The following is a 70,605-nucleotide window of genomic DNA, read 5'->3' as shown; positions in this document are numbered from 1 at the left end:
TGAGCATAGAACCCAAAGTTTTTCTGTTACCAGTGGAGACTCCACGTAAGTTCCTATGTAAACAAAAGGAGCCATTCGTTTTTTAAAAGGTATGAAAACTAGACAAAACTCATTTTACATATGGGGAAACTGAGGTTCAGGGGAGCAAACGACTTCTCAAAGTCACAGCGAGGTCAGCAGCAGAGCTGGGCCCAGCCCAGGCCACCTGGCTCACAGGCGGATGTTTTTGCCAAGCCCCGGCTGAAATGTCCCTCTCAGGAGGTGGCAGGTGGGGGCGGCGTGCCAGGATGGCCCCAGCAGAGCAGCAGGTTAAGGTCACAGCCTCCCTCCCTGCTCCCCTGTGAAGTGCCTGAGAGAGTGCTGCATGGGGAGGGTCGCTCAGCTCTTCACTGGAGGCTTCCGGTTTGGGAGTGGGAAGGGCAGGATGAGAGAGGAAGAGTGGGGGGACAGGGACTCATCCTTTGGGTCACTCATACCCCCTGCCCCAGCTACGGCACCAAGTGCCCTGCAGCCAGTTTGGCTGCTTTTCCATTCCTCCCTGGCTACCCTGGCAGTTCTCACCGGGAGCAGGCTCCGCAGGCACTCGCCTCTGCAGCCCCTGTCCCCCGGGGAGCAGAGGGAGCTGGTGTCCAGGACGGACAGGGTTGGGGGACTCTGAGGTGGTGACTTCGGGGTAGAAAGGCTGTGAAGAAGGGGGTTGGTACTTCTGTCTCAGGGGTCCTGTGGACATCCCACCCCAGACAAAAATGACACAGTAGGGGGCTCTGTGCTTCCCAGACTGTCCAGTGGGGCACCTGGGAAATGCTATTGAATGAATGGATGTGCCCATCCCCTCCCAACCCCTCCATAGTCACCCTCCCCCGTCCTCCCCATAGGCCTGTCCTTCAGGGCCTACAGGCCTGAGTTATTCTTAGGAGCTTTCATTCATCAAAGCGTGACAAACAGTGTCCTGGGAGGAATGCCTGGGCACCCAGAGGAGCCAGAGAAGTGGGGTGGGGAGAATCCAGTGCCTCCAGGGAGCCCCAGCCTGAGGGGGAGACACAGTCCTGCCCCCAAAGCTCCCTGGGATGGAGGCTACTCCCCCCACCCCCCACTTCCCCAGCCCTCAGTGAGATCTCAGTCTGACGGGAGGATTCCAACATCTTGCCCTCAAGGAACCTCTGGTCTCAGGACAGAAGACGAGCCGTGGCCTTGCTGGAGAAGATATGCATACCCCAGGGACAGACCGAAACTCAAGATGACAAAGAGGGTACCAAAGGGGCATCCAGAAGCACGTGCAGCCACCACTGCCCCTGAAGAGAGGCTCCTGGGAATACTCACCTCGGCCTCGTTTACTGAGAAACATGCACTGTGCCCAAGGCGTGGCAATGGTGCAGTCTGAGGTCCCAGCAACCAGGAAAGGGCAAAAGCGCAGGCTGAGCGGGCTGCTCTAAGTCAGGGGTTTTAAACCCAAATGCCTTTGGGGACTAGTCTGGCCTCTCTGACCTTTCCAACATCCCGGAGGCCACCGGAACGCCTGCACCGCCTGTAGGCTCTCACATTCAATATAAAACCGCACACTCGTTGCAGGCCAAACCTCACTACAGATTGCACTTGGCCAAGGCCACGAGTTTGCAACCCCCTGGACGTGAGGAAAGAATTTCTGAGAAAGGAGAGGGTTGAGCCTGGTCTGGATAAAGAAGCTGACAGCGAAGTTGCTCCCCCCTTTGCCCCCGCCACTGTCTTCAGGGCCCCTAGCAGCTCCCTGTGAGCAGCAGGCCACAGCTGGTCAGCTGCCCAGGGCTTCAGGCCTCTGAGGGGGATATCACTTTCCGTTACAGGAAGGTAATTCCCCTGCCAGGGGAAGGAGCCTTTGGGACCGTGGTAAAGCCGCCGCTAAATGAGCTGACCCGGAAGTTCTGGCTGGGCGGCCTTCCCTGGGGGCTGTATTTTTCTCTGCCTCCCATGCAAAATGGAGACACTGTTGCCCTGGTGCCCTCCCCGCCCATCCCCCTGACAGTTAACTTTCCAATAGGCCTCAGTGTTCATGTCAACGAAATGGGTCCCTGCCCCCCTTCCCACTCTCCCAGATCCTTCTAGCAGAATTCCTGACAACTGTAGGCTTATGGGAGGGGAGAGGGTGGCTGCCACACCTTTAGGAGCCCCCGGCCTGTCTCCCTGAGTCGCGCATCTCCCCAATCACCTGCCCTAGTGGGGTCTCATAGCTCTCTCTTGGGACCAGGGGGCAGTCCTGGAGGCCGGCAGGAGGCGGCGGCTGGTGAAATCGCTGCGAGGGCTCCTGGGGCCGGGGGACAGGGAGGGGCGGCCTAATTGCCGCGCGTTGGCCTGGGATGAGAGTGGCGGTGGGTAATTAGAGCGCATTAGCCGTGCCCCTGCCATCCTGTAATTTCTCCCCGCGCTGCGCTCCGGGTGTGTGGCAGGAGGTGAAGCGATGCGGGCTCGGCTCTGAGTCAGACTCTCTGAAGGCCGGGTGGGGACGTAGGGGGCGGCAGAGGCTGAGAGGAAGGGACTCCTGTTGCAGGAGGCGCCAGCGCCTTCCCGTGGCGTGGAGTCACCTGTCCCGGGACGCCCCTCGAAACCCCCACTTCCACGGGCGGAGGGGGCGTGGCCATAAGGGGGCGTGGCCATAAGGGGGCGTGGCCCGTGCCGGCTGCCGCCTCCAGGGGGCGCTCCGGGGCCCAGCGGATCTCCCCGGCCTTGGGTCTGGTCCCCGGCACCCAGCCCTGTGGCCTCCTCCCTGGCGCGCAGGTGGACTGAGAGAGAGATGCGGACACAACGCGCCAGGCAGTGCCCCTCCCCGAAGTCCGGCAGAGACCCGCCACAGAGCCACAGGGAGCGGGGCGCGTGTGCCAACCGGGCCCTGCAGTCAGTTCTGGAGGAACAGGGAGGAGCCAGCAGGGGCTGAGGCTGGGGTGGGGGTGGGGGTTTATTTATTAGCCAGATTAGCCAACATTAACGGGGGAGCGGTGGTGGCCGGCGGCGGCGGGGACATAGCTGGCATAGCTGGCATAGCGGCGGGGCCTCCCGCGGCGCGAGGCTCTGGCGGCTTCAAAGGGGCTTAAAGGGGCCCGGGGTGGCACTGCCACGGCCCCGCGGGGGGAGGGCGTGGGGCGGGCGGCGGGGCAGAAGGCGGCCATTGTGCGCGGAGGGATTAGGGATCTGGCCTGGAAGGAATTTTAAACTGCAGCGAGCTGGCGCCCCAGGACTCCCCTGCCGCCCCACCACTGCTCTCCTGAGCATCAGCAGGAACATGCTGAGATGCTTACCTGCGTTTCCGTGTCTGGTGTGTGTGTGTGTGTGTGTGTGGGGGGGGGGCGTTTCCTCCCTCCTGTCTCAGATTGGAGACATCGAGGGTTGTCAGGTTTGTCAAATAAAAATACAGGACGTCCAGTTAAATTTGCATTTCAAATAATGCATAGAACTTCAGTGTAAGTATGTCCCATATGTTGCATGGGATATACTTACACTGAAAATCTTATTAGTTATTTACCTGAAAAGCAAATTTAACTGGACGTCTTGTGTGTGTCGTTCCCCCCCCCCCCCCCCCCCCCAGCCTTAGAATCAGCGAAATGTCTAATTCGTGTCTGCAACACATTGAGGACTTCTGAAAAATTCAATTGGGCTGTATTTCCGCCCTCAGACTGTTTGGTGAAGCTGGATGCTGTGTGTCACTGTTCTGAATGGTGGTACATGTCTCATCAGAGTAGGCGCTTCCTGAGGAGGGGGAGGGCTGGATTTCAGGTTAGAGCTTGGAGGTCAATGTCTGGGTCTCCTTTATGACCCTGGGGTTCCCTGGGGCAGAATTACTAGTAGGGTGCTTCTGGGAGAGCAGGTCTGTCTCCTTTCCTCCCCTAGGCAGGTGGAGGCCCCGCCCCCTTTGTGTAGCTCCCTACCTATAGGGGGCGCTAGGGGCCCAGAAGACTGCCCTACAGATGGATGGGTCCTGTCCCTGTTTCTCAGGACTCAGGGCTGCAGGCTGTTTGGGGTTGATACACCTGGGGACTTAGGGGATGGGATCCCCATCCCGTGTGGCTCCTGACCTGTCCTGGCCCTTGACCTGGCAGTGGAGGCCAGGCATGCCGGGCCAGAGCTGTGGCCAGCATGTAGGAGAGGCTCCTAGTCTGGTTACTCCCAGTTTCTGCCGGAAGGGACTGTGTGGCTCTTGGTACCGACTGACCCTGCTCACATCCTCTCGCCCCATCACTATGGCAGCCAAGCCCCCGACCTCCATCAGCTTCACTAATCCCCGCTGCCCAGCCTTCACGTGGGCTGTTCTCTCTGCCTTTCGTCCCGTCCTCGAGGGCTGCTAGAGGCACCCCAGCTTCTGGATGCCCTGGCCTGCCGCAGGTATTGAAGTATGGTAGCAACCATACTCGGGTAAACATTGCTGTTTAATATTTTAACCTTGCTGTTTTGGGTTCTGTACTCATTTAAAAGTTATTTTGATTTTCTGAATTTATGTATGCTATCCCAATACTCCATTGATGATGGTTTGAATGTCCCATTGATTGTGATCTCACTGGTCATCAAAGCACATTCTTCTGGGACCCAAGACAGAACAATTATCCTAAATTGTCTCAGTAGCTACCGATAACTGAGTTCCGGTTGACTCAGTGGTCCCGGAATCAGAACAGACCCTAAATTGCCTTAGTAGCTACAGATAACTGAGTTCCGGTTGACTCAGTGGTCCCAGAATCTGGACAGCACAATTATTCTAAATTGTCCAGGTGGTCCCAGATAATGATAACGAGTTTCCGTTGATTCAGTGATTCGTAGATAACTAAGTTGCTCAGATTCTGCTTCTGTGAAAATGCTTTTTCGGGAAACAGGTTCCTCATTCCAGACCCAAAGATATAATCAATACTTTTGTGATTTTCTGCCAATAGAAGCCAGGCGTGGCAAGCTGTTCGGGGCTTCGAGGTCTGGAGCGCTTTTGCTCCCTCGTATGCCACCGGCCTTTAATAAATGACTCCATAATTTGACTGTTTTGAGGCGTCCTTCGTAAGACGGGGGTTACATCACAACAGTATGGCCTAGTCGGTTGCTGTCTGTGGGTCTTCTGGTGTTAAAAGCCCTCCAGCTACTGCCCCGCTTCTTCACCACCGGTGGGCCACAGGGGCCAAAGATGGGGCAAAGGCAGGGGTGGGGAAGATGGGAAAGTGAGGGGAGGGTAGGTGGAGGGGGGGCAAAGACCCCTCTGCCATCATCTCCCCCTCTGCCTTCTGGAGCCCCTTCCCACACGCCCTTGGGGCCTCTGACCTCTTTTCCCTTCAGCTGAGGGAATTCCCAGAGAGGCCCTTTCCCACGGTTGCAGCCTCAACACCCCCCACCCCGTGCTCCTTTGGCCACAGTCACCTCAGCTCTGCAGAGCACAGGCCTGGCCCACCCGGCTCTGCAGGACCCCCTCCTTGGGCCGGGGTGCCTGTTCCGTGAGCGAGTGGCATCATCACCCCACTCCTCAGGCCGCCCAGTCATCAGATCAGCAATTAGCAACTTCCTCTCTGCGGCATGAGGCCACTGAACGTCACAGCCCCTCCCCCGCCAGCCGCAGAGGGAGGGCTGGGGGGTGCTCTCCACCCTTTGTAAGTCAGTCCAAGTCTTGGCACTCCCCCCACCACAAACTACTGAGTTCTGGGTTAATGAACCTCCCATCCGGGGAGCTGGGTGCTCCCTGAGGGCGGGAAAAGCCTCCCTCCCCTCCCTGTCACCCCATCCCTTGGGTGAGGACACTCCCGCTGCGGGGTGGGGCCATGCCGGCTCAAGGGCACGGGCAGCGCCAGCAGGCGGGGCTGCGACTCAGGTGTCTGCCCCAGTCACAGGCGGTTTTCAGCAGGTTCTCACGTGGGGCCCAGGAATCTGTGAAATGAGGGCGCTGGCAGTTACCTGGTGAGGCTGGGGAAGCGGGAAAGCCACCCTACAGACACCCAAACAAGCAGGGGGCAGGCTCTTCATGAACACCACCGTGCTCACTCACCTGTGCCTCGCCCGTGTCTCCCGAAGGCGAACCCACCCAGAGGTCCACCCGCATGCCCACACACCCCTCCTCCAAATGTGCGCACAAACCCACCCACACACGCAGAGAGACAATAAGCTTGCTGCCACACCGGAAACTAAACTAGTGCACCACAGAGGAGCCAGGGCGTGGGACGAGAGGAGAGACCACCCCTAACCTGTCCCCTGCACCCCCCCCCCCCCCCCCCCGCCAGGGTGTCTTCCTGGGGAAGACTGCCCTGCGATGGTGCCGTGGCAGGTGGGCTGCAGTGGGAGCAGCCGAGGTCTGGGTCTGGAGAATGGGGAGGCTGCGGATTTTCAGAGAAAATACAAACATTCCAACAATTATGGATAACTATGGGTCATCTTAGGCAGATCATTTAACTCCTTAGGGCCTCAGCGATAGCATCTGTCAAATGGGGATGATGAGAACAGCCTTTAAACTTGGCTGTGAAGTTTAAATGAGATAAGTGGCTCGGAGCAGACCATGAGCTGACATTATTAGTGAGGAGACCCTCCGAGTGTCCTGTTGCTGGGTGTGGGCTTGCCTAAAAGAGCTGCCCTGGGGAGGCAGGCAGCTCTCATCATCCTGGGCCTTACCTGGCCAGGTGCTCCCCCATTTCTTTCTCCATTTCCTGGGGTCCAGCCCCAACCCAGGCATCGACAGTGATTGGGTGTTACTCTGGATTGGCCTGGGGGTGGGGCCTGGGAGGGGCTGGCTACCTGCCCCAGACTTACCCAGCCGACACAACAGGTAGTTGAGTGCTGGCTTCCAGTCCCCGAGGGGATGAGCCAGCCAGCATCTCCCAGTCCAGGCAAATGGGGTGCAGAGGAAGGGAGGTTGGGTGGAAGGGTCTTCTAGGAAGGTTCCTGGAAGAGGACCTGGGAACAGGCACTGCCACCGGAGAGCCACTGCCTTGACATCCCAGTCAGTGCCCAGCTCAACCAACAGCCTTCTTCTTGCTTCTCACAGCTCACGTCCAGATTCATGAGGCAAGGCCGCCCGCTGGCCCCAAGCCCCTCTTCAACCACGGAAGGGTGTCAGGCCTGCTGAGACCATCCTACCTCGTCACCCTCCTCAGCCTGTCTCATCGGGTGTCTGAGCCATGGACAGAAGGGCTCATGCACACCCCCTCATATACATGTGCCCACAGCCACATAGCACAATCAGACACCAATACAGACACAACCTTACAATCACACACACACACACACACACACACACACACACACATACACACACACACACACACACGCACACACTCAGTCCTCCCTCACACCTACACACACCCGCACAGACACTCATGTATACCCACACACAAACATACACAGTCATAATCACTGTTGTTGGTTGCGTTGTGTCCCCTTAAAGATATGTTGACATACTCAGTACCTGGAAATGTGACCTCAGTTGGAAATAGGGTCTTCGTCGATGTAATCAAGTTCAAATGGGATCTCACTGGATTAGAGTGGGTCCTAAATCCAGTAACTGGTGTCCTTTGGGGAGAGAAAGATTTGGAGACACAGAGATGTGGAGACACACAGAGAGAAGGCCTTGTGAGGGTGGAGGCGGAGATTGCAGTGACATCTCTACAAGCCCAGGAGCCCCAAGGATTGCCGGCACCCGCCAGGAACAGGGAGAGAGGCATGGAACTGACTCTCCCTCGGAGCCTCCGTAGGAACCAAGCCTGCTGACACCTGGATTTTGGCCTCCAGAACCGTGAGAGAACACATTTCTGTTGTTATAAGCCACTGAGTCTGTGGTAATTTGTTATGGCAGCCACAGGAAATGAATCTAAACACACACACACACACACACACACACACACACACACACACACACACACACACGGGCTGGCTCGAGGCTCAGTGATGAGGTTGGAGAAGTTCCTCTCAGGGGCTTCTCTGTCTCTGTCCTCCTCTCCTGTGACTGGTCGGATGGACCCAGAAAACTCGTGACCCCAGGGAGCAGCTCAATAACCTTTAACCTCTCCTGTCTTCCCTGGAGCTCTGGAAGGCAACCCCTGGGAGTCTGCTCTCCAGCATGGGTTGCCGTGTTGATGTGCACAAGAGACATGTCTCAGTATGGCTGCTCTAATCATATTAATTAAAAACTGGAAACAACCCCAATGTCCATCAGCAGGAGGCTGGATGAATAAATCGTGGCTCAGCCAATGGAAGGCCACTCAGCCAGGGGAAGGAAGAGCTAGAGCTGCAGGAACAGCCTGGGCGAGCCTCACGGACCTCGCGTCAGACACACTGGGCCAGACACAGAGATGCCTGCGCTAGTGCATTTGTAGGTGGGCCCGTCTGTGGTGACACAAGTCAGAATGGTGGTCACCCTGGGGGACGGGATTGACGGGAGGGCTTACGGGAGCCTCCTGGGGTGCTGGTATACTCAGTGCTCGATGTGGTGGTGGTTACATGGACATACACATTTGCACAGATTCACTAAGCTGTACCCTTGACATCTGTTCAATTTGGTGCACAAACCTTACCCCTCAATAAGAAGTTAATGTAAAAAACTGGGTTTCCAGGAGGCCAATGGCCAGGAGCACTGGATAGAATCTTCCGGGACCGGTGGCTGCAGGGCCTGCCTGGCCCACGGCTGCACTGGTGTCCTCACGCCTGGGGTCACTTGTGTGACTGACTTTCCAGGATATTTGTTGACTGTAAACATTGACCTTGGTGCTGCCTGTGGAGACCTTGGGGTGTCAAAGCAGCCAGCTCCTCCAGAGATGACCCATCTCTCGGTGGAAATGGGGGACGCACGGGATCTTACTGCACTATACTTCCCCAATTAAAAACCAAATATGCCTGTGTGACTCAGTGGTTGACCTTCGACCCATGAACCAAGAGGTCACCGGTTTGACTCCTGGTCAGGTCAGGGCACATGCCTGGATTGTCGGCTCAACCCCCAATAGGGGGTGTGCCAGAGGCAGCCGATCAATGTTCTCTCTCATTGATGTTTCTATCTCTCTACCCCTCTCCCTTCCTCTCTCTCTCTCAAAAATAAAAATCAGTAAAAAAAAACATATCTAAGGAAACACAAACAAAAACCCAAATGTAATGATTTCTTCCACGAAAAGTCTGCATTGAAGAAGAAGGGCTACCTTTATTCAGCCTTTCCTATCTGCCAGGCATTCACTACGTACCTTTGAGGGACATGGCAGTGTGGCCATTCCACAGACCAGAAAACTGAGGTTCTGAGGTGTTGAGTAAATCCTCAAGGTCACACTGGAAACTCAACAGATGGTATCTGGCCCAACATTTCCAGCAGACGGGGCTCCCTAAGGGCAGGGCGGGGTCTCCCCTCGGTGTGGGCTCAGGAGGCACAGAGCCGCTTTCCTGGAGGGGCTGGGAAGGGGCTGCTGATCTGGCAGCCCTGTTCCTTCTCAGCCCTACGCCCCGCCCAGGGCTCTCCCCACAGGTGCGCCATCGTTTGGGACCTTGGATCCGGGGGGTGAGGGAGGGAGGTGGGGGATCAGAGGGACCTGTCTCTTTGGAGGCAGTGCTGGGATCCAGGCTGGAGGCCCCCACCCCTGTCCTCCCTTCCTGGCCTGGCCCAGTTGGAGTCAGAACCACCCAGCTGAGCTGTGTCCCTTAGCACTTCCAGGACCAGGTGCTTCTCACCCTGCCCACGCCTTGCCCTGCCAGCAGGAGCAGGTCATATGATGGCTGAGGTGGCAGGTGTAACAGGAGCTGCATCCTCCGTGGTTGCCCTGTGACTATATTAAGTTCTGTGCCCCGGCTCCCCTCTCCCCCCGCCCCCAGGACTTTCCCTCCTCCCCCGAGGGATCCTGTGCTGCAGATTAAGGAGTCATTCCTCTCCCCCATCGCACTGTCCTAGGAAGAAGGGGCAGAAGCCTAATGAGGTCAGAGCCGCGGGTGGGGCAGTGAGAGCAGTGAATTTAGGCCTTGGGCACTAATGAGCGGCAGAGGGAAGTGCCTGGCAGGGAGGCCACCTTCCCCTGAGGCCGGAGCACCCTCACACTCAGTCTTCCTCCCACGACACACACACACACACACACATCACCCAGGACACTCAAGGACACGCTCACTGGCATCCGAGACAAGGCTTATACTCTTTCAGGTGCTCACGTCTGCACACCCACCCGTGCACGCAGGCACCATGCATGCTTGCAGCCCCATGCACACACACACCACCCGCCCTGTTGGCTATTTCTCCTCAGCCTCCAGAGTCTGTGGCTGAAGCAGAGGGAGCACTGGGGTGCAGGAGGAGGGGAAATGTAGTCTGGGGGCTACAGGGCATTGACACCTCCTGCCTAGATCTAAGGGCTCAGTCTGTGCACCCCCCCCAAAGGGACTCAACACCCCGGGATGAGGGCCAGGAGCCCAGGAGGCCCTCCCTTCTCCCCAGCGTGAGGGCATGGGGCAGGACGGGGTTTATTAATAAACTCACTCCTGACTGGAAATGCTTGTGCAGAAGCCTCCACCTCAAGCCAATCAGAGCCGGACTTTCCAGGAATGCCACCCCAAAGCAAGGCTTCCTCTGACTCCAGGGTTATTTCTCACCCCTGACTTCATCCCCTTGGTGTGTGGGGCTCCTGCCAGGCTGCACTGGCTCTGCCCAGCAGGCCCGCTGTCACCTGGCAGCTGGCATCTGCCCTGGCGGCCACCCAGAGAAGGTCACAGGGAGTCGGTGGTGGGGCCAGGATTAGAACTGCTTCCTTTGTCATCCACTCCGCCACTCCCCGCTCCCCCAAACCGAGGACGGCTGAGCCTGCGGTGCTGGGAATGCACGACGGCCTCGCCACCACCCATGACATCCTGACGCTGCCCTGGCACCCCACTCCGCGTGGGGAGGAGCCCTGAGGGCAGAGAGCCTGGGCCAGCTCACCGGCCCTGTGACCTTGGGCAGGCAGGAGGCGGCCTGCCTGTGGCTCACTGTCACCCTTTACAAAATGGGGATAAAGATGCCCACTTGAAGGCAGCTGTGAGGATGACATGTGTGCGGCTGGTATAAACGTTAAGGGCTGTGCAGACTGCAAAGCAGATGGTATTTATGTATTTGCCTCTATCACTAACCCCCTTCCCACCTTCATCTCTGCCACCATCACGGACAGCTCCGCCGCAACACCGCCTCCTTCTCACCATCACGTCCTCTGTCACGGAGGCCACTCCATCCTCGTCAGCACCTCACACGGCTCTCCGCGTCCACACGCCCATCACCCCAGCGCTGCCTGCTCACCACCGCTCAGTCCTTCCCAGAGCACTTATTCAGCACCCACTGTGCTCACGGTCAATCTACCTGCACGATTCCAGTCACTTCTGTACACCGTGGCTCAGCTTCGCCTGTTTCCTCCGGGGTGGCTGTGTGTGTGTGTGTGTGTGTGTGTGTGTGTGTGTGCGCGCGCTCACACTCGCACCATCTAAATAGTCTGTAAAGTCAGTCTCCACCCAGATGTCCTACACATAGCAGAGGGGTTTGGGCCCCAATCCTGGCTCTGCCTTTTTCTAGCTATGTGGCCTAGGACAAGTCACTTTACCTCTTTGGGTCTCAGTCTTCCCAACTGTAAATTGGATTAATCATAGAGTTAACAATAGTTTCATAGAATTGTCGTGAGGATTCCCTGAAATAGTGTATATACAGGATAGCACTCAGGACAGAAGCAGACACATAACCCGTGCTTGGTAAACGTTAGCTACTGTTGTTAATAGTAGTAGTCCTTCCTACCACCAGTCTTTGACACAGGGCTTTGCATTGCCAATAAAAATAAATACATTCATGATACACTCCAACTTTCCAATATAAACATCTTGGGAGGGAAGGCAGGGCTGAGCCTCTCTGAGAACTGTGTGGACCCCTGCCTGCTCCCAGAAGGTGCCGAACTCCCCGGTAAGGGATGGGAAATGGGTGGGAAGGACCGTGCAGGGAGGTTGGAGCCGGGCAGAGCTGAGTTTGAATCTTGAATTCACCAGGTGAGCAACCATGGGTGACTCGTCACTTAACCACCTCCAGCCTCAGTTTCCTCATCTGTCAAGTGGATCACCGAGCGGCTATCATCACCAGAAGCCACAGGTAGCTGTGGGCGGGACTCAGGGCTCTGAAATCCTTTGGGCCTTAACCTTTGCGCGCACTCAGTGGACACTCCTGGGGAACTTACTTCCCAGAGCAGATGAAGAAGATGCTGAGTGATGGGAAGTGCTCAGGAAAGAGAAACCCTGGAGAAGTTCCAGGGGCAGCATTAACGAAGGGTGACGCAAGCGAGGCCCGGGTTGGCGGGACCTGACAGAAGGCACTGAGGTCTGAGCTGGGTTCCTGGAGCAGGCGGGGCCAGGGCCCTCACTACGAGCTCCGGGAGCCACTCTGTGCTCAGGCTCCCGTGCGCACCGAGGAGAGGGTGGAGGAGAGGGTGGGGCTGCTGGGACATGGCGGGAAGGGTGGCCTGGGAGGCCGATAGGCTTTCCTGGGGTCCCCAGTGCATTGACAGCCACACAGCTGCAGCCACCTGAGCATTGCCTCCACCCTCCTCTTTGGGGGTGCCCTGGCCGTGAACCCCCAGGGAATAAACAGGGGCAGCAGCCAGCTGACTCGTGTGTACTCCCAGCCCCCACAATGTAAACTACTGGAACATATTTATGTTGTCCGGGCCTGGGCCCGGTCCCCTGCCCAGCTCAGAGAGGTCACGCCACGCCAGACGTTACACATGCAGAGTAGCTGGATTCCTCCACGTGGTGGGGATGGTGGGTCAGGAAAAGGCGGGTGCGGAGGATAGTAGGGGACAGAGACCAGAGAGAGCTGCAAAGGGAGAAAAGAGGAAAGTGCCACCGCTGAGCACTGAGCCTGCTCCTGGAACTGCAGCTCAGAAGCCTAGCATAGCCTTGGCCTCGCCAGACCTGGGTCACCGTGCGGCCTTCCAGGGCCAGTGGCGGCCCCAGACTCCCGGGTCACGGAGCCTAGGACTCTGCCCAGCCCACAGCTGGCCTGAGAATTGGCCTGCTAGGCCTTTCTCTGGTTTACTTTTCACTCCCCTCTGCGGGCACGGTGCCAACTCTCTTGCACACATTATCTCATTTAAGCTCTGCCACCCGCCTGGGGCTGGAGCTGCTGCTGCCCTCATGACCCCGTGGAGGGTGGGAGGGGCGGGGGGTTGGGGTAGGTTAGCAGCCTGAGGTGATGGAGCCCGGAAGTGCCCAGGCTGGGGTTGGAGCCTGGATCTGTGACCAGAGCATCTCTGCACGGACCAGGCCGGCCACTGTCCTCGGGGGCAAAGTGACACCAGACTCACCACTAGAACCCAGGGCTTTTGAGTCCTGGGTCAACTTTCTTCCCACTGTACCTGGGCCTTCCCTCAGCGGCCCCCGTCTGAGGGGAGACACAGCCCTGTCCTCAGGGAGCCCCAGGCCACAGGAAATTCCTGACTGGCCACAGCACTGGGGAGGCAGGTGGAGCCAGAGGGCTTCATACAGCTGGAGTCAGTGGGGGAAGACTCCGCGAGGGAGGGGGCTGGCAGCCCCTGTGGGAAGGAGGAGCTGGGGCCCGTGGTGGGCAGCTCCTGGTGGCCGGGAGGCCGGAGCCACGTCCCACTCTGCCCTGATTAGGAAACAAGGCTCCTCTCTGCCCCCGCCCCACCCCAGCCCTGGTGGGACTGCCACCCTGCCCGGCACCGCCTGCTGGGAGGGGCGGGAGCACGCGGCCGTGTGACAGGCACTCAGCTGGGAGCACGTCTCCGGAATGACACCCAGGAGGGAAGGCTATTTTAATCTGGAAAGTTGCCTGTTTCAACGCCCCACCCCAAATAACTTGGCTCCCCAAGGAGCTGCAACGTTGTGGGCTGCCACCAGCCTGATGGAGCACCCCAGCCCCTGAACCCCACGACGGACACCTCTGTTCTGAGACGGGACTCCCGCCCGTGGAGCCCTCCCATCTGGGGCTGTGTCTCCCCCGGAGACCTCCCGCTTCCTCAGGGCAGAGGCTGTCTCTCATCAGATCAGGAGCTCCTGAAGGGCAAAGGTCATCTCTCCCACTCACACCGGGGCTCCACAGAATATTCGGGTCCCTGGAACCTGCTTCCCTTCAGAATTAGGGGATGGGTGGGTTCCAGGTGGCCCTTTCCTCCCTTCTGGGATGTATTAGAAGGGATGCCTTGTGATGCGGAAACGGGATCGCTCCCCTGCCCTCCCCCCCATGGCCACAAGTGCGTTTGGCTGGTGGGCCCATGTGGGGCCTAGGTCATGCCTGGCAGCACCAGGCTGCCCCGCTCCTGGAGGGTTCACATGTCCCAGCACCAGCCAGCCACCTGCTGCCGCCTGCCTCCCAAAATAGGAAGCGCCGGCCTTCTCCCGTTACCAGCCGCCCGCCCACTGCCCTTGTCCTCAGCAAGGGGCTCCTGCTTGCCCGGCCCTGCTGCTCTGAGGAGGAGAGGGAGAGGGTCGGCCCCAGGCCCGACTGTCCTCAGAGCTGGATGAATGGATGGGACCTGGGCTGGGTCCCCGACGGGAAGTGGACCCACCAAGGGCAGTGGTCCTTGTGAGGAAGCAGTGGCCGCTGGTCTGTTACAAGGGGCCCTGCTAACCCCAACCTTCTCTCCTCCCCGGCGTCCAGCACAACCCCTGGCATGGCGTAGGGGCTGAGGGTGTGCCGCTGACCCAGGAAGATCACCAGTTACTGCTTACTGAGGGCAGAGGAACTGAGGCTCAGAGTCTGAGAAGACGACCCCCTCCACACACATTCAGCCTCCCCTCCGCTCACTCCGCAGCCGTTGTAACTGAGCATTTACCGTGTCCCCGGCCCTGTGTGGGGGCTCCCCACGTGTTACCACTTCTGATCCTCACAGCATCCTATTAACACAGTGTAGCTGCGCTGTTTAACTGCAGAGGGCATGAGGCCCAGAGAGGTTACGTGACTTGCCTAAGGTCACAAGGCAAGGAAGTGGCAGAGTTGGTATTCAAACCCACATTAGGACATTTGTTTTCTTGTTCTTTTTTTTCCTTGTATTTTAATGTTTTATTACTTTAAAAGTTTATTTATTTTTTAAAAATATTTTTTTATTGATTTCAGAAAGGAGGGGGGGGGAGAAAGAGAGAGAGAGAGAGCAACATCAATGATGAGAATCATTGATCGGTTGCCTCCTGTATGCCCCCCACTGAGGATCAAGCCCGAAACCCTGACATGTGCCCTGACTGGGAATCGAACTGTGACCTCCTGGTTCATAGGTCGACACTCAACCACTGAGCCACGCAGGTGAGCGATTATAAAAAAAAAACTTTAGACATTCAGGCAAGTAGAGAGAACAGGACAATGAACCTGCAAGGACCCATTTTCAAGATAGAACAAGGAACATCTTGCCAGATTTGCTTCATCTTTTTATTTGTGATGGGAGAATTTAAAGTAACTTATAGACATTATGACATGTTACCCTTAATCACTTCAGAATGCATCTTTAAAAAAACAACAACGAATCTTCGATATAAACCTGATGCCATCCTCACACTGAGCAAAATAACCGCGCTGTCATCTAATGCACAGAGTGTGAGCCCTTCCCCCACCGGACACAATCTTCCTGGATATGCCACTCGAGTGCCCCGCCCCTGAGGGGTTTGGGGGGGGGGGTCTTTGCCAGCCTCTGTCCCTTCCTTCTCTTTTCGCCATTGCTGGGGGCAAGGTTTCTAGACAGGAGAACAATAAGGACCCAGGGTACCTGGTGGGTGGCGGAAGCTGTGGGGGAAACTTGGGAGAGGCCCTGGCCTCCTGGGGTGGGGATGGAGGGACGGGGTTTCCTGAGGGCCTCAGGGGCCATGGCCTGGCAGGAGGGATCTCAGCAGGGGCTCCAATGCAGGGGTCCTCCTGCCAGGGTCTGGGCTGTCCCAACCCAGTGGGGCCTTGGGCCTGGAAGCCCCTCCCCCTCAGGTCCCCTCTCCACTCTGGGCACACAGACCGGACAGCGCATGGGCCTGCCTCAGCCAAAACATGAGCTGGAGGAAGGTCAGCTTATCGGCCTCCCTGCTCCCTCGCCCATGGTCTGCCTTTCACACTATCAGTTTCGGGGGTGAGGGAAGAAGTGGACGGGACAGGGCAAGGGCACTCCTGCATGGAGAACCCGCTTCTCAACAGGCTTCTGGGAGAGCCTGGGCCCACGAGTGACAGTGAGGGGCCTGCCCCAGAGAGGGCTCCCCGAGGACAGGGCTGTGTCCCCTCAGACCCGGGCTTCCTGAAGATCGGCCCACACCGCCCTTCCCTCACACTGTCACCTCTAAGGCTCCAGGCTGCCCAGGTGTGCGAGTGCGGCTCCCCTGAGGGCGCTGCCCCCCTGAGAACCCCCAGCTCCTCACGCCCGGGGGGCCCAGGGAAAGGCTGAGAAGGGAAGTGAGTTGCCTTCACTCTGCTGAGTGGGGAGCGGATGGGGGACAGTCTGGCCGGAGCCCACTGCCTGGTGGGATATGAATTGGGTTCCCATAGGGTTTGGGTGTGACCGCGGGCGGGGGGCAGGGGTGGAGGGGCGCCTCCCCTAGGGCTCCTCCTTCCTTCTCTAGAACACCCCGCCTGTCCCTCACGCCAGACAGTCCGAGGCTGGGAGGGCCCGCAACGCGGGGAGTGAGGGGCTCAGGAGCCAGGAGGTGGATCTTGAGGGACCCTGGTGGCCCTTGAGAAAGGCCCTCCCCCGAGTCCCCAGACCCAGTGGGGACTTGCTGGGCGGGAGCAGGAGGAGGGAGGCTGAGCTTTGGGAGGGGCCGGTGGCCAGGGCAGGACAAGCTCAGGAAAACATGGGCCAAGGCTGCCAGATAAGGGGAGGGGACAGGAGTGGGATGGGGGCCATTGGGGGTCCACCCAGGGCCAACGCTGAGGTCACAGGGCCACTGCCCTCAACCTGGCCCCAGGAGTCGGTCCCAGCGGGTCTCGCTCCCTTCTTCCCGGAGCCCCACGCACCCACCCAGCACTCAGCACCCGGGGCCCAGGCTGTCTCCCGGGGCCTGGATGTCGTGTAAACGTCCCCTTGCTCTTTGCCACAGCCCTCCGCTCGGCCTTGCGTGCAGCAGGCGCACACTAAAGCCGCTGCTCGATGGATCTGACCCGAGCCCTCTGCAGCGCTAGTGTGTCTCCAGTCCGTGGTCAGAGAAGTGACGGTCAGCACTTCCCTCAGGAGGGCCCCGGCCCTGCCCCTCTGTCCATCAGTCCAACCACGCTGTTCCCTGTGGTGGCGCAGGAACGCGGCGGGACAGGCTGGGGCTCAGAACCCCATCCTGGGGCCTGAGAGCGGAAAGGAGCCCCAGTCCGAGGGGGACACAGCCCTGTCCTCAGGGAGCCCCAGTCTGAGGGGGACACAGCCCTGTCCTCAGGGAGCCCCAGTCTGAGGGGGACACGGCCCTGTCCTCAGGGAGCCCCAGTCTGAGGGGGACACGGCCCTCTCCTCAGGGAGCCCCAGTGTGAGGGGGACACGGCCCTGTCCTCAGGGAGCCCCAGTCTGAGGGGAGACATGGCCCTGTCCTCAGGGAGCCCCAGTCTGAGGGGGACACAGCCCTGCCCTCAGGGAGCCCCAGTCTGAGGGGGACACGGCCCTGTCCTCAGGGAGCCCCAGTCTGAGGGGAGACATGGCCCTGTCCTCAGGGAGCCCCAGTCTGAGGGGGACACAGCCCTGCCCTCAGGGAGCCCCAGTGTGAGGGGGACACAGCCCTGTCCTCAGGGAGCCCCAGTCTGAGGGGAGACATGGCCCTGTCCTCAGGGAGCCCCAGTCTGAGGGGGACACAGCCCTGCCCTCAGGGAGCCCCAGTGTGAGGGGGACACGGCCCTGTCCTCAGGGAGCCCCAGTCTGAGGGGGACACAGCCCTGTCCTCAGGGAGCCCCAGTCTGAGGGGGACACAGCCCTGTCCTCAGGGAGCCCCAGTCTGAGGGGGACACAGCCCTGTCCTCAGGGAGCCCCAGTCTGAGGGGACACAGCCCTGTCCTCAGGGAGCCCCAGTCTGAGGGGACACAGCCCTGTCCTCAGGGAGCCCCAGTCCGAGGGGGACACGGCCCTGTCCTCAGGGAGCCCCAGTCTGAGGGGGACACGGCCCTCTCCTCAGGGAGCCCCAGTCTGAGGGGAGACATGGCCCTGTCCTCAGGGAGCCCCAGTCTGAGGGGGACACAGCCCTGTCCTCAGGGAGCCCCAGTCTGAGGGGGACACAGCCCTGTCCTCAGGGAGCCCCAGTCCGAGGGGGACACAGCCCTGTCCTCAGGGAGCCCCAGTCTGAGGGGGACACAGCCCTGTCCTCAGGGACCTCGCAGTCATTAGGGAGACCCACCCTTTCAGCCAGCACTCATAATCAGTCAAAGCAGCACTGAGAGTTGGGGACAAGACGGGCTAATGCCTAGGATCCTGCGTAGACACTTTCCAGATTCCTGTCCTCAGCCAGGGCGGGGTGAGGTGAGCCCTGGGCAGCCTCCTGCAGGCTAGTTCACCACACGGAGCTGATACAGGAAGCGGGGCCTCTTCAGCCCTTGGAGAGGTTTTGCTGGGGAGCCGAGTCCCACACCCGAGCACCCAGGGGCTTGTCACAGACAGCCTTTCCCCACCCATTATATCCGCTGAACCTCACACAGCCACAGTCATCATGCAGCCCATTTTGCAGATGGGGAGACTGAGGCTCAGCAACTTGAGAGGATACCCGAAGCCCCGAAGCTGGGAAGTGACAGAGGCCCCGTGTGCTTGGCTGCAAGTTGTATGTTCTTTTCAGAACCCGGCAGGGGAGGGGGCTGCCTCTGCTCACCTGGGGACAGAGCTCCACCCGGGCCGCCCTCGCCCTCAGCTCCCAGTCCACTGGGGGAGCCGGGGCGAGGCTGCTGGAGGTCTGAATCTTGGGACCCTTGGGAAATGCCCTGTGGAGACAGGGGAGACCTCGCGGAGGGGTGAGGGGCAGGGGCGGGGAGGGAGGAGAGAGGGGACTTCGCTGGTCACCATTGTGCAGTGGGTGGGGGCCGCCTGGGGGAACAAAGCAGCAGTCTCAGCAAACAGTGTCAGGCTCCGTGACCAGCAGGCTCTGCCAACAGAGCCCCTCCCCATCGCAGGCCCCCCACGGGCCGTGGGAGTGAGGAGCACCTCGGAGGGAAACGCGTGTGGTCCAGCAGCGGGAGGGGAGGTTCTGCTCCCCTTGGGGGGGGGAGGCAGTGATTTGTCCCCAACGGTGGCTCCGCCTTCCGGAGGGAGTCCTGGAGGCAGACAGCCTTCTCCCCTCCCGAGCTCCCCCAGTGCCCTCTGCCCAGCGCCCTTCCCTTCGCTGGCTACAGAGGTGCCAGGGCAGGGGGACTACGGATGGGTAGTCCGTGGGGGACGGGCGGGGGGGGAGCAGGCCTGGGGGACAGGGAGGCTCTCTCATGTGGAAGCTGGGCTGGGGTAGTTCTGGTCCCAGGTAGCCATGGGGGAGGCTGCAAGACCAGGTGCCTCAGCCCATGGCCCCTCTGAGCTCCAAAATGTCTCAGCCTGTCCACCTCAGCCCGGGGTGGGGGGAGGGAGACAGGCTAGGAAGCCAGGACCAGTGGGAGGGGGAAGTGAGACCGATTGTTAAACAGCCAAGCACTTTACAGCCATCAAGCAAATCGCAAAATCCCGTTTTCCCCGACCAGGGACGACCCTTAGGAGGAAATGGTTTACACTTCGCCTCAGCAACCAGAGGGCAAATAGCTTAAATCGCCCTCCTCAGGGAGGGAGGGAGCAGAAACCCAGTTAGTGCCATTGGTGCCAGCCACACCCAAGGACGGATGCAGTCAGGGGAATAAATCTCACGTTGGCGCCTCGGCACAACGCTGATGAATATTTTATTGAGACCCGCCCCTGAACTCCCCTAGACGCCCAGGCCCTTAAAACCCGCAAGCCGAAGGGCCGAAGGGCCGCCGCACGCTGCCTCTGGGCGCACGCCCGCGCTTTCCCTTCCACCTCTTCTTCCCCCGGAGCCTTCTCTCTCCTCAGCTCCAAGGGCCCTTCTTTTGCTTCTGTAACGTGTCTGTCTCCTGAGCCTCCGCAGCCCAGCTGGCTCCTTCCACTCCCTCTGCAACTTTCTAAATAAACTTTCTCTTATAATTTGAGTTCTTGGCTCTGAATTGTTCTTTGCCGAATTCAAGAACCAAGGCCCAGTTTTGCCGCCAGCACTACCAGTAACAAGAGCAGCAAACTTTTCCAAATGGAAAATGACGAAATCTTTCTGGAAGGCTGACTTTCCCAGGCTCTGGTGGGTACAGCTGATGCGGGGAAACCTGAGCCCCGTGGCAGGCAGGGGGTCCCAAGGCAGGGGGTCCTGGGAAGCCACTCCAGAGCTGCGGAGGGCCTGCTGCTCAGAGCCACCTCGGAGGGGGAGGGGGAGGGGGAGGGGTGGCTGAGTGACCTCAGCCCATGGTCCCTACGGTCTACGCCCAGCCCAGCAGCCAGAGTGCTGCTGTGACAGTCAAGTCCATTCTTGTCTCTCCTGTACTCCCCTCCCGTATCCCTCAGAGTCAAGGCCAAGGCCTTCCTGTGACCAGCAAGGCTCCATGGGATCCCACCCCACCACCACCCTGCTCCTCGCTCACTCTGCCGTAGCTCCCTTATTCTCCGGATGTGCTGGGCACACTCCTGCCTCAGGGCTGGGGCACTGCCCGTTCCCCCTGCCTGGGTGTTTTCTCCCCAGATATCCACACGGATGGCTCCCCGCTTACCTTCCTTCCTTGAGACCTTTGAAGATCACCTCTGCCGAGAACCAATTCCAGCATGTAATAATTACAAGAGTTTCACCAAAAGGTTGGTGAAGCTTGGGGGGCTCAACAAGGGTGAGCCACACATATGTAGTTTATCTGTTGGAAACGGCTAAAGGGCACTTCCCCCAAACCTGAATAGGATTGTTAACTGCCAGACAGCTCAGGGCATTTTATTGCCTCCTGTTGGCCAAACACCTGAACAGCTGTAGGCTATTCCCCAAACTGACAATGCTTCTGTATACCCTTTGATACCTTACCCTTTGAAGTGTATATTTCCACCTTGCCTTAGGGCAAATTGTGTTAAATAAATACCATGGGGTCCTTAGACAAGGGTGAGTCTTTAGCTCCTTTGGCTGAAGATCCTCTGACCCCCCATGCCTTTCAAAATTATCTTTCCTCTCCGGACTCCTTAATCATCTACACGCAGCCCCTTTCTCCAGAATGCTGAACCCTTTGTAAGGCTGGGAAAAGAACCCCGGCATTATGGCGCCCGAACGAGGGGCACCAATACACCTCAATGGGGCCTGTCACCTTAAGTAATACTGCAACCTGTCCTCCCTCCCTCCCGCAGCCCGGCACCCCTTCTCTGTCTCCAAATCTCTCATCGTCTCCTAATACATTTGTAGTGTGCTGAAGGGCAGCGCCCAAAAGGTAAGTCCATGTCCATCCCCCCCCGAACCTGTGGATGTGGCTGGAATAGAACGGAAGTGCTCCCCACCCCCAACTCAGGCCCATCTAGAACCTCAGAATTTGACCTTATTTGGCAATAGGGTCTTTGCAGATGTACTTAAGTTAAGGCTCTTGAGATGAGATTGTCCTGGATCCAAACTGGGCCCTAAACCTAATGACGAATGTCCTTGTAAGAAGAGGAGAAGACACAGAGGGATGAAGGGAGAAGGCCGTGGGGAGATGGAGACAGGAACTGGAGGGGTGCAGCCACAAGTGAAGGACCTCCCAGGAACAGGTGAGATTCCCCCTCTTTGGGGGAATGTGGCCTTGCATTCAGACTTCCAGCCTCCAGAACTGTGAGAAAATAGGCCCCTGTTGTTTTAAGCCACCAAGTCTGTGGCAATTTGCCATGGCAGCCCCAGGAAACAAATGCAACACTAGAATATGCTAATTAATTTGTTTTATTGTCTATCAGCACCCCTCCTCCCCCAATTGCCTCCACCTCCCAATCTGACCTCCAAGAACACAGGGATTTTTCTTTATTTTTGCTCATTGATAAATCCCATGCCGACCACAGTGCCTGGCTTAACAGCAGGTGACAATAAATATGTCAACTAGTTGAGTAAATACATTAGATGAAAGCAAGGAATGCAGGAGTGGGTGTTGGGGGATGGCAGGTGGGTCCTCAGGGGACTGACTTGGCTGCCCAACATCTGGGTCATCTGAGTCCAGCTCAGTGTGGGGGGAACTCAGCTCCTGGGTGAGGGAGCACCTGGAAGAAGAGGAGAGGGAGAGCTGGGAGCCCCGAGGACCAGCCCCACAGGACAGGTGCTCAGCTCTCTGTGAGGCCTGAGCTTCGTGAGCGAGGCCACTTGGACCGTCCAGCCTAAGGCAGCTGATTAAGGGCCTGAATCCCAGGTGAGAGCTGGAGAACATCCAGGACAACCCCAGAACTGTGGGAAACGAATAAACCAAGTTGTTTTAGGCCGCTAAGTGTGGGAGTGGTTTGTTTGCAGCCATAATAACCTTGGAGAGCTGCATCTCGAAGGTCCTTCTGACTCTGGTAGGATTTTTGAGAGCTTAAGCTAGAAGTCGGTTCCCTGGGGGGCGTGGAGAGGCACGCATTCCAGACTGCAGATCCCAGGTCTTGAGCTGGAAGGACTTCGCAGACTCTAGGATTCCTAACGTCCGGGGAGACCACACCCAGCCCCTTCTCAGCTCCATCAGCAAGTTTCCCTCTAAGCTCACAGCCCTCCGCCCAGCGTCAGTTCCAGTCCAGCCGTTAGGGCCTGGGCAGAGGCAGGGGCAGAGCCAGGGGCAGAGCCAGTGAAGGCGCCTGGGGCAGCTGGCGGCCAGTCCCCTCTCTGTGTGCCCCCTGCTCCGGAGCGGCCATTAGCGAAGGGTCCTGCTCCACAAGAGGCCCAGGGATGCCGGGAGGCGCCATGACACCGAGAGCAGCCAGTCTGGCCAGCGGGAGCCCAGTGGGGGCAGGGGGTGCTTGTGTCCTGCTCCGGAATGGCCAGAGCTCAGTCCGGCAGCTGGGGGCAGAGAAAGCTGTGAGACATGGACCCTGGAGAAGACAGCACTGACCTGGTCCCCATTGCAGAGGACAGTGGCCGCCCCTGAGCCTACTGGTTCTGTGTTCCTGTGGCCTGAGCCCTAGATGCCACCCCCCCCCCCAGCTGTTCTGCTGACTGGCCTGGGGGCCGCGTGGGAAGGGGGGGTCCTCCCCACGTCTGGCCTACTTCCTCAGGGTGGTTGGAGTGTCTGCCTAGAACCTGAGCAGTGAGATGGGGCCCTGGAGGTACCTTTGGGCTTTCAGGGTCTTATGCAGGCCTATCCCCTGAGCTTGGGAGGCCACACAGGCCCATCCAGGCTGCCCGAGTTCCCCTTTGGCCTCTGAAGACCACGTCCCCGTGGCCCCTCCTGGGGACTTCTGGGCCTCGGGACACGGCTACGAATGCAAACAGAGCTCCTGCCTCTCCCGCAGGTGAGCCGCCCACCATCCCTTTCCCCACCCGGGAGCCCCGCCAGGGGTCCTGCGCTGTGGGGCGGGCAGGTGCGTTCTGGCTGAGAAGCTTCCTTCCCTCCTGCAACGGGTGTTTCCCAAGGTCTCCTCTGCCCCCGTCACTCCTTTCAGCCCTCGCAGAGGCCCCACCCACCCCAGGGTCCAAATACCCAAGCCCTCACTCAGTGGGGGGATTCTCCAGGTGACCTTGAGCAGGACAATGCCCCTTGTCCCAAGAGGAAGACTAGAAATTTCCTTGGAGCCGGCAGGCCCTCCCATCTCTGCCATCCTAGGGTTCTCTGCGGAAGTGGTGCTTACAGGTACCCCCTCCTCCACCCTGTCCCTCCCCCCCTCCTCCCTTCTCCCCTCTCCTCTCGGAACCTCCGTGTCCTTATCCATTAAATGGGAGTCATCACACCCACCTCGCAGGGCTGTGAGGATGAGATGAGGAGGTGGGAAGAGTGTCTCAGGGACTGAGCAGAGGGAGCCCACAGCTCAGCAAGGGCCAGACCTGCCGAGGCCTCCTTTCTGCCAGTGTGGGCCTCCTGCATGCGCTGTCTGAGCCGGCTCTGAGCCTGCGTGCCCATCGTGTGCCTTGCACACCTGTTCTCTACACATGTCAGGTGGGCCTATGTGAGGCGTGTGTTCAACTTGCATGTGACATGGAGTGTCTGGACGCAGCATGACGGTGGTGCCGACGACCCTGGGTAAACAGACCTCCTTTCTCCGCTGCAGCATGAACACGGATCGTCCTCCCTTGCGCAGTGGACAATGGCTACCTTGTGTGAGTGAGAAGGAAAAGTGGGTACTTGTAGTTGCTGATTTGGGCAAGGCCCCAAACAGGCTTGGAAAGGGCCAAGCCACAGGGGGCCCGGGAAGCCAGGGCCAACGTCTGGGGCCTGAAGGTGGGCAGGAGGGTGCTGGGGGCGCGGCCCAGGGAAAGAGCTGAGGCGCTGAGCAGAGAGAAAGTGGAGGAGCCGAAAGAGCTGCTTGGGAAATGAAGTGAGGCTGGCTGGGCAGGAAATAAATGCCTGCGGAAGGCCAGGCTGGGGGAGGGGTGCCGGGAGCAGCCAGGCTCTGCGGGGAGGGCGCTGGCCGCAGTTTCAGGCAGAATGGACTCCGCTTCCTTCCTTCCTTCCGGACCAGGCCCCCTGGAGAGGGAAGCACGGAGGCGCGGGGCCAGACTGGCCCTAAGCTGGACAAAGCCGCGCGCTCTGAAACCTCGCTGCGTTCTGAGAACTGCCCGCTTCCACGCTGCCGTCCCAGCTCTGAGCGCTCCCGGCTGCAGGAACGTGCGTTTCACACCCTCGGAAGCTGGCCCTGCAGGAAGCTGCTGATGCTGCAGATGCCTGGGTGAGGGCAGCAACTGGAGGCCGAGGCCGGACACTGGGTCCCAGCCCCGCCGTGGTGACCAGCTCCCCACAGGCGCTCTGGGCTTCCTGCGGTGCAGTCAGCGGCGCCTGGCCTTGGCCCTGCGCCTCCGCCTTCTGCCGGATCGGATCGGCGGATCTCTGAGTCCTGCGTGTGGACGCCTGTGGACCACTCAGCGCTCCGGTGTGCGCTCCCAGAGGGACACCTCTGCGGTGTCTTAGCCCAGACGAGGAATAGAGCCCAGTGGGTAAATGTTCCCCCTTCTGCCCTCCTGGGCAGACAGTTTAAAGACACATTTCACAAGGCTCTTAAATCGGTCCCTGCAGGGCCAGCAGGCACCACAGGGGCGGCTCGCGTGATAAAATATCCTGGTGTTGGCTGATGCCCATCCTCTGTTTCACTCTGTCCCCTTCCCTCTTCCCTCACTTCCCAAATAAACCATCTGCATCCCAGCCCAAAGCCCAGTCACGCTCCACTTTTAGGGGAAACCAGGCTAAAACAGAGGCGCATTCTCAGAAAGAGAAGTTCTGGGGACCAGGGCTGGGGGGCAGTGGGAGCATGGGCCATGGAAGACCTTACATTTATAAGAGTAATAGTCTGAGGCACAGCTCCAGCCAGCCCCCTCCCTGCACAGAAGCCCATAATGATGAGTTGGTATTGGCCTCACTGCCCCATGGACTTCTGGGCCTGAGCACCTCCTCCAGATCCCGACACCCTGAGGGAGACCCTCAGGCCTGGTGCTCCACAGAATTAGCGTATTTTACTCCGGGGGTAGGTTCAAGCACGTCTCCTCTCCCTGGGCCCTGCCTCCGGGAGACTGGTGCTGAGTCCGTCGCTGGGCCTGTTTGGTCCGTCCTACGGGCTGGGCCCGGCCTCCTTCACCCACCCTTGCTGTGTGCAGCACAGGCCTTCGATCGGCGGCGAGCAGGCTCCTGCTCGGGGCTCCTGCAGGTGAGCAGCCTGCCCATGGCACCATCCCAGACGGGGCCTGGGGCAGCCCTGCGTTCTTCCTCTGACGCCTGTGGGGCTGGCGTCATGGGAACTGGCCGGGTCAGCCTGGAGCCAGGTCCCAGGAATGCAGGAGTGCTGGGTGGAAGCGGGATTGACCCCGGCTCCACTCCAGGGAATACCCATGTCTCCTCCGACCTTTGGAGTGTGAGGAAGCTCCGGGTTCCTCCCCACGCCCCAGGCTCTGGCTGACACTGAGTCGCCAGACCTCTCATCTCCGGAGCCTTCATTCCCCACGTGCACAGCTTCTGGCTGGAGCAGGAGGGGAAACTTACTATCTCCATCCCGAGTTCCTCTTCCTCTTCTCTATAACTTGCCCTACATGCCCCCCCAAATCCCCGTACCCCACCCACTGTACTTCTCAAGGTGCTCTGAGTGAATGGGAACCAAGGAACGAGAGGCGGGGGGAGGGAACCCTTGCTTGGGGGGCAGCGTTGGCTGGAACCTTCTGTAGAACCCACTCCAGGGGGAGAGCCTCGGTGCTGAGAGGGCTGACCCCTCCCTGCGGCTGTGAGGTTGGGCGGCGCAGACCTGGGGAGGAGCCCGTCCTGACCCAGGGGTTTGACAGCAGTGTCTTCTCTCCTTAGACCAGTGGTCGGCAAACCGCGGCTCGCGAGCCACATGCGACCGACACCCCCACTTCTTCTAACACCACTTCTTCAAAATAGACTCGCCCAGGCCGAAAACTGACTTATGCGCATGGGCCACGAAGTTTCAATCACACTGTACGTGGGCGCCCGCACGTGGTATTTTGTGGAAGAGCCACACTCAAGGGGCCAAAGAGCCGCATGTGGCTCTCGAGCCGCGGTTTGCCGACCACTGCCTTAGACGAAGGGAAGTGCGGCGTCTGGGCTGCTGGCCCCCTCGAAGGGGCGGGCAGGAGAAAGGCAGGAAGAGGGGTTGCTCAGGGGAACATCAGGGTGGGCCTTAGACCCCCACCTGGTCAGGCCCGGAGGAGGCTGGGGGAGGCTCGGGAGCAGTGGAAGGTGGTTTTCTGGGTGAAGTCCGGGCCCCTCGCTCCCCTCACTTCCTGTCATTACCTGCCACAGACCCCAAGGCGGGAGCACACCGTCGGTCCGTCACCAGGAGAGGAATGACGACTTGGTTCGGCTGCATCTCAGCTGTGGGAACGGCCCTCTCTGAGTTTGATCTCAATTTCAAATCTCCTTCAATCCATCTATTGACCAAAGGAATTTTCTGAGAGCTTCCTTTTTTGGGGGGGCCAGGGGCGGGGGAGGTCGGGGAGCCCAGATTTGCACACTTTGGGACCTGGCACCTGCCTGAGCTCGGCTGTTCTGGGTCAGGAATGTCCCCTCTACTTGCCAGGCCAGTGCCTCTATTGTCCAGCGGGTGGAACAGACGGAATCTGACCGCCCCGTGTCCTTCCCACGGCCATCTCTTCTCCCCTGTCCATCTCTCCCCACAATTCCACAGCCAGGCATCTCCTCTCTGCCTGAGTCTGTAGCTCTGGGGGCCTCAATGCCCTGACAGCCTCTGCTGCCCCCACTCCCTCCCGCAGGGGACAGCAGGGCCAGAGGTGGGGGCATATGTTATTTTCCCCAAATGGCCACGACACATTCCCCATCCTACATGTTCGGAAACCTTGGATAGTTAAGGGGTGAAGCCTCGTCCCCCCTCCCCTGGAATCTGGGTGGGTTTGGGACTTGCTGGTACCCAATAGAAAGTGGCAGAAGAGACACTGCATGTGCTGGGCCAGAAAAGATGACAAAACTTCCGCCTGCTGGCTGGGGCCAGAGGCTGCCATGCTGTGAGGAAGCCTACATTTGCCTCTGTGGCGAGACCAGGGGGTGAGGCCCTGAGGCTGTGTGAACAGAGAGATGCCCAGACAGCCCCTCGCCCCAGCTCTGGCCACGTTGAACTGAAACTGCGGGGAAAAAACTGGACACCTCCCCACCCCCCCGCCCTGGCTGAGCCCTGCCCAGGCCCCTGGCAGGCACAGGGAAGCTATAAAGTGACTTGTTTCAGCCACTCAGTTTTGGGGTGATCCATTATGCAACAGTAGATAAGCAGGCCGGCGGTGGAAGTTCCTTGGTGGTGGGTGTGGAAAGCGTGCTTCCTGGCCCGGCATCGACCGTCTCTGCCACTCGCTGGCCTTGCACGCCTCCAGGCACGTGGCTTCCCCTCTGGACACTGTTGTCTTCTCTGAATGGCGAAGGGCTCGGGCTGCCTGAACTCCGAGGCCCGGTGTCCCACTGCTGGGACAGTAATGAGTTCGGACAATGCGCTCCTCACTGCCCACTGCGTCCTCCGTATCAAATCCCCCCCCTCCTAAAGGGTCAGCCCCCTGGCACCACCTCCTTCATGAAGCTCCCCGATTCCGCTCTCGCAGGACACCCAGCCCCTCCTCTGCCCCGATCCACGGAGCCTGGAGCAGGCCCTGGGCCACGGAGCTCAGGGACCTGGCCTTCGTCTCCACGTGGGCTTGACTCTCCAGGACAGCCTTTCCCCACAGCTTTAGGCACAGTGCCTGGTGCGGAGCTGACCCTCCCCTCTGACCCCTCCTTACAACCAGCTACATGAATGAGCGAATGACGTTGGCCATCGCTCCGATTGTCATTATTGAGCACTTCACGATGTGCCAGGCACTGTGCTAACCTCTTTCCAAGCATCAACTTATTTAGCCTGGCTGGTGTGGCTCAGTGGTTGAGCATTGACCTATGAACCAGGAGGTCATAGTTCGATTCCTGGTCAGGGGGCACATGCCTGGGTTGCAGACTCAATCCCCAGTGAGGGTGTACAGGAGGCAGTCGATCCATGATTCTCTCTAATCATTGATGTTTCTATCTCCATCTCCCTCTCCCTTTCTCTCTGAAATCAATAAAAAAATATTTAAAAAAACATACAGAAAAGCCCACATCGACTTATTTAATTTTCATCAGAACCTTGTGAGGAGGCAGCACTGTCAGCCCCTTCTACGGCTGAGGAAACGAAAGCACCGTAAGGCTAGGTAACTTCTCCAAGGTCACAGAGCGTGTCAGTGGCAGAGACAAGATGGGAGTCCGAGGAGTGTGCGTTTTATCATTCCCATTTTGTGGAACCTGAAGATTGAAGAGCTTAAGCAAGCCGCCACGTCACATAGCTGGTGAGAAGGGTGGCGCTGAGATGTCATTTGGTTCTGTCTGCAGAGGGCTCCCTTCCCGTGGCTCCCAACCACTGGGCTCCCTTCCGTGGCAGGGACGCGGGGCCTCGCTCTGTGCAGCGGGGGTGGTCCTGTCCTGCTGAGAGGCAGGCAGGGTACACAGAGACAGGACACCACCCGGACAGGGGCTGTCGTCCCCGTCCCCTCCAATTTGTTGTGACAATGCAATTCGGGGCCCTGGGGGCCCTGGGCATGAGCAGCCCTCCTGTTCCGTCCTGGGCAGGGCTTCCTTCGCAGGGAGGGCCACAGCTGCCAGACGCGGCCATCCTCAGCCGCTCCACCCTCTTTCACTTTCCCTCTAACCAGATGTGACCCCTCTTAACTCCCGGGCGTGCATCTCCTCTGGACCATGTGAGGACACTTTGGCCCAAGAGGGGCCAGCGACTCAAACAGGGTCTCCGGTGGGGCCCGGAAGGGCAGGGGCCTGCCTGGGCTGCACGTTCCTTCTCACTTTGCCGACGGGTCACCACACTCCCATCATCATGCTCTGCGGGGTCCAGGCCCTCCGGGCCTTTCTGGGATAGTGCATTCCAGGCCCTGCCCACGGCCAAGAGCGAGCCGCCATCGTGGTCAGCGCTGCCTCAGAGCCAGCTCTCGATGTTGAAACTCGGGTCTCAGAGGAGCTGCTTGTGTGCTGCCGACGCTCCCCGGGTGGGTGGCAGGAGGGCGCGTGGCCCCGGGTCTGGTGTCTGGGCTGGTGGCCTCGGATGGACGTGACGGGAGCAGCACTTTGGGGTGAGTGCAGTGGAGCAAAGAAGCTTTGCCAGGCTCCTGTTTTTATTCTGTCAAAGAAACATACTTCTTGCTCTTCAGTTTATTTAGGCAGAACTGGACTCAAAGAAGCGAGTTACTGAACCAAGAGCCTTACTTGTATGAGAATATTCAGAGCGGCACTATGGATGACAACAAAACTGGAAACCGCCCAAATGCCTATCAGCTGCAGAGCAGATGAATGGGCTGTGGCTGTGTGGTCACAGGGCAAGACGCTCTACAGCAGTCGAAACGAATGACCCGTTCTACATGCAACAACACGCATGAATCTTGGCAACACAAAACGGAGATGAAAAGGTCCCGAGAGATTATGTACCACATACTCTTTCTCTAAGGTTAAAAGTCATTCAAATAAAAAAATAATTTTATGAAATCCATATGGATGAACTTAAAGGCTATAAAACATTAAGAAAGGGAATGATGAACATGGGGTTCAGACGACAGTTACCGCAGGTACAGGGATAGGAAGTGGAATGAGGGGGAGGGGCATGAGTTAGATGTAGTTTTTGTCAAGAACTAGGTATTGTTCTGGGTGGTGGGTTTATGGATGATTATTGAAACATTAAAACCAACTAACAATGTAAATGAAAGTGGGCTGTGCATGGACCATTAAGGATTCTAAAATCTTGAGGTCCAAACAGAAGGACAAAACAAAGAAAAACAAAAGGCACAAACTGTGAAGGTCTTCCTGCCCCCTGCTCCCCCAAAAGGAGGAGGCATCCAGAAATGTTTGAATGGTGGAGAACAAGAGCTTGGCAGCCTGGGGGCCCATGGGTCCTAGCTCTGGGACCCTCGGAAAGGTCATGCATTCGTTTTCTATTGCTGCATAATAAATCACCACAGCGTAGCAGCTTAAAACCACAAGCATCTGTTTCATCACAGTGTCTGTAGGTTAGAAGTCTGGGTGCAGCCTAACTGGGTTCTCTGCTCAGGGTCTCACCAGGCTGAACTCCAGGTGCGGGCTGGGGCTGTGATCTCCGTTGAGGCTCTCCTCAGCCAAGTTTCTTGCAGTTGTGTGATGGAGGACCTCAACTCAGACGCCATGCCATGTGACTCTCTCCACGACATGGCTGTTGGCTTTCTCCAGGCCCACAGGAGAGCGCCGCTGCTGCTTTGAATCTCCCTGACTTCTGCTCTCTGTGCCCTCTAGACTCTCACTTAAGAGGTCACCTGATTAGGCCAGGCCCACCCAAGAAGTCTCTCTTGATAAACTTAAAGTCAACTAATCAGGGACCTTAACTGCATCTGCAAAACTCTTCATTTTCTCTGGAGAATGCGATACAATCACAGGAGTGATGTCTTACATTCATAGATCCTGCACGTACTCAAGAGACGGGGGTATTATGGGGTGTGTACACCAAGGGGTGGGATCTTGGAAACCATCTTAGAAAAAATGCCTACTACAGTTCTTTCCAAGCCTTGTTTTTTTTTTTCCTCCACAAAGGAAGGAGTGTAATCTTTAGCCCGCAGGGATTGGGAGAAGATGAAATGAGATGACATACACAGAAATGATATTCAATCAGAATATTTAATGAGGGCAGGCTGCATGTTGCCCATTGGGCAACACGGATGTGGTTTCTTCACTCATGTGGCTGATAATCTAATGGAGGAGACAAGTATTACCGGAACAAACAAAGACGATAGCATAATATGTATGGTCCATGTGCTGCAAACTACAAAATGTTGCCGAAACTAATGAAACCTAAAAAATGGAAAGGCATACTGTATACATGGATTGGAAGGCTTCACATAGTAAATCTGTCAATTTTCCCAAGATGAATTGTAGATTTGACAAAATACCTAAATACCAGCAGAATTTTTTTTTTGGGGGGGGGCGATAAATATTAACAAAAAAATTCAAAATTTTATGGGAGGGCAAAGGAACTAGAATAGCTAAAACAATTTTTTAAAAATATATTTCTTTATTGATTTCAGAGAGGAAGGGAGAAGGAGAGATAGAAACATCAATGATGAGAGAGAATCATTGATCGGCTGCCTCCTGCACGCCCCCCACTGGGGATGGAGCCCGCAACCCAGGCATGTGCCCTTGGCAGAATCGAACCTGGGACCCTTCAGTCCGCAGGCTGATGCTCTATTCACTGAGCCAAGCCGGCTAGGGCGCTAAAACAATTTTAAAAATATATATATACTTTAATTGATTTTAGAGAGAGAAGAAGAAGAGAGAGAGAGGGAGACAGAGAAACATTCGTTGGTTGCCTCCACAAATGCCTCGACTAGGGATTGAACCTGCAACCTAGGTATGTGCCTTGACCGGGAATTGAACCCATGATTTTCTGGTGCACCAGATGAAGCTCCAACTAACTGAGCCACACTGGCCAGGGCGCTAAAACTATTTTGGGGGGAAAAGTGGGAGGAATCTACTCAATTTTAAGATAGTCTAATACTACAGTGTGGTATTGGCAAAGAGATGGACACATAGATCCATGAGACAGAATAGAATGTCCAGAAATTGATCCACACAAATGTGATCAATATGTACAAAGGTACAAGGACATTTTGATGGAGAAAGGTTGGTGTTTTCAACAAATGGTGTTGAAACAACTGGTCACCCATAAGCAACAAAACAAAACAAACACACACAGCCCTAGCCGGTTTGGCTCAGTGGATAGAGCGTTGGCCTGCGGACTGAAAGGTCCTGGGTTCGATTATGATCAAGGGCACATGCCCGGATTGCAGGCTCGGTCCCCAGTAGGGGGAGTGCAGGAGGCAGCTGATCACCATTGATGTTTCTATCTCTCATCATTGATGTTTCTATCTCTCTCTCCCTTTCCCTTCCTCTCTGAAATCAGTAAAAATATATTAAAACACACAACACACACACACACACACACACACACACACACACACACACACAACTTGATGTATCCTAGCTGGCATGACTCAGTGGTTAGAGCACTGGCCTGCACACTGGAGGATCTCAGGTTTGATTCCCAGTCAAAGGTACATACCTGGTTGCAGGTTCAATCCCGCCCCCAGTCCGGGCACGCATGGGAGCCAACCAATTGATGTATCTCTCTCACATCCATGTTCCTCTCTCTCTCTCTCTCTCTCTCTCTTTCTCTCTCCTCTCCCCCTCCTCTATCCCTTCCATTCTCTCTAAAGAATCAATGGAAAAAATATCCTCACTCCTTGGGTGAGAATTAAAAAACAAGAACTTGACATAAACACAAAGATGAACTCAAAATGGATCATAGATCTAAATGTAAAACATAACACTATACAACTTTCAGAAGATAAGATATATGAAAATCTTCATGACCTGGGGTTAGGTAAGGAGCTTTTTAAATGATATCAAAAGCATGATCCATGAAAGGAAAAATTGATAAATTGGACTTCACCAACATTAAAAACTTTTGCTCTGCCAAAAGACAGTCACGATAACGAAGAGACAAGCTACAGCCTGTGAAAAAGAAATATTTGCAAATCACATATCTGACAAAGGAATTCTATTCAGAATATACAGGGTGGGGCAAAAGTAGGTTTCAGTTGTTCACATGGTAAATAATACAACAATTAATAAACAATAAAACAAGAATAAAGTCTGCGTTTCCTGTACTCACAAATGTAAACCTACTTTTCCCCAACACTGTATAAAGAACTCTTATAATTCAACAGCAGGAAATAAGCCACCCAATTAAATAATGGGCTAAGAACGGGTACAGACACTTCACTAAAGGGGATATAAGGATGACAAATGAACACAGGAAAAGATATTCAACATCATTTGCCATGAGTGAAATACAAATTGCAACTATGATGAGATACCCCACATGCCTACTAGAATAGGTATCAGAAAAAATACTGACAAAACCAAGTGCTGACAAGAATGCTGAGGCGCAGGGCTCGCATGCAGGTGGGAATGTCAAATGATGCAGGCACTTCGAAAAGCCAGTTGCTAGTTTCTTGTAAAGTTAAACATACACTTACAGATGACCCAGCCATCCCACTCATATATTTACCTCGGAGAAATGAAAACCTTCTTCTCATGAAAACCTGTACATGAATAATCATAGCTTTAGTTGTACTAACCGAAAGCTAGAAACAATTCTAAATGTCCTTCTGTGAGTGAATGGTGAAATACTGTGGTAAATCTACACAATGGAATGCTACTCAGCAATAAAAAAAGAACAATAGTAATACACACAACTTAGATGGATCTCAGATGCTTATACTAAATGAGGGAAGCTAGTGAAAAGGTTATACACTGAATGACTCCACTTATTTGATAGTCTGGAAAAGACAAAATTATAGTGATGAAAAACAGATTAGTGGTTGCCAGGGTTATGGGTGTGGCGAGGGTGTAACTAGAAAGGACTAGTATGAGGGAGTTTTTTGGGGATGATGGAATGGTTCTGCATCTTGAATGGGGTAGCAGTTACATGAATCTATACATGTGTTAAAATTCATAGAACTGTACACCAGAAGGAAAACAAGGAAATATTACTGTATGATAATAATAACAATAATAATAATTCTATATAATAAAAGGGTAATATGCAAATTGACCGAACAGCAGAATGACCAGAACGCCCATGGCCCCTCCTTGCCCTGGCCGGCCCGCCCCCCATGGCCCCCATCAGGCAGGCTGGCTGGACCCCACCAGTGCATGAATTCATGCACCGGGCCTCTAGTAATAATAATAATACCGTACTTTCCGGCGTATAAGATGACTGGGCGTATAAGATTTTCCTGGGTTAAAAAGTCGTTTTATACGCTGGAAAATATGGTATATTGGACTATATTGATGAGATTAGATATAATGGATTAGATATATTGGACTACCGTATTTTCCAGTGTATAAAACGACTTTTTAACCCAGGAAAATCTTATACGCCCAGTCGTCTTATACGCCAGAAAATACGGTAATAACAAATAGAACAGCATGGACATGGGCTCTCAGAGATGCTTGGGAAACAGGCTCATATTTCTGAAAGGTTGCCATGTAGCGTGGAGAAGTTGGCATAGTGCGTAAAACTTAATAAATGCTCAATGCATAAACCATAGCAATACAGTAATAAAGGGATTGTGAACTCGGTGAGTCTAGGAAGTAATGTCTCCAAGAAACCAAGCACAACATTTCTCTGGAAAGTGGATTTCTGAAGTGAAGGTAAGGTGCCAGAAGATGCCCAAAGCCACAGTTGCCCTGACACAGCCGGAAGATGGGGCTGTGCCCAGAGTGGGAGACAGCGGGGGGTGTGTGGGGGGGCGGCCTGCAGGCCTGGAAGGGCTGACTCCAGATGTCCACCCGCCCTACCCGGTCCCCTTTATTGTGGGACCTTGCTCAGAGATGCTCAGAGGAGCTGGGTCTTCAGAGGTGAAGGAGGAGGTCCAGGTCTGAACAGAGATCCTGCTCCTGCCACTCACCTCCCAGGTGGCCCTCAGCCATGACCCACTTTTCCTACCTGTCCATGCAGGTGAGCTCCCCAACCCACAGCTATTTTTATCCCAGAGGGATTCCCAGCTATTTTTACCAGCCCAGCTGTTGTAGGAGAGTCGGATTGTAGAGCTGGGATTCCTGCCTCATGGGAGACCCTAATGGACACTTTCTTCCCTCCTCCCAATGGGGACCAGGTGGCCTTCCCAGAGCCACCTTTCCCCAGGTGTCTCTCCTACTGCAGGACCTGCAGGAGCTCCTCATTGCCTCCAGGATAAAGTTCAAACTCGAAGTGAACATCCAGTGCTCCCTCTACCTGGGACCCAGCTTCCCTTTGGCCTCATGTGTCTCTTCACCTCATGGCCGGCCCCGCCCAAGGAACTAGCCAACCCAGGCCCCTGGCCAGACGCTGGCCAGGCCTCTCGATTACCTGCCTGTGCACTTGCTGCTGGGAATGTCCTTTCCCTTCCACCTTCACTGGGCCCAGAGCCCATGCCGCCTCCTCCATGGAGCTCTCCTTGATTCCCCGGCTGGCAGGGACTGTGTCCTCTCCTGGAGAACGATTGTCCCGGGAACCCTCATCTGGCCCTCTCTGCCCCTCTGCCTCAGGGGATGCCTGTCTGTAGATCTGTCTCTCTCTCCCTGGGGCCTGCCCTTGCCCACCTCTACCCCAGCACAGAACCTGCATGAAAGCAGGTGCGCTGCTGACTCTCCCACATCCTCCAGGCTGCCCTGCGTGCAGGGCCCTGTGATGCTGGGCCTCCTCGGGGCAGGGCGGGGGCTCTGCCTTGTGCTGGCTGCAGACTCTCCGCCTCAGTGAATCAGCAAATCGTCCCAGGCCTGTAGTGGGCTCAGCACTTTTCCGAGCGCTCTGGGGAGGGTGTGGGAAGGAAGTCAGAGGCCACGCTCCTCAGGGGAGCCTGGGCAGGCAGGCCGGAAGCTCCAGGGACTACACGCATGGTGAGGTGTGCCTGGGGTCCCCCACAGGTCGTCCATCTCTCCTTGAGCCACTGTTCATCTTTCTCCTCTTCCTAGAGAATGTCCCCCTACCCCACCCCCATGGCCTGCCTTCAATGTCCTCCTCACCCCACAGCCTGGCCCTGGTCTCTGCCCTCTGCAGACCCTGCCAGGGCCTCCTGGGTACCTGCTGGTGCCGTTGAGTCTTTGTCTTCCTGGCCCGCTCAGAGCCCCTCACGCTGACCTCCGTGCTCCCAGGATGCCTTTCCCTGGTCTCCTCCTCCATCTCCTCCAAGGGGCCCCACCTCTGCCAGTCCTGGGCAGGTCAGAGGCCCTCGGGGAGACTGCTGCCTCCCTCTCCCCGAACCCACACAAGGCCTCAGCCCTCAGCACTGGCCTCCAGATCCTTTCTTCCACCGTAGGCCATTTCCCCTGAGCTACAGACCCCACACATTCTCACGCACCCCTTCTCCACCCCCCCACCCCCACCCCCAGTCTGGAGGCTTCTCCCTCTCCCTGCTGACGTGGCTTCCCAAGCACCGCAGGGCAGGCCTCCTGGTTCGCACTTACGCAGCCCAGCCGCTCCTGCCTCCTGCCTTTCCACCCGCTGCCTCCTCCTCCTGGCAGCCTGCACAAGCCTGGCCAGGCCCTCCTGAAACTCCGCTGTCTGCAGAACGAAGTCCGAGAGCCTCAGGAGGAAGCCTGGGTGCATCTGGTCAGGGAAGCCGGGCTGCCGGTGCACACCTGATGGCCGTGTGACCGGGCAAGTGACTTTCCCTTTTGGAGTCTCCATTGCCTTCCGAGTTCATCAGCCAGATCGCCCCAGAGCGCGGCTGTGAGAACCAAATGAGATAACAGGTGCGATGGGGCTAGACCCGGGCCGGCCTCCGTGGACACGGCGTTGGTGTGATGAGCGCGCTGCCCCCCTCGCCAGGCTCCCTGCAGCTTCCACCCTTGCCTCCTTCCCACATGGCCATGCAGCCAGCATAGCAGCCGCCACGCCTCTGCCCTTGCTTTTCCTCCTGCAAAGCTATTTTCCGCCGACCTGCCCATCTAGTGGACAACGTGTCCAAGTTCAAGGCCCCCTGTGAATTCGCTCTTCTGTGCAGCCCTCAAGCTCCAGAGGCCTCCCCAGGGCTCATGAACACCCTGAACCCCTGGGGCCTGTGCCTGGCTCCTTCTCGTGGTGCCAGCACCCAGCGCTGCAGCAGGGCCTTGGGTGGCAGAGCAGGAGGGCTGTCAGAACACCCAGCAGCGTCTCAGGGACCTCAGGCCCCACGAGGGGTCTGTAACACAGGGCTCCTCGCGCTGGCGGCCCTGGAGAGGGAGGGCTGCTGACCCAGGTTACCAAGCGTCCACCCAGGAGGGTGGGTCCCCTCTGTGAGTGAGGCAGTGCCCTCTCCCTGATGTCACACTAACAGGGCCAGGCCCCATAGGGAGCTCCCTTAGACCCCAAAGACCAGCCCAGCTCTTGCCTGGCAGGACACCTCTGGGGACAGGTAGGGAATATGGGGGCAGATGTGGGCAGGACAAGGAAGCCCTCACAGGGGAATTCCTGGAAGTCAGGGCCCGGAGTGGCCAGGAGGAGTGCAGATGGAGCACGAAAGGGACATATCTAGACGACCCTTGTCCTGCCTCGTGGCTCAGCAGAGTCCGCGGAGCTGCGCTGTGCCAACAGCCCCTGTGGTACTGAAATTAAAAGAGGAACAAGTAAGTGAAAGTAGACTCCAGCTGCCCCGTTGCATGATTCACATCCCAGTGCCTGGAAGCCACGTGGGACGGGGCTGCCCTGCTGGACGGCACAGGTGCGGAACGCTGCGGAGCCCACAGCAAGTCCCAGCTCGCGTCAGCGCCTCTCAGGCCTGGCTGCTCTGCTCCCGCTAAGCTTGGGCGACTCACGGGCCCTCTCTGTGCTTCGGCTTCCTCTCTAAGTGGGGATAACAACAGTCATTACGGAGATTACATGAGTTAACTGCATGTAATGGACTCGCAACAGCACCTGCTACATGCAAAGGGCCTGCCAGCCGCTGGCAGAGTGAGGCCCAGCCTCTGCAGGGCATTAAGGAGGAGATAGTGTGTATCTTGTGGAAGGGCATGTAACATTCAAATACACATGGCTGGCGTGCAACATTCAGATGCACGGGGAAAAGCCCCCGCAGTGTTGCCTCCCGGCCACCACATCACCCTGCCGTTGGCGCCTACCCCTGCCTTTGCGCTAGGATGGCATCGTCACCTCCCTTCCACAGAAGACAGAAAGGGCCTGCTCGCGGTCGGCGAGGTGCGAGAGGAGAACCCCACTCTCTGGACCGAGGCCTGGAGCTCGCCTCCCTGCCTGGGCGGGGCCGATGACTCCCTAGTTCCTTAAACATGCCCCCCCAACCCCCTGCTGTGATGTTGTGTGCCACTGCCTTACCTACCCCACCACTCGGAAGCCCTTTCCCATCTTGCCTCAGTCCCACCGGCTGCAGTGTGACCCCTGCACCTGGGGCTGCCCATGCACACACCACAGGGCTGAGGGCGTGGAGGAGCGAGCCGAGGCGAGGGCTTCTGTATGATCTGTTTCCAGAAGCCGCGCTCGCTCGGAAGTCAGTTCACCCTGGTGCCCAAGCCCACTCCCACCCACCAGGGAAAGCCTGTCTCTTCTTGCCTGTCCTTGGAAGGAAGACACAGGGCACTTCCTCCAGGGCTCCGAGATCAAGGCCTCGCCGCTCCTCACTTGTCTCTGGGCAGGGAGCCCACGGTTACACAAGGTGGGCTCAGGGCCAGCCAGGCACCAAGGCACATCCTCACCCCGGCAGTCCAGGAAGGCGAGGCCTTTGGGGAACCCTGTAAGGGACATGCTGCCTGTTGTCCAGACAGGGAAACTGAGTCCCGGAGCAAAAAGGGGGCTTCCCCAGGGCACGCAGCCGGGGCGAGGTCTCCTGGTGTGCCGGGCAATCCTCGCTGTAGTCTGTCGGGGCCTCCAGGAGGCCGTGGGCGGCTTGCAGCATCCCAGGGCTGGATCGCAGGTGGACGTAAAGCAGACCGAGTAACTGGCCTTCCTGACGCCAACGCAAGAAGCCCCATCCTGTGTCCCGAAGGTCCAACCTGCAGTTGGGAGAGAAGCCAGAGGAGCCTGCCGCCCATCGGAAGCGAGAAGCACACGGAGCTCACTGTTCTGAGGGTATCGGACGCATAGAGAGGCATGGGGGGCGGCCTCTGGCAGTGGTGCTGGTTGTCTGCTGTACGAGGGGCAAGAGGGAGGATGGACGTCCTCTGACTCAGACCAACAAGCTCAAAAGGCTGGTGGGGCTGGTGCTGTGGACTAGCCATCCTCAACTCATGCTCTGCCTCCGTCTCGCCTGGAAGAGAAACAGCGGCATCCTGGGGGCGTCCCACTCTTGCCCCCCGGCCGTGTCTGCTCTGTGTCTCGCCCTCCTGGCCACCCGGGCTGCCTCGTCTCCTGTGATTGAAATCTCCCCGCTGCTCTCAGAGCTGACCTTCCCGCCTTTAATTCAATCAGGAATCACAAGCCCTTTTAATTTAGGAAATAAAAGGCTGGCTGCTGAGCCGGCTGCCCCTGATTGACGGGGCAGCCAGCATGGGCAAGCTGGCGTGGGGAGGGGGGCACAGACCCATGACCTCCGCCAGCCCCTCTGGGGGAAGGATGCTTCCTGGAGACCTGGGGAACAAAGGAGAACCCCCTCCTCCTGGCCCCCAGCAGAGAGGGGCCAAGGCCACGCGGTGGGGGGCGGCTGCCGGCTGGCCCATGAAGCTGCGGAATGTCAGGCTCTCCCTGCAGCTGTGGCGACTTGGGATAGACACGAGGGAGGACTTCCTAGCCTGCTCGTTTATGTCCTCCCTTGGTGGCTATGTGACTGGGCGGATGTTCCAAAGTTTCCCAGTGAATGGCACCGCTTTCTTTTCCAAGAAAGTAGAAGAGCTGCTAGAGGAATCAACGCTAGCTTTTCTGGACTTCAGTTTCTCATCTGTATGTGGGGATAACCATGGGACCCAGCCACAGGGCTGTTCTGAGGGTTAAGTGAGTTAATGAAAGCTCACTGGCACATAATAACCTCTCATTCAATTATAGCTAATGAGATTCTTAATATCACTCTGCTAGAGGCACACAGAGGTTCCCCCCCCCCCCCCCCCGCCCTCTACTTGGAAGTGGCAGAGACTTGGGAGAGAGTGTTCTTGGCCCTGGGGCCTGTTGCTCTATTTCTCTCCCAGGAGATGGCCGAGGGCAGGTCCCCCAGGGCCCAGTCCCAGTCCCCGGGGAAGCAGGACAGGGCTTAAGGTTAGAATTGTAGTTGAGCACATTTTGACTCTGTGACCTTGGGCAAGTTGCCTTACTGCTCTGAGCCTCAGTTTCCTCCTCTGAAAAGTGGGCTCGTGGCACCAACTGGCAGGATGGTTTTGATGCCCAGGCCAGAGGCTGACCTAGAAAGTGCTCAGAATATGGTACCTCCCTCCCCTAAACCCCAATCAAGTGCTCAGCATAGCTCATCCAAGGGGGAAGCCCTATTACCTTGTGGTCTGAAGCTGAGCTCTGAGCAACCACTGCCTTTTTCCTGTCCAACCACCTTGTTGGTTCCCCCAGGTCCTGCCCATGGCCAGGGCCTGCCCCAGATGCTCCAACCCTCGCTGGCCTCACCTTCTTCCTGAGCTGCTTCTGTGGGAGGAACCCCCTGGGGCAGACCCAGGTGGCCTGCTGCTCCCCTGTCGTCCGTGTGCAGCCCAGCGCCTGGCACAGTGAAGGTGCTTGGGGAGGCCTCTCCCCAAACCCCGACCCATCCTCCTGGCCCAAATGCCCTATACAAACAGGTACTGTGATAGCATTCCTTGGTTTCTGAGTAAGCAATCCCGTGCAGCTCCTGCATAAAATGGGTTTGGAGCTGAAGGCAATAGTCACAGTGGCCACTCACTGAGCTTCGGACTTACTACTGCTGAACTTGGGACTGAGCCATTGACACCCCCCCCCCCCCCCACTGCCCTGTGAAATAGTCATTGCACTGCACAGCTCAGGACACTGAAACTCAAAAGACATTGAGTTCCTTCTGCAGCCTGACCCAGCTATGAAGCAACAGTGCTGGGATCCAAACCTAAGCCCTCTATAGACTTGGATGGACAGCTCATAGAAGTCTCTGGTGCCCATCGTTTCTTCTTTTTTTATTTTTATTATTTTTAAAATGTAATGTAATTTAAAAATTTCCATCCCCATGTATCCCCTCTATGCCCTCTTTCACCTACACCCCTTTTTACCCCCCAACAATCACCACACTATTGTCCATGCCCATGAATTCTCTCTTTTTTTTTTTCTTTTTTTGCTCAATCTCCACCCCACCCCCCGCCCCCCGCCGCCCACCCATGGCCTCCAGCCCCCAACATCAGAGCTGTCTGCTTGTTCTCTGTCTATATTTTGCTTGGTGGTTCTGTTTGTTCATTAAATACCACATCTGAGTGAAATCATATGGTACTTGCCTTTCTCTGACTGGCTTATTTCACTTAGCATAATGCTCTCCAGGTCCATCCACGCTATCACAAAGGGCAGAACTTTCTTCCTTTTTCCTAATTCCATTGTGTAAATGTACGACAGCTTTTTTTACCCACTTTTCTGCTAATGGGCACTTGGGCTGCTTCTAAATCTTGGCTATTATAAATAACACTGCAGTGAACATAGGGGTGCATTTATTCTTTCGAATTAGTGTTTTGGGTTTCTTCAGGTAAATTTCCAGAAGTGGAATCACTGGGTCATAAGGCAGTTCCATTTTTAATTTTTTGAGGTGTCTTCATACCGCTTTCCACAGTGGCCGCACCAGTCTGCATTCCCACCAAACAGTGCTCAGGGTTCCCTTCCCTCCACATCCTCGACAACACTTGTTTGTTGGTTTACTGATGGTAGCCATTCTGGCAGGTGTGAGGTGATATCTCGTTGTGGGTTTAATTTGCATCTCTCTGATGATTAGTGATGTTGGCCATCTTTTCGTATGTCTATCGGCCATCTGTATGTCCTCTTAGAGAAGTGTCTATTCAGGTCTTTTCCCCATTTTTTAAAAAATTGGGTTGTTTGTTTTCTGGTGTTGAGTTTTATAAGTTCTTTATAAATTTGGGATATTAACCCCTTATCAGATGTATCATTGGCCGATATGTTCTCCCATGCATAGGTTGTCTTGCATTCTGTTGGTGGTTTCCTTTGGGGTGCAAACACTCTTTAGTTTGATGTCGTCCTGTTTATTTATTTTTTCTTTTGTTTCCCTCTAGTATCCATTGTTTCATTTGACCCCACAACAACCTTGGGGCTTTGCCAAGCACACGGATTGTCATCATTATTATGCTGCCATCCAGAAGAGAAAAGGAAGGCTCTCAGGTCACACAGTAAGTCAAAGATGGGACTCTGACCATGTGCTCAGGCCCTGCCTCCAAGCACACTCACACCCGCACCCCTGGATTTAAAAATAGTTTCTTGCTCCTGAAACTCAGTGTTCCAACTCCTTCATTCATCCACCTGGCAAACATTTATCAGGCACCTACTGTGTTCTAGGCCCTGTGCCGGGGATTTAGTGCCGAGCAAGCCGGAGCCTGGCCCCTTCCTGAACTTACCGTCTTTGTGAGCCAGAAAGACCGAGACAATCAGGCACACCAGCGATAACAACGATAATGGCATTGTCCCTGGGGGTGGGTGAACGGTCAGGGGAGGTCCGCCTGGGAACATGGAGATCTGAAGGTAGATCAGGAGTTTGCCCCTGGAATTGGGCAGAGCAGCCTCGGCAGAGGGAACAACGTGTGCAGTGGCCCTGAGGCGGGAATAAGCAGTGCAAATAGGAGTGGGAAGGACTCGGGTGAAGAGCAGGAGGAAAGGGGCCAGAGCCTGCAGAGCTGCAGAGCCTGGAGGGCTGGCCCTCATCCCGAGAGGCGGGCCTACGGTTGGCTGGCATTTCAGGTTAGTGGAATGGAGATTGGAGGGGGTTGAGTGGTTGTGGGGACCACAGTCAGGAGGCAACCTTAGTGGTCCAGGCACAGGGCCACAGTGGGGCTGGTAGGGCAGGCCAGCTCCACCCACAGCCCCTTCCAGGGGGCCTGGGGCCCTTTCCCAGGGGCTTGTGGTAGTGGTCAGTGCTCATAGTACCCTGACCCCCAGGCAGTGAAGCGCTGGTTATGAACAACCGCCTCTCTGCAGGGGGTCTTTATTTGTAGCCTTTCAGTGTTGTGAATACCCCCCCATGATTGATTTCAGCCTACCAACCAGAAGTCAATGAGAAGTTGGGAAGAGATGTGTACAGTTGCCCAAGCCAGAGGAAGTTGGCTCCAACACAGGTCTCAGAAAGGCAGTGGCTCCAATGAAATGCTACTTATGTGTCTCACCTCTCTGTGCAGTTCTTGTGTATGTGCTGGGGGAGAGAGGGTGAAGGCTGAACGGGGAGGAGGCTAGGTAAGGGATAAATAGGAGTGCCACCCCCACCTCCAGTCTTCCCAGTGACTAGGGGATTGGTACTGTTATTTCCCCACGTCCTGGATGAAGAAACTGAGGCACAGAGAGGTCAACCACTTGTCCAAGATCTCACAGCAATAAGGGGCAGAACTGGGAACTCAAGCCAGGTCAGCCTGGGGTGACACCTGTATCCTCCTGAACCTCTGCTCTGTTCCCACTGTGAGCTGGCTCAAAGGGAGGGGATGGGGAAAAGTTAGGGGGACAATGAACAGAGGATGGGCTAGCTGAGAGGGAGGAGGAAGGTATCAGGGGAGGAAGTTGGGTTGGAGGGCATCTGAAATTCTCTGGCCTGGAACCCTAATTCTGGGGTCACCTCTAGAAGTTAATTTCGGGTGAAAGCAATTGTTAGAGAGTGATCATGAGTTTATTATGCGAATGCCCCTAGGAGAGGGTGCTGCAAGCTGGGCTGGGCAGAGGTCAGGCGCCTGGAAGCACCCCTATCCCACCCAGGTTCCTGCTGCAGGGTTGAGGCGCCAGGCCAGAGTCCACACAGCTGCAACTCTCTCCTGGTTTGTAAGCCAGGTGACTCGGCGGTCCCGTGTCAGCAAGGACCTGGAGCGGTCAGGTCAACCCAACCAGCCGGGATCCCTTCTCAGGCTACAGGGAATGCTGCACCCCTCCCTCCCTCCCTCCCTTCCTTCTTTCCTTCCTTTTTTCTTTCTTTCCATCTCTTTTTAAATTCTTTACTATTGAAAGTAGTACATATGTCCCCTTTCCCCCCATTGTCCTCTCCCAACCTGCCCCTGCCCCCCAGCCCCAGCCTTCACCCCCCACCCCCCTCATTGTCTGTGTCCATTGGTTATGCTTATATGCATACAAGTTCTTGGTTGATCTCTTACCATCCCGCCCCCTTCTCCCCCCCCACCTACCCACTATCTTTCTGATTAGTGTTTCTGATTTTTTGGGATAAATTCCTAGGAGTGGGATTACTGGGTCAAATGGGAGTTCCATTTTAATTTTTTTGAGGAAACTCCATACTGTTCTCCACAGTGGCTGCACCAGTCTGCATTCCCACCAGCAGTGTAGGAGGGTTCCTTTTTCTCTGCATCCTCTCCAGCACTTGTCGTTTGTTGATTTGTTGATTGATGATAGCCATTCTGACAGGTGTGAGCTGGTACCTCATTGTTGTTTTGATTTGCATCTCTCAGATGATTAGTGACTTGGAACATGTTTTCATATGTCTCTTGGCCTTCTGTATGTCCACTTTCGAAAAGTGACTATTTAGGTCTTTTGTCCATATTTTGATTGGATTGTTTATCATTCCTTTTGTTAAGTTGTATGAGTTCCCTATACATATTGGAGATTAAACCCTTATCAGAAGTCACATTGGCAAATATGTTCTCCCATGCAGTGGGCTTTCTTGTTTTGTTGATGGTTTCTTTTGCTGTGCAGAAGCTTTTTATTTTGATGTAGTCCCATTTGTTTATTTTCTTCTTTGTTTCCATTGTCCTAGGAGCTGTATCAGTAAACATTGCTATGAGCTATATCTGATACTTTGCTGCCTATGGATTCTTCTAAGATTTTTATGGTTTCCCATCTTACATTTAAGTCTTTTATCCATTTTGAGTTTATTTTTGTGTAGGGTATAAGTTGGTGGTCAAATTTCTTTTGCAAGTATCTGTCTAATTATCCCCGAGTTGCCCACCTGTCCCCTGCATAATCCTGGTCAGTGAACTCGGAGTTAGCAACTATCCTGCCCAGCACGGATTGGACCAGGTCACAGGAAATAGGATGGGGGTCCTGCCCCGGAGCCCCTGCAAGAGATGAGGGGTTCTGACATGATCTCTGGGAGTTCAGGCCCGTCCACCCTCCCCCTGTGTTCTCCTCCCTGCAGGGCCATCCCCATAGCCACGCTCTGCTCCTCTGCTCACCACATTCCCCGTCAGCTCCCCTCACCTCTCTTCCCTGCGCTGCTCAGCACTGCCATTGAAGCTTTTCAAAGTTCTTTCCGGACATGGAAAGTGCGAGTCCTGCCCTTTGTGTGTTCTAAAGAGTGAGTGCCTCTCTCTGGGTCTCAGTTTCCCTATCCGCACAAGGGAGATAAGTGGTTATGAGACCCTGGGAACCGATGAGGCAGTCTATATAGTATGTGTATCTGGGGTGGGGGAATTTCAGCTAAGCACACAGTAGGTGCTTTATGGATTGGTTTGGTGGAGCTGCCTTGCCCAGGAGTTGAGAATTAGAAAGACACACAAAGGCTAATGGGCAATGGGCCTGCAGTCCAGTGGTCGCCCCAGGGATGGGTTTGCTCCTGGACATGCTGCTTAATTATTACTATTCTCATCATCCCCATTCTACAGGCAGAGAGACAGCCCTAGAGAGCTCACATTGCTCCCCCGAGGTCATTCAGCTTGTAGGTGGCAGAGCTGAGATTTGAAGGCAGGCAGGCTGGCTCCATGGCCCACATTTCTAACTATTAGACCACATGTCCTTCCTGTCGTTGAGTTGAGTGGTCTCCAAAGTAGAAATGATTCAGGAAAAAATGACTAGAAATTAAGATATATTTACTTTATCTCATCTTTTAAAATTTGTTCTTGTAAACATATATTTTAAATGCACTACACATACATGATTCTAAAAGAGCTTTATTGAGTATGATTACAAACCATTAATTCACCCATTACAAACCATTAATTGTAATTTTAAATGTACAATTCAGTGATTTTCAGTAAATATAGGTAGTTGTGCAACCATCACTGCAATTTAATTTTAGGACATTTCTATCACCCAACCAGAGAGATTCCTTCTGCAGTGAATCCTCAGGCCACTGCTAATCTACTTTCTGTCTTTATAGATTTGTCTTGCCTGGACATGTCATATAAATGGAACCATGCAATGTGTAGTATTTTAAATATATACATATTATTTATGATTTCAGAGAGGAAGGGAGAGAGAGAGAAAGATAGAAACATCAATGATGAGAGAGAATCATTGACTGGCTGCCTCCTGCAACTGGGGACCGAGCCTGCAACCCAGGCATGTGTCCTGACTGAGAGTGAATTGGTGATCTCTTGGTTCATAGGTGGATGCTCAACCTCTGAGCCACACTGGCTGGGCAATGTGTGGTATTTTGTCTCTGGTTTCTTTAACTTAGCATAATGTTTTTGGGATTCATTCATGTTTTAATATTTATCAGTATTTCATTCCTTTTAATGGCTGAATAGTATTCTGTTGTGTGGATATACCACATTTATTGATCCACTCACCAGCTGAGGGTCATTTGAGTGGTTTCCACTTTTTGACTGTTATAAATAATACTGCTATGAACATTTGTGGTTTTTGTGTGAACATGTTTTGGTTTCTATTGGGTATATACCTAGGAGTGGAATTGCTGCATCATATGGTAAATTTATGTTTAACTTTTTAAGAAACTGCCAAAATGTTTTCCAAAATGGCTGCACCATTTTACATTCCCATTAACAGTATATGAGAGTTCCATTTTTTAAAATATATTTTTATTGATTTTTTACAGAGAGGAAGGGAGAGGGATAGGGAGCTAGAAACATCGATGAGAGAGAAACATCGACCAGCTGCCTCCTGCACACCCACTACCGGGTCCGGGGATGTGCCCGCAACCAATGTACATGACCTTGACCGGAATTGAACCTGAGACCTTTCAGTCCGCAGGCTGACACTCTATCCATTGAGCCAAACCGGTTTTGGCTTGAGAGTTCCATTTCTTCATGTCCTCATCAATACTTATCATCTGTCTTTTTTATTATCACTGTTTTAATGGGTCTAAGGTGTATCTCATTGTAGTTTTAACTTGCATTTCTCTAATGACTAATAATGTTAAGCATCTAAGTGTCTAATTTGTTGACATAAAGTTATTTATAGATTCCCTTATCAACCTTTTAATTTCTGTGAGGTTGGCTATGATGTTCCTTTTTCATTTTGATTTAGGTAATTCATATTTTTTCCTTTTCTTTTTCTTGGACAGTCTAGCCAAAGGTTTGTCAATTTTGTTGATCTTTACCTCTTTGTTTCCATATTTTTCTTATTGTTTTCTATTTCATTTATTTCTGCTCTAATCTTATTTATTTCCTTACTTTTGATTGCTTTGGTTTTAGTTTGCTCTACTTTTTCTAATGTTTTACAGTGGAAGTTTAGGTTATTGAATTAGCATCTTTTTCTAGTATAGGATTTTCTGTTATTGTTGTTTTGTTTTTGTTAATCTTCACATGAGGATATTTTTCTATAGATCTTTTAGAGAGAGGAAAAGATAGAAACATCAATGTGAGAGAAACGCACCAATTGGTTGCCTCCTGCATGTGCCCCTACGCTCTATCCACTGAGCCAAACCGGCTAGGGCATCTAGTACGATAAGTTTTAAAGCTATAAATTCACTGCTAATCACTGCTTTAATTTGATAGGTTGTACATTTGTGTTCATTTAGTTAAAACTATTTTAAATTTGCCTTATGATTTCTTTTTTTGATTCATAAGTTTTTTAGAAATGTCTTGTTTAGTTTCCAAACATCTGTGGATTTCCCACATTTTCTTCTGTTGTTGATTTTTAATTTAATTCTGTTGTGGTGCAGAACATAGATTGTATAATTTCAATTCTTGTCAATTCACTGAGAACTGTTTCATGGTCTAGCATAGCATGTCCTGGTAAATAGTCTTACTGCACTTGAAAAGAATGTGTATTTGTGCTGTTGTTGGGTGAAGTATTCTACACATGACAGATTAAGTTGGTTGATAGTGTTGTTCAAGTCTTATATGTACTTGCTGATTTTCTATCTAGTTTTTCTGTACATTCTCAAAAGTTTATTATTTTTGAACTCTCTACTTCTCCCTTTGATTCTGTCAGTTTTTGTTTCATGTATTTTGGGACTTTGTTGTTAGATACATATGTGTTTAATTATTATATAACTAGAGGCCCACTGCATGAAATTCATGCAAGAGTAGGCCTTCCTTCCCCCTGCTGCCGGCACCAGCTTCCCTCTGGCACCCGGGACCCAGGCTTCCCTCGCAGCCCCGGCTTTGTCTGGAAGGTCATCAGGTCTAATTAGCATATTACACTTTTATTATTATAGACTAGAAGCCCGTTGCACGAAGTTTCATGCAAAAGACCTTCCTTCACCTGGCGGCTGGCACCAGTTTTCCGCCAGCACCAGTTTTCCTCTGGCCACCCACCGATCGGAGCGCCTCCGGCCAGTGCGATCGGCCACCCCGAGTTCCTCCAGCGCCGTTTCCTCTGGCCGCCAGCGCCGCCGGTGGAGGAACTCTGGGTGGCCGATTGCGCTGGCGGGAGGCACTCCGATTGGCGGGTGGCCAGAGGAAAACTGGTGCTGGCAGAAAACTGGTGCCGGCAGCCACGCAATCAGCCACCCCGAGTTCCGCTACTGGCGCCTTCCACTGGCCCCATGGATCCTCCCTCAGCGCCAGCCATTGGGGCCGGCAGGAGGAACGGGGGGCGGGGACTCGTGAGTCCCCGCCCCCCGCCAGCCCAATCGGCCACCCTGAGTCCCACCCCAGCCTCCCAATGGTCCAATCGTGGGCGTAGTGGAGTGATGGTAATTTGCACATTACCATTTTATTAGGTAGGACTAGAGGCCCAGTGCACGAATTCGTGCATGGGTGGGTCCAGCCAGCCCACCCCAATGGGGGCCGATTGAGGCCCGGCTGGCTGGGTGGGGAGGGGCCATGGGTAGTTGGCCACGAATTGGGATGGGGGCAGCCGACTGGGGGTGGGGCCGGCTGGGGTAAGGGGCCATGGGAGCTTGGGGGTGCCGATTGGCTGCCACAGTGGGCGTCATAGCAATCGGTTATTCTGGCCATTCCACCGGTCCAGCCACTTGGCTTTTATATATATAGATTCTGACGAACTGACCTTTTTATTATTACAATTTTCTCTCTTTGTCTCAAAGTATCATTTCTTTTTTGTCTTAAAGTCTATTTTATCTCATATTGGTATAGATACTTGACTCTCTTATGGTTATTGTTTGCATGGCATATATTTTTCCATTCTTTTACTTTCAGCCTATTTGTGTCTTTGGATCTAAAATGTCTCTTGTAAGCAGCATGTAATTGAATCTTGTTTTTAAAATCCAGTCTGATAATGTATAAATCATCCATATTTACTGTAATTATTGATATAGTTGAATTTATTTCTGCAATTTTGCCTTTTTTGCTATTTGCTTCATGTCTTTTTATTTGTCCCTCTGTTTTTTCTTTACTGCCTTCTTTTGTGTTAAGTATTTTTTTCTGATGTATCTTTTAATTTCTTTGATATTGTTCCTTTATTATATATTTGAGTTATTATCTTAGATGTTGTTCTAGGAATTGTAATATATAATTTATCTAAATCTACTTCAGATTAATACTAAGTCAATTCCAGTAAATTATTGAAACTTTGCTCCAATATAGCTCCATTATTTTCCCAATTTTTTGTTATTGTTGTTATGTATGTCATACATCCAAAGTTTTATAATTATTACTTGTACCACCTTATGTCTTTTTAAAACTTCAAGAGAAAAAAGGAGAAAAAACATATTTACAGAATCTTTTATATTAACCCACATATTTATTATTTCTGGTTCTTTTCATTTTCTTCTGTGGATTCAAGTTGCTGTCTTGTGTCTTTTCCTTGCTCCAGTGTAACACTCTTTCCTCTCTTCTCTTTGTGTTATTATGTATTTGTAATATATATGTCATATGGCTTTATAATTATTATTTTATGCAATTATCTTAAATCAATGAAGAGGAAGAAAGAGGAAAATGTATTTATCGTGTCTTTTACATTTACCTATACATTAACCTTTTTGGGGTGCTCTTTATATCTTTACTAGAGGCCCGGTGCACGAAATTTGTGCACGGAATAGTGTGTCCCTCAGCCCAGCCTACACCCTTTCCAATCTGAGACCCCTCAAGGGATGTCCGACTGCCCATTTAGGCCCGATCCAAATAGGATCAGGCCTAAACGGGCAGGCAGACATCCCTCACAATCCAGGATTGCTGGTTCCCAACTGCTTGCCTGCTTGCCTTCCTGATTGCCCCTAACTGCTTCTGCCTGCCAGCCTGATCAGCCCCTAACCACTCCCCTGACAGCCTGATTGATGCCTAACTGCTCCCCCTGCCAGCCCGATTGCCTCTAACTGCCCTCCCCTGCAGCCTGGTCACTCCTAACTGCCCTCCCCTGCAGGCCTGCTCCCCCCCCAACAGCCCTTCCCTGCAGGCCTGATCCCCCACAACTGCTCTCCCTTGCAGGCCTGGGTCCCCCCCAACTGCCCTTTCCTGCAGGCCCAGTCACCCCCAACTTCCCTCCTCTGCTGGCCTGGTCACCCCTAACTGCCCTCCCCTGTAGGCTTGATCGCCCTCAACTGACCTCCCTTGCAGGCCTAGTCCCTCCCAACTGCCCTCCCCCGCTGGCCTGATCACCCACAACTGCCCTCCCTTGCAGACCTGGTCTCTCCTAACTGCCCTCCCCTGCTGGCCATCTTGTCGTGGCCATCTTGTGTCCACATGGGGGCAGCCATATTTGACCACATGGGGGCAGCCATCTTGTGTGTTGGAGTGATGGTCAATTTGCATATTACTATTTTATTAGATAGGATAGAGGCCTGGTGCACGGGTGGGGGCTGGCTGGTTTGCCCTGAAGGGTGTCCCGGATCAGGGTGCGGGTTCCCTTGGGGTGTGGAGCGGCCTGGTCGAGGGGCCTGTGGTGGTTTACAGGCCAGCCACGCCCCTCGGTGACCCAAGCAGAGGCCCTGGTATCTGGGGGTTATTTATCTTCTATAATTGAAACTTTGTAGCCTTGAACAGAGCCAAGCCTCCTGCTCACTCTGTGGCTGCAGCCATTTTTGTTGGGATTTATTTATCTTCTAGAATTAAAACTTTGTAGCCCTGAGTGTAGGCTGGGCCGGCCAGGGCAGCAGGGAAGCTTGGCTTCCTCCATTGCCAGGGAAACCCAAGCTTCCTGCTTGCTGCAACTCTGTGGCCGCAGCCATCTTGTTGGGGTTAATTTGCATACGCGCTCCTGATTGGCTGGTGGGCATGACTTGTGGCTGTAGCAGAGGTACGGTCAATTTGCATATTACTCTTTCATTAGATAGCATGTGGATTTAAGTAATTGTCGGGTGTCATTTATTTTTACTCTGAGCAGCTTTAGTATTTTTTTTTTAATAAAACATGCATGCTAGCAATTAATTCTCACTCTTTGTTTGGAAGTGTCTTTATTTCACCTTCATTTTTGAAGGATACTTTTACTGTATATAAACTTCTTGGTTGACAGGGTTGTTTGTTTTTTTTCTCAGCACTTTGAGTATGCCCTTCCACTTCCTTCTGGCCTCCAGTGTTTCTTATGTGAAATCAGCTGTTAATTTTATTGTGCTGCCCTGATCTGATGCATCATTTTTCTCTTGCTACTTTTAGGATTTTCTCTGGCTCTTTTTTTCAACAGTTTTACTATGACTTGCTAAGGGTGCTTATGTGTTCCTCCCACTTGGATTTGGTTTGAATGTGTAAATCAATGCTTTTCATAGAATTTGGAAACTTTGAGGTCATTATATCTTCAAATATTTTTTGTGTGTGTCTCTTTCTCTCCTCTTTTTCTGAAACTCCCATTAAGTGTACATTGGTATGTTTGATGATATTACACTCTATTCATTTTCTTTTCACTCTTTTTTCCCCTTTCTGTTCTTTAGATTGGATAATTTAAATTGATCCATCTTCAATTTTGCTGATTCTTCCAGCTCAAAAATGGAAGCCCTCTAGTGAACCTTTTATTCCAGTTATTGTACTTTTCGACTCCAGAGTTTTCATTTGGTTCTTTTAAAAAATATGTAATTTCTGTCTCTTTATTGATAGTCTCTATTTGGTGAATCTTTTGATGAGTCTTTACTCGAATTATTTATACATGGCTTCCTTTTTTTCTTTGAACATATTTATAATAGCTGCTTTGAAGTCTTTGCTAAGTACATCTGGACCCCCTCAGAGACAGTTTCTATTCACTGCTTTAGCTGCTCTGAATGGATCACACTTTCCTGTTTCTTTTCACATCCTGTAGTTTTTGTTGAAAACTGGACATTTTAGATAACACATTGTAGCAATTCTGAATTCTGATCCACCACCACCACCACCACCACCACCACCAGGATTGTCGTTTGTGTAGCAACTTGCCCGGACCAATTCTATGGAATCTGTCTTCCTCACAGTGTGAGGCTGCTGATTTCTCTGCTCAGTTTCTTTTTTAAATTTTTGTTTTTATTTTTAAGCCTGGCTTCCTAGGCATTGCCCCGGGTCAGCATAGCTCAGTGTTCTGCCAATGGTTGGTCAGAAATTGTGCTTAAATACCTCGACCCAGTAAGGCTTTCCTACCCTCTGCCAATGCATCTGTGTGTGGGTTGGGGAACACATTCAAGATTCAAGCAGTTTAAAAAGCTGTCCCAACGTTTACTCTCTAAGTGCTTAGCCCGGGATGAGGAGATAGCTAAGGCCCTCTCGGTCTCCTCACAGGGTGCACGCAGCCTTCCGCACCCCGAGGGATCTGTGGGAGCTTATCAAGACTCCCTGGGTGTTCTTGTTCCCGGATATCCCTGTCAGATGCCTTGCTGTTCTGATGATTTGTTTCTTGCCCAAACTAGTATTATACCTCAGGCTAGCTGCAGTGTGGGCCTTATTGTACATAATTTTAAAGAATCGATACACGCTCAACAATAAGGGTGCACAGTGAAACGCGTTCGGCAGCCACTGGCCTAGTTTTTGGGTGTCTCTAGCTGGTCTACCCCTCCTGGGGGCTATGTCTGGATGCTGAGCCCTGGACCTGGCGCCTCCTGTGTGGGAGTCGAGGGGGGCCACGTGAGAAGAGCGATTGCAGCAACAGGATTCTCGCCTCAGGGACAAGAGGTGGTCATTCAAGGTGGCTGAACTTGCCTCTCAGGGACAGCTGGCCCTGCCCATTCTGGCTAGGCCTTTGCTCCCACGGGGATGCAGGCCTGGCTGCTCCGTCAGCAGGCCTGGGGTGGGGAGCCAGGTGCCCTCTACACTGGCTTCCACTCACTGGAAGCCAGCCAGGCACTCAGGAGGAAAATTTAGTGGAGCCAAGAGAACGATCAATTCCCTCAGGGCAGGGCTGCCAATGAGGAGGGTCACCCAGGAAGTGGCTGGCTCCTGCCCCAGAGGCCCAGGCTGGGGCCTGTGGCCTCCTCTGTCCCCTGGATACTCACTTAGACAACAAGGAGTCAGAGAACAGTGTCCTCCCCCCCGGGTACTACCCCTGTCCTTGGGGTGGGCACGTAGAGAGGCCTGTGCCAGCGAGCTGAAGGTCAGTCAGCGTGCGCGGCAGGCGCTGCGGATGGGAGGGGTGGAGGGCAGCGGGGAAAACTGGGCTGACAGTCACGTACGCTGATGTCACTGGTCACTCCGCCTCCCCGAGGTATCGCCTTCCTCATGGTCAAGCCTCAGCTGAGTTCAGGGGGCCAGTCACGTCCCATCCCTGGCATGGCTCTTAGGCTGCTCGCTGCACCACCTCTGGGGCTGCTGAGGTCAGGGTGGCACTAACCAGCACTGCCTGGTGTCAGCACAGCTCTGACAGGGGAGAGGGAGAGCCCGGCGAGCGGGGAGAGTGGCAGGGACAGGTGCCTGGGGGCTGGGAGTGGCCAAGCTGCTGAGAAGGTGCCCCAGGGTGCCTGGGGGGCTGTGCTGGGTGGACATCACAGGTGAGCAGTGGTGCAACTCAGGAGCTCCCCCTCCGAAGGGGAGACAGCCCCTGCCCACGGACCACTCCCAGCCCGAGGGGGAGGGCAGAGCCCGGGCCCTCGGGAGTTAGCAGTCTGATGGGAGAGACAGTCCTGTTCTCAGGGAGCCTCCTGCCCGATGGAGGGGACACAGGGGCTGTGTCAGCTGAGCGTGGTGGAGGCGGTGGCTGGATCCCCTCCCCTGTCCTCTCCTCCAGTGTAAGGCCTCCAGGTCACTCAGGACAGATCCTTTGGAGGATCCCTTCCCCAGACACTGGGGGGCCCGGCAGGTGGTCACTAGGGTGTGACCACCACACGCCGTAGGGCGGGGCTGCCAGAGCCCAAGTGCAGACAGACAGCGGCGTCCCTGTGTCTGAGCCCGTCCTCGGGGCTGGGTCCAGCAGAGGGAGCTGACAGCCAGCAGGAGCTGAGGCAAACTGTCCCTGACCCCTGAGATGGCCTTGAGGAGCTCCCGCTGCCCCCCGCCCCCCGCCCCGGGGTGGGGCATTCACCCCATGGCTGGCACTGGAGTGGCAGCAGCATAGCCGGGGGCCCAGGTCCCCTCAGCCCACCTGACAGCTGGTGCTGCCCCACAGAGACCCCTCCACAGGATCACAGATTCTACCCTCTTCCAACGAGGCCTAGAACGTTCTTCCCACTGTCCCCAGGGTAGGCAGTAATGCAAGGGGGTGAGTGCTGCTCCCTTGCTGCTAGTTCTATGACTCCAGGCAAGTTACATAATCTCTCTGGGCCTCGGTTTCTTACCTGTGAAATGGGCTGCTGCAGTGATAGTGCGTGAAAGTCGCCTGGCACCTAGTCGGTGCCCAGTTAGGGCAGCTTCCCTTCGCCTCATTCCATTCCTCTTTGCTTCATTCTGGGGATGTCTCCCCAAGCTGAGGCTGAAAAGCTGGGGGTGGGAGAGTGTGCTGGAGTGAAAGCCAGCCCAGGGTCAGGTGGCATGAGCCAGGGCAGCTTCCTTAGGAGATGAGAGTCGCGTGGCGTTTGGGGAGATGCTCCCTCTCAGCCCCTAACACAGACACAGCGAACTGCAGCCAGAATGAGGTGTCCCTGAGGGGGTAAGGGGCACGACCCCACCGGCTCTCTACTTGTCATCCTGCCTCGCAGCTCTTCCCTTCACGTGCTCCCGGGGCTGCATGTCAGCCCCCAGCAGGACTTACTGGCCTCCTGCCACCCCATCTGTGCGGAGGCCTCTTTGGGGTATGTAGGTCTCTGGGGGGGCCCTCCCTCTCCTGCTCAGCGTCATTCACTCAGTACTTAGGACGTGCCAGGCTTTGTTTTAGGCACTAAGGAGACAGCGGTGAGCAAAAGTGACAGAGGGCCTGACCTCACAGAGCTGGCATTCTAGTGGAGGGTTAAAATATTAAACGGAGTAAGTATATTAGAGGGTGGTAAGTGTTCTACAGGAAAATAAAGAAGGGGTGAACAATAGGAGTGTGGGTATAAGGGAGTGAGAAATTTTAATAGGGAGGTCAGGCAAGGCCACACTGAGAAGGTAACATTTAAGAAAAGACCTGAAAGGGGAGCGGTGTGCATAACCGGGGGGGAACATTCCATGAGAGATAACAGCACGTGCAAAGGCCCTGGGGTGGAAGCAGAGCTGGCTTTTTTGAGGGACAGCAGAGCAGCCAGCATAGGATGAGAGAAAGAGTAGTAACAGATGAGGGCAGAGAGGTAGGAGTAATACAGATGAGGCAGAGAGGTAGGAGTAGTAACAGATGAGGGCAGAGAGGTAGGAGTAGTAACAGATGAGGGCAGAGAGGTAGGAGTAGTACAGATGAGGGCAGAGAGGTAGGAGTAGTAACAGATGAGGGCAGAGAGGTAGGAGTAATACAGATGAGGCAGAGAGGTAGGAATAGTAACAGATGAGGGCAGAGAGGTAGGAGTAGTACAGATGAGGGCAGAGAGGTAGGAGGAATCCGATCCTGTAGGAGTTGGTTGGCCTCTGCCAGGACTTTGGCCACAGAGCAAACATGGGTGCAGAGAAGAATCTGGGGGCATTTTTTTTTTTTTACCCTGATGGGCAATGGGACGGTAAGGAAATGCCACCTGGTCTCTGCTACTTTTTCAAATACACCCAGAGAACCAGGCCTTTAAGATGGTGTGGCTGACAAGGCCTGGTCTACTCCTGTTCCACTGGGGTCTCCTGCCGGATGTCTGTGCTGGCTCCTGGCTGGCATTTCTGTGACAGAGCCACATTATACACCGAGTGGCCAGATTATTATGATCTCTGAACGCATAATAATCTGGCCACTCAGTGTATATCCTATATAATAAAAGGCTAATATGCAAATTGTCCCCTTGACCAGGAGTTCGACCAGCAGGCAGGCCGGCCAACCACCCATGTCCCCTCCCCCTGGCCAGGCTGGCCAGACCCACCCATGCACGAATTCATGCACCGGGCCTCTAATACACACACACACACACACACACACACACACACACACACACATACACACATGCACACACACGCACACGCACATTCTGAGTGGCCAGATTATTGTGCGTTCAGAGATCATAATAATCTGGCCACTCAGTGTATGTCTCCCCCCTCCCCCCAACACACACAGCACAGATACCCAGCCCCTTCCGGGGCTGAACTGTGTCAGGATTCCCACCTCCTGAAATTCCGTGTCTCCTCTGAGGTCCATCTCCTTCCTCCCTGAGCCACACAGGAGGAATGACCCCTTGTGGGGAGCTGCCTTACACCCCCACACAGGGCAGTGGGTTTGTGGATCTCAACCAAATGACCCCAACCTCGGGCAGTGGTGGGGGCTGTCCTAGAGCCGAGTAATAATACCAATGATAACAACGACAATGGCAGCAACTCACATTTATCAAGCGCAGACCGCGTGCCTGACTGTTCTCCTTCCTGAGAACAGCAGGACAGAGTGGGTGAGGGGCGGGGAGTGAGGCCCGTGGGCAGTGTGCTTATGGAACAATAGGAAGAACCTGGGCGGGGTTTGAGTCCTGGCTCTGCCTACCTCTCCTACCTCCTGTTCGCTTCCCTTTCAGATGTTTGAGGGCAGAAGTGATGCCTGTGGGCCACAGGCTCAGGCTGTGCCATCAGACCAAGGTTCTCCGTGTCTCAGAACCCAGAGCTGGCAGGACGGGCCGATCACTCCTGATAGAGGTTGTGAAATTGGCAGAGAGAAAACCTGCAGAAGCGGCCGCCCCACGGCCTCACGCGTGCAGCATTTACAACCAGCCATGGGGGTGGGGGGTGGGGGGGAGGGAGGCGCTAGGTCTTTTCGTGTCTCCTCCAGGGCAGGAGCCAGGTCGTATTCCGTTGTGTTCCCAGTGCCTAGTGCAGGGCCTGGCCCACAGCCTGCCCGGAACACGTGATTGGCCAAGGTGAACGGGTCCCTGCTCGTGTGGGCACCGGCTGCCTGTGGCTTTGTCGCTGTGAATGCTGGCTTCGCAGTGAGCCCAGGGAAGCAGGCCCGTGGGTGCCGGGCATCCTGGACTCCAGGAAAGGGCTTCACACGTTGGCAGGCGTCGAGAGGTGCAGGGCGGGATTGCGGCCCTTTCCACGCCAGGCCAGAGTGGAGGGAGGAGGGTGAGCTTCTGGCGGCGCTGGGGGTGGAGAGAGGGCTGAAAGTCCTTATTCAAAATCTGGTAAAGGGAGCTCTGGGCCTAATACCAGTGCCTGGCTCACCCCGCAGAGAGTAACGACGCTGAGGCAGGAGGAGCGCTGATCTCAGGGATGAAAACCTCGATGGCACTCTCTTTTGTCTTAGTGGGAGCCAGAAATAGGCCCGACTCTCTCCGCAAGGGGGACAGACCAAAGCCGAGCAGAGCGAGGCAGTCCCAGCAAAGACAGGCGGGATTAGGGAGGAACTGGCCACGTTCATGGGGCTGAAGTCTGGGGCCACAGGGAGTTTCCTCTCTGGAGCACAGACTCTGCTGTGAAGCGAGGACAGAACACCAGAGCGGGGCCGACCATGTTCTCGTGTTTAAAAGTGGGAAGAGTCTGGTTGGGAATGACAGACTTCCGAGCTTGAAGCCAATCGCCTGGGAGTGGATTATTAAGCATGCGTATCCCAGATAAGGAAGACAGACTGACCAGCAGACAGACCGACAGGTAGATAGCAGTAGAACCCTACTGCAGACAGGTAATTCCATATAGTCACAAACACGGAGAGGTGGGTTTTGTTTCCACCTGTTGGCAGGTGAAGAAACTGAGGTGTCAGCAATTTGTCCAAAGCCACACAACTAGCAACCGGCAGAACGGGGTCCCAGCTCTGCTGACCACATAGCCTGGAGTTCCTCTCCAGACTCCAACGGGTCTACTGAGAGCACAGGATGCCACGCCAACCTGCCTCAGCTCTCCTTCTCTCCGGGAGGCAGGGCCGCTGGAGGCGGCCGGGCGGGTTTCCACCAGGAGGGTGACACCCTGTTGGGTACCCTAGTGAGGCTGGCTCCCTGACAACAGTGGGCACAGCCTGTGGTCACAGCTGATGGATGGACACCTGGGATTCTCCAGGGACCTCGTCCTGGCCCCATCACCCTGGGCATTTTTGCCAATGGCTTGAATGGAGGCTTGAGAGGCTGCCTTCCCTGCTCGCAGATGACCCGCAGCCGGGAGGAACAGGCTCAGCAGCCCTAAGGGGATTCAAATCTGCCTGCCAATGCCTGTGACAATGGGCAAAACCAACGAGGGAGAGCAGCAGGAGCAGAAATGGCAAAGCCCAGCTCTGGGGTGGAAACAAAATCTAAGTCAAAAGGCACATGGGAGCTGATCCCACAGAGATGCTGGCACATGGATGGAATGGCTATGTGCAAAGGCAGTCCCAGCAGCACGGTCAGAGATGCTGCAAAGGGCTGGAAGCAACCGGAACGTCCACCAGCTGGGATGGGTGAACACCGTGGGTAGATACACAATGGAAGGCCACAAGCTGATACAAAGAACCAGGCAAGGACATACACTGAGAAGGAGAGTCCTCCCAGTGAGAGGGTTACGCAGAGAAGCCAGGCGCACGGCAGTAGGCTCTGACAGGGTGGACCGTGCTTCTCTTTGAGTCAGGAATGCGCATATATATTTATGCACAGATGATCTCCAAAGGATACACAAGAAGCCAAATAGGTGACTGGGATCTTGCTTTACATTGTATCTTTTGTGCTTTTATTTATGCCACATACATGTGTGTGTGTGTGTGTGTGTGTGTGTGTGTGTGTGTGTGTGTGTGTGTGTGTACATAGGGAGCAATGGACAGAGCAGACCTCATAAGAATTCTATTGGAAATAAAAAAAAAAAAACTAGACGTTTGGCTGACCATAAACTCAGTGAGAATTGTTTAAAAAGAAAAAAAAAAGCAACTGTAATCCGAGGTCCTATTAACAGGAGCATAGGACCCTGGCTGAAGGAGGTGTGTGTCCTGCTGCACTCTGAGCTGTTCAGGCTGTCCCCAGAGTGCAGGGCCTCTCTGAAGGAGCCACATTTGAGGAGAAACAGCTAGATCAGAACTGAGGGGACAACTTGGCTAGAGTGGAAGTGGAGTGGAGGGGGAAAACTTTATCGATAGACACGGAGGTGCTGAAGACATTGAGGGTCATTGAAGGGCTAGCATGCGGAAGCAGGAGGGACCTATTTTATTTAATTTTATTCTCTCCAAAGGAAAGAACTTGGATCAATAGTTGGAAAGGTACAAGGAGATGAATTTTGGCCCCAGGAAGACCTTTCTAATCATTAGGACTGAATAATATAATATAATAAATATAATTTGATTAACATAATAGAATAAACATATTATATAATTTAACGATATAATATCATAAGAAGTACTTTCTAATAATTAGTACAGGAATGAGCTCCATGTCACTGGATGTATTCAAGTACTCACTGATGACAGCTACTAGGATGCTGCGGAGGCATTCACAGAGCCTCTGGGACCTGTACTTTTGGCCTCACTATAGGCCTACTGAAGCTGAATCTCTGCAGTCAAAGTTGAGAAATCTGCTCTACTTATTTATTTTTCACCGCAGATGAAGATGATTGAACTACTTATACTCCAGTTCACAGTATGCCATCATGAATGGTCAGTTAAAAAAAAAACCTTTAATGTTACTTTTCTTTCTATTTTTTCCCTTCATTCCTGATTTCCGTTCCTACTCCCCACAATTTCCAAGCCCCTGCCCCCAGACCCTCATTCTACACACTTGCTTACATAGGTCTTGAGATATGCATCTTCTTTGTGTAGTGGGCTGTGTTGTTTTCTGCATGTTTTATAACTATATAAATGATTTTATGCTGTCACTCTCCTGTTTCTCACTTTACAAAATATGTATTTTATTGATTTTTAGAGAGAGAGGAAGGGAGAGGGATAGAGAGATAGAAACATCAATGAGAGAGAAATATCATCGATCGACTGCATCCTGCACGCCCCCCACAGGGGATCGAGCCCACAACCCAGGCATGTGCTCTGACCGGAAATCAAACTGGTAGCCTCTTGGTTCCTGGCTCAATGCTCAACTGCTGAGCTACACCGGCCAGGCATGTTTTTCAGTTTTTTCATTCACTACTGCTGCTGAGATCTGTGCATCCTTGTATGATCACCTGGCTTGTTCCTAACGGCTACTTGGAAGGAAGCCACAGCATCTTACTTATCCATTCCCCCAGGTATGGACACTAAGGCTGCCTCCAACTCCCCACTACCCTAAACGTGGTCGTCATGGGCACCCTGTACATGGCCTCTTTCTGCCTAGTAGAATCATTTTTGCAGGCTATATACCCATTTGTGGGGTTCTGGGATGCAGGGTGTATCCATAATTAGTTTCACTAAATACAGCCAGATGACTGCTCTTGGAATGGATATGCAGGCATACCTTGTTTATTGCGCTTTGCTTTCTCATGCTTCATAGATGTTACATTTTGCAAATTGAAGGCAAGCACAACTATTCCGACGCCCTTTATGGCGATGCTCGTTTTATTGTGCTTGTCTAGAACTGTACCACAGCCTCCGAGGTGTGCCTGGGTTAGCTTATCCTCCTACCTGCAGGGCACAGAGTCTCATCTTCCCACGTCGGGTATAATCCACCTCTCTAATTTGTTCCACTCCGTTGGGTGTGGAGAGGTATCCTGTTGTTTGAAGTATGCACCTCTCTCCATCTCTCTGATGACTAGTGAACTTGCGTATCTCTTCATATACTTGGCCGTGGCACTTCCTTTTTTGTGACATGTCTGTTCATATTTTTTGGGGGGGTCATTTTTTCCTATTGGATTTCCTGTCCCATTCTTCTTGATTAACAGGAGTTCCTTGACTAGTTCAAGTTTTAATCCCTGGCAGGTTTTGAAGTTGTGAATGTCTTCTCCCTGTCTGAGACTTCCATCTTAGCAGGGGTGCCAAGCCTCAGCCAGGTTCGGGAAGCCCCAGGGTGGACACATCCACCTGAGCGCATTTCCAGTTCTGCCCGCGTGCCTTTAATATTCTTGGGCTTCCTTAGCGGTTTCCTTGCCACTTTTGTGAGGAAAGCAGAGGCCTCAGGAGGGGTGGAGGCCGGGAGCCGTTGTGAATGTGGATGTGGAGTTGGGGCACCCCCTGCACCTTGACCATCTCTAGCCGTGTGCTGCGTTGTGGAGATAGTCCTGTGACATGGCCCACACAGGCTGTGAGATCCTTCTGGGGGTGATGCACAGTTCAGTTGGATAGAGTCTAGAATATCTTATTGTTCAGAAAAGATAGTCAATCCCCTGGAATTTGCTCATCATAGAAGCTTAACTCTTTTATCTCTGTGAAAGTTTCAAAATTTGCCTGCAAATTTTTTTAACATTCCTCACTTTAAGAGGTACCAGGGAGAGGTCTGTGAATCTGGGGTGGCTTTAGTCACTTCCTTGTGCTCAGTAGAATTTAGTAGAAGTGATGCTGCCTGACAGCTGAGGCTAGGTCAGAGAAGGCCCTGCATCTTCGGCCTCACTGCTTCGGGACCCTCAGCCTGAAAGAAGCCAACTGCCATGGAGGATGTCCAAGAACCCTGAGATGCCATGCGGGAAAGGGCATACAGAGGTGCTTGGTCAACAGCACCAGCTGGGCTCCCAGCCAATGACCAGCAGCAACTGCCAGCAGTGTGAGGGAGCTGTCGTGGATGCCCAGCCCCAGCTGACCTCTGACAGCAACTGTATGAGAGACATGGAGTGAGAACGGCCCAGCCGAGCCCTTCCTAAATTCCTAACCCACAAGATCATAAGACAACAAAATTGTTATTTATATCACCAAATTCTGGGGTAATTTTTAATGCAGCAATAGTAATCACAGCAATCTCTTGGAATATAGCAAGTGTAGTTACTTTAAATCTTTCCTGGTAACTCTAATGCATGCAGCCTTTATGGGTCTGTTTCTATTGTCTATTGTTTCTGATGTTTTAAAAATTAGGTTACCTGACTCCTCATGTATGTGGGCATTTTCGATTATGTGTTGGACATTGTATTTAAGGACTTGCTCATAGAAATAATCTGAGGCCTAGAATGACGATACCTTCCTTCAAAGAGGATTCACATTGTACCTGACAGATGTCTGGGTCACTAATAGTACAGAATCCCCAACTTCAATTTTAAGGGCTCAGTGATTGAAAATTGAGCCATCTACTTCTGATCCTTAACTTCTAGGATACAGACCTTTGGGGGTGTTTCCTAAAAAAGAGAGAGTTCACTAAGTCCCATCCCTTGATAAGGCCGGAACTCCAATCCATGTCCTGTTTCTTGGACTCTTAGCTGACCCCCTCTGAATGGGCAAACACCCTCAGGGGGAAACTGTCCCAAATGCCACTCTTTCTTCCCTAGGTCTTAGACATGACCCAGAAATGCTTCACTCTCTTGTTAGCTCCCTGAGGCCTTCAGACATATTTTTAAAATATTTTCTCCAGCTGTTCTAGTTGTCCTCAGTAGGAGCATTGGCCTAAATCACTTAGTCTGCCATTATTAACTCTCATTTACTTAATTTTTAAATGTCAAAACCATAAAGAAGTATGAAATCATGTTCTTTAAAAAATCCTTGTAAAAAATGCATCACAGTCTCAAACCTTCTTAAACTGAGATTGTCCATAATCCAGCTTCCCACTGAACACTCAGGGTCCCATGAAGAATACCCCCTGCTGTTTGTAACTGGACCACAGTGACGGCCCTGGGAGCTGGGGTGTGCCATTTCCCTTGCCTTCTCCCAATTTAGTTTTTCAGTTCTTCGGTTTACTTTTTGTTTGTGTCTTCACCACCTGAGACCTTCTGCTGTCCAAGAGACTATCCTTAATAACCTATTTCCCATTCTGATTTTATTCCTTTAGTACACGTGTAAGTTAGATAACCAAGCATACGAGCACAGTAAGGTAAGAGCAGATTCAGGTGGGGGGGAACCAACGAGTGAAGTTCTAAAGTTTGTCAGACACTTGTCTGGAACAGCTTTACTCTTCTCAGAAGCCTCTGGATCTCAGCTCTCAGCCCGGATGGTAGTTGCCCTGACTTCAGGACCCGCACCGGAAGCAGGGAGTCTGGGGGCACGAGCAGTGCCCTAGAGCAATCAGGGGCTTTGGCCAGCCCTAGGCTGCCTTCTCTTTGTTTCTGAGGCCCCACCCTGTCTCCTGGCCAAGGAGGCTCAAGAAACCTTGGCAGAGAACACTGTTCCCTGCTGCCCTGCGGAGACGACCACTTCATGGAGCTCAAGGGAGGAAGGAGGAGGAACGTGAAAAGAAAGGTCCTCTTTCAGGCTTAAGATGATGTGGAGTGGCTGCCCCGTGGCCTGCCAAGAGCTGACTCACCGGGCTGGGACAAGGCACTACAGGTGCACTCAGGCCGGCAGACAATAGGCGCCTGTTGCAACAGCTCCACACCCGAGACAGACCACCGTGGTCAGGTGGAGACAGTTTCTGAGGGGGTGCGAGGGCTGGAAGGGCCGGCAAGAGAAGGTGTCCTTGTTCAGCCTCCCCAGGACCTGGCTCTGAGCACTGACAACCGTGGGGACCCTGTGAGTTCATGGCCAAGGAACGGGAGCACTGGACCGTGCGTCCAGGGACCTGGTGTGGGGTGACCCCTAACGTGGGCCTCACTCTTAATCTCCCAGCTCTGAAGTTCTGGTTCTAACTGCCGCTGGTTCGCTCCGTGACCTCAGAGAAGGGGCGCACACATTCCGAGCCTCGTTGGACCCCGCTCTGGGTGAACCCTTTGCCTTCAGTAACCCTTTAAATCTTTACTGTCCTTTGAAGTTGGTATTGTTATTAGTCCCGCTTTACAGATGAGGAAACTGAGGCACAGATGGTTGCCTCGGAGAGCTGGGTTTCGAAGCCAGAGCCCTGTAAAGCTGCAGCCCAGGCTAAGCCCCGCATCAGACTGCCACCCAAGTAGCCACCCACGTGACCCAATGCCCCGCATCTTGTCAAATACAAGGTCTGGGGGTCTGGCAGAGGCAATGGGGGAGGGGGGTGCTCAGAAGGCAGGGGAGACTGAGCAGCTCCTGGCATGGGAAGTGAGGGCTGGTACGGGTTGGGAGCTGAGGCTCGGATTCTTGGCTGAGTCCTGCATTCAGCGGATTGGGGGTAGGGTGGGAGGATGGGGAAGGATGCTTCCTTCCACCTGTCCGCAGCCTGGAAGAGTGACCCGGGACCCGCCAGGACTGGGTGCCCAGGCAGGCTGCTCCCTGCTCTGTCCATTGCCACTGTGTGGACTTGGGCCAGTTCTAAAGACTTTCTGGTCTCCAGTTTTCTTATCTGTAAGATGGGAACTATAATATGGACCTCCTGGGGTTGTTAACATAATGAGATCTAATAAACAAAGTGACTCATGGAGAGGCTTAGAACAGACCCAGTCCCTTCACCTTCTCTTCTCTGGGCTAAGGCCCCACTTTTCTGCCTTTCCTCAGAGGCCTCCCTGCTGGAGTCTCTGGTGTCACCTGTGGCCCAAACCACCCCTCCCCATGGGAGTTAATTCCCTGAGCAGCCAGATCCTTCTTACCTTGTCCCCTTGCCTCCTCTCCCCAGGAGAGGGCGGGGGGCATGTCCCACAGCCTATGTTCCTGGCTGCTCTGCCAGTGGGACCCCAGAGTGGGACCCATTGAGCTCTTTCTCTGTCTTTGCCCCGCTGCCAGGAGGTGACGTCTAAGATACCAGAGTTGAGTGTATGGAGACCCAGGTTCAAGGTGGGCTCCATCTCATTTAATGGTTGGATCAGCCATCAGCCCTCAGTGAACTTTCCAGTCTGAAAAGCAAGGTTGTTTGAGGTCAGCTCCCACCAGGGGCTCAGGGTGAGCTGAGCCGGTTCCAGCATCTGCACTCCCTGGGGAGGGAGGGGCGGATAAGCTGGGATGGAGGGATGGAGGGATGGAGGGATGGAGGGATTCAGGGAGAGCTGCCTCTATCTCCCTCCCTCCCTCTCTCCAGAGGCCTCCCAGGGTTCTTTTCCTGGGAAAAAAGCCGGCTGCCCTCCCTTGTCTGAGGACAGGGCCCCGATAAAGAATTAGGTGAGCAAACCCAGCTTGCATGCTAATCCCTCCCTGCTCTGGGCCAGCCAGAGAGAAGGCCAGCGTGAGGGCCCAGCTCCTGGCCCGGCCCCAGGAGCGTCATGTCTAGACCTCAGCTATCAAGGCAGCAAACGATTAGCCAATTAGCCGGGAGGAAAGCAGGTCTGGCTCCTGGGGACTCGGGGCTGCATGTCCCAAGAGAGAAGGGGCTTCTGGGAATGCTGCTTTCGGTGAACAGGGACCACTGTGGGCCATGCCCAGAGCCCACAGCCTACCCAGAGGCCTCTCTTGTCTGTCACTTACTAGTATAAGGAAGGGGACAGCAGGGCCCCGCATTCATACCCCAACCGGGCCTTCCGGGTGTGAGTCCTGTGATGGCAGAAAGGACTTGGCACATGGCCAGTGCTGGGTGAAGGTCAGCCACTGCCATTATCATTTTTGCTGTTATTGTTTCTACCATGTGTTAAGCATCTATGATGTGACATTATCTCTATGAAGTCGTATCATTAACCCCCCTTTAGGGACGGGGAGAAATTGAGAAGATTCCCACTCAGGTCTCTAAAACGTGATCTCTCAAATATTGCACTTTGCTCTGATTGTGCCAGCCTGGGTCCTCTGAGGCCCTTTGCCAATGGAGATGTTCTAACCCACCAAGGCCTGCTCAGTCAGGATTTCTTGGGAGGTGGGGACAACCCCAGGAATCTGCATTCTCAGTGAGCCCCCTACCATGACCTCTCTCGGGACTTTGATGTAGGAGATCTGAGAAACCCAGACCTAAGAGACCCTCGGCCCCCGCCCCCTCCCAGTGCACCCTCGAAGACGCTGGGCAGGGGAGCCCCACTCCTTTGAGGGGAGAAGAGTTCCCCTTAGCCACTTCTCCCTCGCACCCACTCAGGAGCAGGCAGTGCTTCTGGCCTCCCTCCAGAGGCCTGGCAATGGTGGGAGGGCAGGCAGGCGGGTGGGTGGCATCCCTGGCAGAGGCCTCACCAGCTCACCTCAGGCCAGGCTGGCAGCCCTGGACTCTGGCCTCATGGATCGCTTCTCTGCATCCCTGACAGGGGAGGCCCCGAGAGGGCCCTTGGATGGTCTGAGGCCACTGCGATCCCAGGAGAGGGGAAACCCTCAGACGCACAGGTTCCCACACTTGGGCCACCCACGCCCGAAGGCAGCTCAGTCGGGTCTGTTTCTCATCAGCCTCTCTGGTCCTTGAGGAAACCGGGACCTGAGGCTGGCCAGCAGCCTTGTGGTTTTGGAAGTAAGAGGAGGCCAAGTCTTGCAGTTCAGGGCCTCTGCATTCATAAGCCTGCACGGGCACCGGTGCACACACGTGTGTGAATCGGCAGGCACACATGCAGCATGCAAACCCCACATGCACATGCCCTTGGGGCTCAGGCTGCAGGCCCGAGAGGGAGCCCTGGGCTCAGGGTGGCCTGTTGCAGACTTTGGCAGCCAGGGAGACAGGAGGGCCTGGTTTGAGAAGGCCTTACTCTGGCTGGGCTCCTCCCAGCTCCATACCTTCCTCCCAGCGGCTGCTTGGACAGGGACAGGGGAGGCCACTGGCTCTGGCATCAGCTCTGGAAGGGCTTCTAGGCCGATGAGGAGCCTCGTGAGGTAGGCGGAGCCTCCATGGTGAGGCCTGCCTGTCCCTGTTCCCACAGGGAAGGACACGGCTGGCGTTGAAGGAGCACCAGCTCACGGCACTAGGCTTGCTGGGTGGGGGTCAGGCAGTCCCCTCTGGGTTAGACCTGCACTGACCACTGCATGGCGCCTCCTCCCAGGTTAACTTCAGACAGGAGCTGACTCCCGCAACAGGTTCCAGGCTGGGATCCTGCTGCCCTGGGCCAGGAGGTGAGGGCCTCAGGGGCCTGGGGCCTCGGACACAGTCCTGGTCCTCTGACCCTGCCCCTCCGGGGGCTGAGCCAAACTGACTCGGGGAAGGGTCACCCCACCCACTCTCCCCTTGGATTCGGGGACCCACAGGCTACCACCAGCTACAACAAGCTTCAAGATTTCTTTGAAGGTTGGGCCTTCCATCCCCAAGGTCAGCATGGTGCCTAGCACACAGTAGGTACTCAATACACACTGAGTGCCAATGCACCCCTGTTGCTCCCAATTCTTTCTTTCTATGTATTAAGTTTCTTTCCCCCTTTCTTTCCCTTCCTATGTCTCAGACCTGGGACGCCCCCTGCACTGCTGAGTCTGATTAGGACCCCGGGGAGAGGCATAACCTGAGCTTCGAGGGGCAAATCCCCACCCAATCCCTGGGATGAGGTCTGCTTCTCACCAGCCTCTCTGGGCCTTGAGGAAACTGAGGCTTGAAGTGGGCTAGTAGGATATTTACTTCCTGAGACAAACTTCCGGGGGGGGGGGGGTGTTGGATGCTGGGGAGGCCATTTGGGGGGATCAGTGCTTTCCTCGGGGTCATTACGGGCAGAGCTCCTGCCCACCACCTCCGACACTGGCACTCTGCCAGCCCTCAGCACCGCCCCCCCTTCCCAGTGTGAGGGCTGGCCTCCGTGGCACATGCAGGGCCCGGTGCTGACTGACAGTCTGGCTTGAGAGACGCCCACTCGGCACAGAGAGAGGACCACAGGCAGCAGGCCAGGGCTCGGGAGGCGGGCAGGCAGGGCCCATGGCCGTCACTTCTCTCCAAGACGGGCATTCAGCCCTGGGCCAGCAGCGGGCACACAGTGGGACTGTCACAGGGCACTCCGCAGGGTGAGGGGTGGGGGCAGCCTGAGGGTGTGTGGAAACAGCCCTAGGCTGTGGGCGAGCAGCGCGCAGTGGGGAGCTCAGCCTCTGGCCCAGACTGCCTGGGTCTGCACTTAGGACCGACCCTCCTGAGCCGAGAGGCGGGCAAACAGGCCTCTGTGCACAGGGAGGGGAGAGGCCCACCTGGGGAGCTGTTTCCAGAATTAAATGAGCTCCTCGATGTGAAACGTCAGCACGGTGCCTGGCACACAGCAACTATCCCATCTCACTGGCATCAGATATTAGGTGATAGTCTGGAGTGAAACTGAAACCACCCTGAACAGCTCTTCCTGCCTGTTGACATTTGGTTTTCTCCACTGGACTCTGAGCTCCCCAGGCCCTTATCTCTTATCCCTGTCACCTCTCAGGGACTCCAATACGCGCCGAAAGGATTAACATGGATGAGTGAAGTAGGGAGAGTAGGGTATCAAGAGAGACGTCCTGGAAGAGGCAGCACCTGGAGAGGCCCCTCAGAGGTGGGGGAGACCGCCCTGGGGAGGGGAGGCCTCTGGCTGGGCTGGCATCAGGCAGGCTCTCAAGGAGAGGGGCCGAGCAGGCCTCGGGGGCAGGCAGGAGGGGGCCGGAGGGAGACTGAGCTGGCTGGAGCCTCCCGCAGAGGTTGGACAGCCGAATCCCCTGTCCTGGGCCGCAGGGGCCTGGGGCTGGATGAAGGCTGCCCTGAGGTGAGGGTGGATGGGAAAAGGGCAGCAAGAGGCATCCGGAGCCTTCAGCTCACACCCATCTCCCTCCTCCACCCAGGCACCTGGGCCGTTTATGGAGCCTGCAATTCTGTTGTCACCGGGAGAAAAACCAGCCTCGCTCTACAGACCCCTCCACCAACCGGTGGAGAAACAAGTGTTGGAGATAAGACGATTTAAAACAAATAAACTTCCCTACGGACTTAAAAGAGGAAAAGATTGGGCGTTTTTTCTCCTTCTCTCCCCTTCCATCTCTTCCCCTCCCCGCCCTCTCTCTCTCCCTCTTGCTCCTTTCCTTTCCTCTCTCCTTCCCTCTTGTCCTCCTTCTGTCCTTTCTTTTCTTTTTTCTTCTGTCTTTATTAACAACCCACCCCCCAGATCAAAAAACAAAGCGAAACATAAGCAACCCCCCATCCTGGTGTCATCCTGTGCTGAGCACTCAGAACCTATAAAAGGTTTTATTGACCTAAAGACTCAATAAAGAGGTCATCATGTCCATTCCCTTGCCTCCTGTTGCAACTGCGTGCAGATCCCACAGGTGATGTCGGTTCCCTGCCCGTCCCCTCTGTCCAGCCATCAGGCAGCGCTCGGAGGGCTGTGATCCTGAGGCAGACTGTGAGCACTGAGCACTGAGCACGGAGCAGGCAAGGCTGTGGTAGAGCAAGTTGGACTGGGTGATGGGGAAAGTGTCACCGACGGAGTGGGGGGGGACAGCCCCACCCTCAGGAGCCCCAGTCTGAGGGGAGACATGGCCTCTGCTCTAAGAAACCCCCAATCTTAGGGAGCAGATAGATAACTGCACCACGGATAGGGTGGGTGGGCGACTGTATCGCACAGTGGGTGAGCAAGAATGAGTGTGCACACAGTGGGTGAGCAAAAATGAGTGTGCACATAGTGGGTGAGCAAGAATGAGTGTGAAGCCGTCAAACCCATGAGCAGCAGGGAAAACTGTCCTCTCAGTTTCCACTATTTCCTGTCTCTGGCCTGACTGACCCCCAGGGAGGGTCAGTGGAATCCAGTGTCCCCCTGGGGCCGGGGAGTCAGAGCTGGAGAAGCAGGAGGTCGGGAGAGGCCTGCAGAGTGGCTCTCTGGAGTCTGGAAGGCGAGTGACCACAGGAGATAAGTCCCTGCGATAAGGGGCAATCAAGCCACCTCATTTAGCGGAGCCTGGCCTCAGCCAAGCTGAGCCTCGCAGGGCCCAGGATGTGGTGGGGAGAGGGGGATGCAGGAACTCTTAGCCTGAGGCAGGGCTGCCCGGAGAGAGGCCCCAGGGGGACCTCATTAAGGAGATGGTGGAATGGAGGGGGGTGTGGTCTGGATTCCCAGCAGCTTCTTGGCTCCTCCCCTCCCCCCACCCCCCATCATCCTGAGTGTGAGCTGGCCGGCAGCAGGCACGTGCTCACTGAAGCTCCTATGACCCAGGGGCCAGCGGGAGGCTCCAGGGGAGGACGCGTGTGAGCCGCAGGCTGGTGGAGCTGGCTGTGGCCCCTTACAACAGGGGGATTCTCTCTGGGGCTGGGATGATGACCTGGGGTTGCCTGCATGCATTTGCTAAA

At 54.5% G+C, this 70,605-nt stretch overlaps 1 long non-coding RNA gene across 2 annotated transcripts; it reads left to right on the top strand.

Moving 5' to 3' along the window:
- The first annotated feature begins 37,448 nt into the window (after nucleotides 1-37,448).
- On the top strand, nucleotides 37,449-69,253 carry LOC114226955 (uncharacterized). Of its 2 annotated transcripts, XR_003613046.2 has the most exons (5): nucleotides 37,449-37,494; nucleotides 42,239-42,352; nucleotides 67,772-67,920; nucleotides 68,720-68,827; nucleotides 69,111-69,253. It is a non-coding gene; the product is annotated as an uncharacterized LOC114226955 (long non-coding RNA). The 2 variants fall into 2 exon arrangements; XR_008557302.1 differs by lacking the exon at nucleotides 68,720-68,827.
- Nucleotides 69,254-70,605: the final 1,352 nt, after the last annotated feature.

Source organism: Eptesicus fuscus, chromosome 10, assembly GCF_027574615.1.
Source record: "Eptesicus fuscus isolate TK198812 chromosome 10, DD_ASM_mEF_20220401, whole genome shotgun sequence".
Taxonomy (NCBI): Eukaryota; Metazoa; Chordata; class Mammalia; order Chiroptera; family Vespertilionidae; genus Eptesicus; species Eptesicus fuscus.
Note: the sequence above shows the minus strand (reverse complement) of the source record. Positions and strands in the feature narration are given on the sequence as shown.